The 72,089-nt window shown below is 36.4% G+C and overlaps 1 long non-coding RNA gene across 2 annotated transcripts; it reads right to left on the minus strand.

The window, feature by feature from the left end:
- Positions 1-16,001: 16,001 nt before the first annotated feature.
- LOC131280605 (uncharacterized) lies at positions 16,002-59,136 on the minus strand. Of its 2 annotated transcripts, none has more exons than XR_009188266.1 (3): positions 59,053-59,136; positions 57,566-57,809; positions 16,002-19,701 (listed from the first exon to the last, which is right to left on the minus strand). It is a non-coding gene; the product is annotated as an uncharacterized lncRNA (long non-coding RNA). The 2 variants fall into 2 exon arrangements; XR_009188267.1 differs by having other exon boundaries at positions 59,057-59,116.
- Between the last annotated feature and the right edge of the window lie 12,953 nt (positions 59,137-72,089).

Here is a 72,089-nt window from a genome sequence, read left to right on the forward strand (position 1 = left end):
TTGATTCTTCAGATGGCAAAACTTTGACTACTGAGTAATGGAAGCTCATGAATACACTTTACCCCTTCTGGAGAGAAAGTCCGTAAACACATTTTTATATAGATTTTCCTAGGAGTCCTAAAGGATCAAAAAAACAAATCATAATTATTGGCTAGTAGCTTAACATCGACTTTTTGTATTGTTTCTCCTTCCTTTCCTACTACATTCCTCTTTTGCCTCATTCCTACCTCTGGAACTGTATTTCCTAATAAAGAAAAAAGAAACAAGCACTCCAATTGTTTCTGGGGAATCCATGCTAAGAAAGTTAGCAACAAAGATTTCATGGAAAACAATATAAAATGGATCTCAAAAATAAAAAAAGATACTCAACCTCACCTATTTTACATGAAGAGTAAATTAAGACTAAAATAAGAAATCTCTCACATGGATGAAATCAAGTATGAGCAAGGGCATAGGTATGGCATCCTCACATACACTATGAGTAGGATACAGCCACTATATTAGTAGTATATTCTACCATATTGCTACATAATTATCACCCCCCAAATATTAGTGGCTTATCACAAACATTTATTTCATGGTCACAGAACTACAGGTTAGCTGTAGTTTGGCTAAACTTGGCTGACTTGGGCAGGAATTTGGGTGGGAAAATGGATTCCAGGCTTTGGGTCAGTTTCAGGTCTGCTCCATTGGTCTTCATTCTAGGACCCAAGTTGAAAGGGCAGCAGCTTCCTCGGGCATGAGTTTCTCTCCTTATGACAGATTAGAAGAATGCAAAGGAATCATATGCCATGCTTTTTAAGGGCTCAGCTCAAAAATGTCACACAGTAACTTCAGATCACATTCATTAGTCCAAGCAAGTCACATGGTAAAGATCAGACTCAGTGGAGTGTAAAGTATATGTGACCACAAGGGTTTGGAAAGAGGAGTGAATATTTGCTGAATAATGATCTAATCTACCACAACTTATATAAAATATAATTTAATGGTATCTATTAACGTAGATCCAGAAATTCCATTCTTATGATTTTATCTGTTCTATTACATAATTTTGAAATTATGTTCCTAAATTTCTATCAATAGAAGATTTGTAAATTAAATTACATCAATTCAATAGAATTTATGAAGCCCATTAAAAATAATGAGTCATCCTATATATACATAAGGGAACAATCTCCAGGATTTATTGTAAGGTATAAAAAAGGATACAGAATAGTATAACAGTTGCTATAATTGTTGGGAAAAATATAAATATTTATGAAAAATATATATTATCTCTGTGAGGAATGATATGAATATGGCAACAAATTCCACTGAGGGAAAATGAGTGGCTAGAGAGAGGAACAGAAGGGAGATTCCTTTTCACTGTATACCTTTTAATTCCTACTAAATATGGAACAAAGACATATTTTACCCACTTAAGAAAAATAAAGGAGGAATATTCAAGCTAGAAATATAGGATTCTTTTAGTTTTTCATTGATCTGTAATTGATAGTCCAAGATTTTCTGAGTGTTTAAAGCATTTGCCAATACTTTATGTTCTTATTTCTCCTTCAAGTGAAGCTACATGTACCCTAGAACAATTCAATTCCCTGTGTAAACTATTGCATCAGAGACACCTTCAGGCTCTTCCTCAAAACCACTTTATCTAACTTATTTCTTCTTGGATTCACACAATTCTCTGTGGCTGTGTTTGTTCTTCTCCATCTTCATCTGTAGATTCCTGAACCCTCTTTGATTGCTTTATTTATTTATTTTTTAAACACCTCACAACTTCAGTAAGCATTGTTATTCTTAAAAGAGTTTTGGTCATCCCATTACTATTGAGCTTTCAGGGATTTCACTTAGCATCTAACTCTTACCTTCTTGCTGATTCTTCTTTAACGTCCCCTCCTTGATCTGCTCTGTTCTTTTTTCACGAAATTTCTGTAGGGGCCCCAAATTCCTCTGTCTACTCTGACCCTCTTCTCTCTGCACTTCTCCACAGAAGGAACAGTCAAGGGATAAAGGTCTATATATCTTTTGTAATGATATAGTTGCATCTAAAAAGATTCTGTAATTTTATTATGAAGAAAATACCCCAAGAGTAAAAACCAACAAGAACATCATGAGTCATAAAAGAGGCCATGGTTAAAAATGGTTAGATGCCATGGGAAATGATGAGATATGGCTCAATGGTGAAGGTGGACTAGGACCTGAAAAGGAGGAAAAAGTATAGAAAAATAATGGAAAGCACCATCTTTCCCTCCTGACATTTTTGCCCACTCACTGACTATAAAATGACTGTTTTTCCCCAAATGCCATGAAGAAAAAAATATTTACATATTCTGTGCCTACCTAATCACTAGAGAAAACTATTCATAGAAACCATTTAGATTTCAATATGACTAATAATCAGAATTTAAAGGATCTAGTTGGCTGTAAGGGAAGTGACAGCTAATTTAGTCAAAACCATCTTTATTTGGTTGAATTAACTTTCTAAACAACGTCGAATTTTCAAAACTCTGAGATAGGAAGAAATTATAAGTGAAATCACATATTGAGAAATGTATTTTGTTGGCTCTCAAAATCTATCTATACATTAAAATCATATGGGAAAGATTTTTATAAATACTGGTGCTTGAATTCCAACCAAGACCATTGGGTGCAAATAAATACAAAGATTTGTGAATAAACCCAAGTTTTGGTATTGAAACAAAGAAATCTCTTCAGGTAATGTGAATGTATATCCAGAGTTTAGAAAAAGTGACCTGAAGAACATTGTTGTCTGTATTAATTTTACCTCAACATATCTGGATCTTCACTAGGGCATATAGTTGATATCCAAGTTTCTGTTTCCCTGAGATCTTATGGATTTGTTTCAAGGTTGTATTATTTTATCACACTTCTTCTATCCTGACCTGCTCTTACCTTAGCGCTCTTCTTGGTGGAGTATACTTGTCCACCAATTTGACTTCAGACTTGAACATGTCATATGACTTTCTTTGACTGATGGAATGTGGTAGAACATTACATTGTGCCAATTTTGATCTAAGGTCTTAAGAGGCATGGCAAGTGTTCTCCTTGATTTAGAGAACTCCCACCCTCCCCCTACAAAGAACATGCCCCATATAGCCATTAATCTTTCAACCTGAATCCAGGAAAGAAGATACATGAAGGCAGATCTTAATCTAATCCAAAGTCTGGAGTTTAGCCTAGTCCCGCTAAACTGCTTTGAGTCCAGTCATTAATAGCCAAGGGTACTAAGTACTAAAAGTATGAAATAATTATTTTTGGTTTAAGTCTCGGAGCTCTTGAGGTTCCCCTTTTAACCCAGCTTTATTGCAGGAAAAAACAAATAACTAATAGCCAAGTATTTTTTTTTGTAAATATTTTATTCATTAAGCAATATTTAGCAAATAATTAGTGCTAAATATGTGTTAAATGAATCTGATTTTATGTGATACTCCTTTAAATTTTCTGATACTGAAAAAACTGGAAACACCATATTTTAAATGGTTTAATGAAATTTAAGTTCAATGATGTTAAAAAAAAAATGTGGTGACCACTGAAGTTTAACCAGATTAAATGGACTATATCTCCATGGTTTGCTAGCTATTCTGTCCATTTTTGAAAAATTACAGAATATGCCTAGAATTGCTTTTTCTAATAGCCAAGTAGGTCAGGTTTTCATCAGATGAGTTTATGATGTTTTAGTTTGCTATGTCTGCTGGGAGCAAAATACCTAAAATGGGTTGGCTTTTACAAAGGGAATTTACTAGGGTAAAACTTATAGTTTGAAGGCTGTGTAAATGTCCAAATCAAAGCATCATCAGAGATGCTTTCTCACCAAAGGTCAGCTGCTGGATCCTGAACTCCTGCTATCTGGCAAGGCAAAATGGTGGCTCTGCCAGACTCTGCCTTCTTCCCCAGGTTCATCTTCTCTTTCAGCTTTGAGCTTCTTCACGGCCTAGGCTCTTGGGGGTCTCATTGCTTCAGCTCTCTGCTGATTCCAGCCTCCAGGTTCTCTCTCTCTCTCAGCGTTTTGGAATTCTTGGCTTTCTGCAGCTGTAAATGATCCTGGAGTCTTCTCTCACAGGGCAGGGTAAAATGACAGCTGTCTATGTCTGTGTTTTTTTATTTCAGTTCTCAGTTTATATAAGACTCCTGCAAAAGGGTGGAGAACTAACCCGAGTCATGCCAATTAAAGGTCCCAAAGTGATCTAATCAAAGTGGTCTAATCAAGAGTTCCCTTAACTGCCTCTAATGAAATCAAATGGTCCCTCGACCAAACGAAAGTAGTAGTTCAAAGAATGTGATCTTTTCTGGGATTTGCCAAACTTCAGACTGTCACAGTAAACATACCTGCTCAGCTTATGTGTGTGTATATGTGAATCAAAATTTGTATAGATTTGGAAATATTACTTATACTTCTAGGATAATCTTAAAATTGTCAGTTAAGATTCAGAGATGAATTCAATTTATCATTTAGAAATATGTGCATTGTCACTGAGACAGATTTTATCTTAATTTTTAGAAATTAATAGCAATAAACAGCTAAACACTTCTGGAGCAATAACTGAGTCAAGATGAAGAGCTAATGGGTAGAATCCTTCAAAATCTATTTGAAATACTAACCTTTTAATATTTTAGGAAGTTACAGAAAATTGAACAGGTGATCACAGAACCTTTGAAAGAAAGAAAATCCTAGTCAGAAAGCAAAATATGTCAATAAAAATTAAACTGTTTGAAGGCTTCTTTGCCTTAATAAAACATATTGTGATTCACTTAAGAAAGTTTTGTTAATTTAATGCAACCCTTTTCATTGCTAAAATCATTTTCTTAATTTCTATAAATCATTTTATGCCTGCTCTTTGACAACCCACCAGTGATTACTTAGGAATATATATATATGTTTATTTATTTATTTGGTAAAGGTGCTGAAGAATTTATCTTTATATTATGGATAAAGCAAGATGTAATTATCTTGTCACTTTCTTATATGTTTAGAATTCTCATAAGAATGCATTTGATAAATGCAAAAAAAAAAACTTTTTAAAGTATTGAATTGCCATTCATTAGTGATCCTATTTATAGAAAAGGCAAAAATAGCATAGCAGAATAATACATGAAATACAATGCTCACACAAATTGGCTTTGGTGTCCAGGTGTCTGTGAAAAAAAAGTATTAATTTTACAGTATCTTGGGGACCAAGTTGATGCTCCACACATAATCCACAGTGTCACAAATGTCCTTAGTAAACTGCACTCCCAATTGTAAAGCTATCACACTCAATACTGCAGAATGTCACTCTGTGCTCACTGGGTGGCCAAAAAGTGCTAGCAGGGTTACCACTATATCACCTACCTTTCCCCAGAGATGGGAGAAAGTAGACAGTTCAAATTAGCTGTAAAGCAGGGCAGTGAGTAGGGTAGTGTATTTTTATATCAGATATTTGTTTGAATTTATGCTGTATTTATGCTGCATTAAGGTGGTCCTGTTTTATTTTTTAAAATATGTTAATTAGGATGCTCAGATTCTCCTGCAGTCAGTAAATGGTTCTCTATGGCTAAATGTTATATTGTTATCCACTTTCTCATCTTTTCACATATTTTCTTTGCCTACATAAAGGGGTTAATTGAAAATCTATGGTGGATATGTGCCATATTTAGAATCCCATAAATATTATAACACTAGAGAAGTCATCTATGAGGAATATAGGCTTGATAAGAAAAAGCTATAAATCCAGAGGGGAAGGCCAAGTTAGCACTTAGCTATAGGGAGCCTAGGGACAATAAAACATAAGGAGTGAGCTGGCCCACACGCAGGGGTGATGTGCACAAGGAGTGCGGTGTCATGCAAGGGTGTCCCCCACGTAGGGGAGCCCTGCGCACAAGGAGTGTGCCCCGTAAGAAGAGCTGCCCTGTGCGAAAAAAGTGCAGCCTGCCCAGGAGTGGTGCAGTGCACACAGAGAGCTGACGCAGCAAGATAACGCACAAAAAAGAGACGCAGTTTCCCAGTGTCACTGACAAGAATACAAATGGACACATAAGAACACACAGCGGATGGACACAGAGAGCGGACAACTGGGTGGGGGGGAAGGGGAGAGAAATAAATAAAAAATAAATCTTTAAAAACAACATAAGGAAATATTACTGATGAGGTATTCTTTCTTTTCAGAAAGAGGAGCCATTCTATCCTGTTCATTTTGTGAGGTGGGAACTCCTAAAACTTTGGAATAATGGATTAATTGAATAAAGAGACAACTTCAAATGTTCTGAGACAGCGAAGGTATGATATGAAACAGAAAAACAGTAGCACCCTAGAAAAAGTTTGTAAATTTTTCTTGGTCATATTACAAACAGATAAACTACAGTGGAGGGTATGGCAAAGAGCTACTTGCTGTAGAGCTGTGGTTTACTAGCTATGTGGAGAGGGAAAAGGAACTTCTCATAGTGCTAAGGAAATAACTGAAATCATCAGCATAACTATGAAACTATAAAAGGAAAATGGAATTCTCAGTAAATGGACCTAGGAAAAATTGATATACTTGAGTGAAGGTTCCATAAGGCTCAATTTGTGGTCAAGTGCATAAAAAGACCTCAGCGTTTTAGGAAGGGACCTTAGGAAGAGCATAGGTACTGGATGCTGCAAGTCCTTAAGTACCTCAGATATTCCTAACAAAATTTCTCAGGACAGGGACACTTTCTGATGAAAATCTGTTAAAAATAACAGAACCATCACCCTGGGGGTAAATGAGAGAGTTCAGATACTGTGAGGGAGGGAAAGAAATCCAGAGGATGCATGTTAAAACTATGGAGTTCATCAGAGAGAGATGTTTTATTTATTTATTTTAACAGCGAATGAAGTTATTTTGGCTTATGTTACTCCTACAGAGAAACCTCCCCCTAAACTACAGGAAAATTCATATCATTTAATATGAGCAACAGAAAAGAAGGGTCAAACAATTCCATACAAAATACTGTAAGAGAAAAAGGAAACTTAATTGAGTAATGTATTGATAACTACAATATAATAATACAAAAAAAAATGAAAATAATTATATAATCTTTAAATAATAGCATTAATAAAGAGTTTACTGGATATCTCTTTAGATAAAAATAGCAAGGTGCTGAATATTGTAGTATTCTACATTTTGAACAGTAAAAGAGGGAATCTGAGTGCTTAAGTATTTAAAAAGAAACAATGTAAGAGTAAACCAAAATTAACAATAATAATTGTAATCTTTCCTTGGGGGAGGAACAGCATGAGGGGGAAGAATAGAAGCAAGCTTTCTATGAATGTAAATTGTTTCAGAGTTTTAACTTTGAACCTATGTAAATGTACTTCATAATTCAAGAAGAAACAAAATTAAGCCGAAAAGGGGATAAAGCAATTCATACAAAATGAAAACATACCTGAAACAAGTAAACCTTATCAGACATAAAGTTGGTGGCATAACCAAAACAGAGAAAAACATTATTTCAAGTGAATTTAATATACAATATTTTTTAAAACAGCTTTATTGAAGTATAATTTATCTACAAGAAAATTCAACCATTTAGAAGTTCAATATAGAGTTTACTGAGTTTTGGCAAATGTGTACAGTCATATAAAGCCTTTTGCATAATCAATATGTAGATTATTTCCATCTCAGAATTTCTCTTGAGTCCCTGAAGAGTCAATTCCCTCTAGCCATTTCTGGCCTTTGGCAATCACTGATCAATTGTGTCACTATATTTTTCCTTGCCTACAAAACGTCATGCTCAGTAAAAATAAAAGAGAGAAATGATATAACAAATGATTATTCTTATATGAAATTGTACTTCATAATTCAAGAAGAAACAAAATTAAGCCGCTATGGACTTCAGTGTGCAAATGTCAGTTCATGTCCTTGCTTTCAAATATATTTCTTGTAATGGGATTGTTCTATCATATGGCAGTTCTACATTCAGCTTCTTGAGGTACTGCCAAACTGTTTTCCACAGATGCTGCACCATTCTACATTCCCACTAACAGTGAAGAATTGTTCCTATTTCTCTGCATCTTCTCCAGAATTTGTAGTTTTTTTTTTTAATATCCATTCTATAAGGTGTGAAATGGTGTCTTGTAGTTTTGATCTGCATTTCCCTAATAGCTAGTGATATTGAACATCTTTTCATGTGCTTTTGTATGCATTTGTATTTCATCTTTGGAAAAATGTCTATACAAATCTTTTGCCCATTTTTTAATTGGGTTGTCTTTTACCATTGAGTTGTATGATCTCTTTATATAACATAGATATAAAAACTTATCAGACATGTAGTTTACAAATATTTTCTCTCCTTGAGTAGGCTGACTTTTTACTTTCTTGACAAAATCTGTTGAAGCACAAAAGTGTTTAAATTTGAGGAGGTCCATTTATTTTTTCTTTCTTTGCTTGAGGTTTGTGTGTAAGGTTTAAGAAATCAACTCCTACCACAAGATCTTGAAGATGTTTCCTTACATTTTCTTCTAAGAGCTTTATGGTTGTATTTTTTTATATGTAGGTCTTTGAGTCATTTGGACTTCATTTTTGTATAAAGTGTGAGATAAGGGTTCTTTTTCTTTCTTTTGGCTATGGCTATCCTGTTCTCCCAGCACCACTTGTTGAATATACTGTTCTGACCAAGCAGTGTGGATTTGACAACCTTATCAGATAGCACTTGACCATAGATGTGAGGTTCTATTTCTGAACTTTCAGTTTGATTCCATTGGTTAATTTATCTTTATGTAAGTACTGTGCTGTTTTTACCACTATAGCCTAAGTAATATGCTTTAAAGTCAGGAAGTGAGAGACTTCCAAGTTCATTCTTCTTTTTAAAGATATTTTAGGCTATTTGGAGCCCTTCCAAATAAATTTGATAATTGGCTTTTCCATTTCTTCAAAAAAATCTTTTGGAATTTTTATTGGGGTTGCATTAAAATCTGTAAATTTATTTGGATAGAATTGATATCTTAGTTATATTTAGTCTTCCAATCCATGAACATGGTATGGCATTCCATTTATTTAGGGCTTCTTTGTTTTTGGTTTTGTTTTGTTGGTGTTGTTTTTAGCAATTCTTGTAGTTTTTTGAATACTACAAAAATTGTACAAACCAAGTACAACTTGGTTAAGTTTATACCTAAACATTTGATTCTTTTAGTCACTATTGTGAATGATATTTTTTCCTGACTTCCTCCTCAGATTGCTCATTTGTAGTACATAGAAAGTTACAGATTTTTGCACATTAATCTAGGATCCAACCTCTTTGCTGAACTTGCTTATTAGCTCTATTAGTTTTGTTGTGGCTGTTTCAGGATTTTCTAGATATAGGATCATATCATCAGTAAATAGTGACTATTTTACTTCTTCTTTTCCTACTTATGTGCCTTTTTTTTCTTTTTCTTGCCTAATTGCTCTACTTAAAAATCTTACACAGTATCAAATAACAGTGGTGTCAGTAGGCATCCTTGTCTTGTTCCCAATCTCAGCCGGAAAGCTTTCAGTCTTTCATCATTGAGTATAATGTTAGCTGTGGGTAAAAATGATTTTTCATATGTGCCCTTTCTCATGCTGAGAAAGTTTCCTTCTGTTAAAACTTTCAGAGTGTTTTTATGAAGTAAGGATGCTGTATTTTGTCAAATGCTTTCTCTGCATCAATTAAGATGGTCATGTGAGTTTTCTTTTTTGATTTTTTAACATAGTGTGTTACAGTGGTTTATTTTCTTATGTTGACCTCTATATCAGTTTGCCATTTTTTTATGAATCCCCCAAAAAGGGAGGATTTTGTTTTTTAACTAATCCATTCTGTGGGTATGGGGCCTTCTGAATGGACTACATTAGTGAGGTGTGAGCTAGCTGTGCCTCTGTCCTCTTGTTGGGTCTAATATAAATGGAAACAGAGGAGCAAGGGAAATGAAGCTGCCATGTTAATCCTAGCATGTAAGAGAAAAGACTGCAGGAAAACAGAGAAGCCCTGAGGGTTGAGAGAGGTGGTGGAGTCTGGAACAAATAAAACACAGAGGCACAGAAAAAGGTTCCTAAGGGGCTGGGCCCTTGGACCATTCAAGGCTCAGGAGATAAGCCCTGCCATAAGCCTGGTAGCTCACAGGTGAATTTGGAAAGAAAGCTGAGCAGTCAAAACTGAATGAGGAGATCAAAAAGAGAAAAGCCCTCTGACTTGTTACTCACAGCTGAGCTCCGATAGCTGGGCGCCATGAGACAGTGAGCCTCGAGAGGAAGGCAGAGTCCTAGGCAGAGATTGCCCGCCATCTTGCCTCACCATATGGCAACTGACTTTGGTGAGAAAGCATCTCTGATGGTGCCTTGATTTGGACATTTCATAGTCTCAGAACTGTACGTTTTTACCCTAAATAAAATTCCCTTTATAAAGTGAACCCTTTTTTGGTACTTTGCATTGGCAGCCCTGTGGCAAACTAAGACAAACCATCTTTACAAATCTGAGATAAAGCCCACTCAATAATACCTGATAATATTTGTGAGTTTACTCTGGCGGTCAGTTTCTCTCTCTTGCCTAGTGATTTGTTTCACAAATCTTCTTTGGTTCAGCTTATTTTAAATCTTTAAAATTTCCCTGTTTAAGTTATCAAGCAGGGACAGGGACCCACTAATGAGGCACAGACCAGTACTAAGAGGGGGCCTGAGGATGGGGACAAGAAAGACTCCAAAAAACCTTTTCCTTCACTTTCCCGACCTGCCATCAGATAGCTTCTTCTGAACCTTTCCATAGAGGAAACCTCTTGGAACCTCTGCTGGCTGGTGTTTCCAGGCTGGATAGAGCCAGGATTCAAAGCCAGGCCCTGCTGGTTAACCTCGCAGAAGAGAAACCACACTCAGGCGGCTGCCATACTCTCCCTCTTTCCAGGGAGGAAAATGTCAGCTCCCTTCTCAGTTGGCTGTCTTCAGCAATGGGTTTTACCAAGGCTGTTTGCCTTGATGGTGGGTGGTGAGAGCCATTCCCAGCCCTAGCAGTGAAGAACTCAGCTTTTCTTTCTGCCTTTTCATCTGTCTCTTTGCCCCCATTACTTTTTGGACAATAGCATGGCACTCTTGTGCTTGCAGAACCCCAAAGCAGCTCCTTCAAACAGCTTTTGCCCTTCTCTGCTATTTTGTGTAAGAGAGGTGAGCCCAGCTAACCAACTTGACACCATTTTCCCAGAACTACAACAGGGTTTGCAAAAGAGAGAGGGAAGAGGCTCCCACACTGAAACTCCCAGGATGCTGGTGTGTGGTACACAGTCCTGGTGAAGCACAATCCTCAATCTTCCTGCAATCCTTGTACTGTCCTATATTTCTATCTTTATGTGAATTCCAAACTTACTGGATTTCTGTAGATTTATGCTGTCTTGAAATGAGGCAGTGTAAGTTCTCCAACTTGTTGCTATTTTTAAAAATTGTGATTTAAAAAAACAATTAATTTAAAAATCGTGATTTCGATTAGGATTGCATTTAATCAATTGATCAATATTAGCAGTTAGCATCTTATCAGTATTGACTCAATTCTAATTATTGACTATTTTATGATATTTCACCTATTTATGACCTTTCTTAACTTCTCTTAAAATATATTGTAGTTTAAGTACATAGATCTATCATATCTTTCATTAAATTTAATCCTATGTGTTTTATGTTTTTCAATTATTGTACATGGTATTTTATTCAAAGTATCATCCAATTGTTTGCTGCTGGTGTTTTGCCTGTTTTCCTGTGTCCTTACTAATTGACTAACTAGTTTTAGTGTCTATCTTGTAGGTTCCTTTGGCTATTATAGAGAAATGATTGTCATTTTTACCTCTTTTCAAATCTATATACTTCTTATTTTTCTTATTTCATTGTCTATGTCTTCTAGAACAAAGTTTAATAAAAACTGTGAGAGTGCATATCTGTTCTTATCTTGACCTTAGTTGGTGATTTTAGATAGAAAGCATTCGGTATTTTGTAATTCACTATGGTGTCACCTGTAGGTACTTTGTAGATGCCTTTATTAGATCGAGGAAAACCCCTTCTCTTAGTTTGCTTAGGGTATATCGTCATGAATGGATCAAAAACTTTCTTTTATCTTATGGGATGGTCATATGCATGTTTTTCTTTGTTCTATTATACTGGTAAATTATGTTGCATTCACTGGATAAACCCTACTTAGACATGATGTATTATTCTTTTTATATATTGCTGTATTCAATTTGATAGTGTATTTAAAGGATTTTAACATATATATTCTGAAGGATGTTAGGCTTCTTAGTATTAAACTAATGATCTCTGGAGCTTTATTCTAGTCCTTCATTATTTTCTCTTTGTTCTTCTTGGATAATTTCTATTGGTATGTGGACTTCAATGATGTGAAGTCTTTGTTTGCTAAATTTAATATATAGGCTCACATGTGGTCCATTTTTAGTTACTGAATTTTTTTTATTTCTCCATGAAAATGGTTCCCACTTTCTTTTTTTACCATGTTATATTTATGTTTGAAAACTGGACATTATAGATAATATATTATACTACTGGCTCAGGAATTTGTTTTGTTCTTCCGAGGTTTTTTTTCTTTTTTTTTTAGGAAGTTATCTTGCCTAGATCAAGCTGCCAAATATATCTCTCCCTGATTTGTAGCAGCTAACATCTCTGTTAAAGGTTTTGCTTCTAGCTTCTGTTTCTCTTACTGTTCCCTAGTAGTCTCCGCTGTGCCTATGTAGTTGAACGACCAGCTAATGATTTAGGTAGATTGATTCCCTGAGCTTGGGTCTTGGTGCTTCTATGGCTTCCTTGTTTCTGGGATCCCTCCACTAAATTTCCAGTTGCTCTTCCAGCTCCAATTTCTGGCTGGTGACACCTCAAGCCATCAAGGCTTTCACACATTTCAATAAAAACTCTGGGATGGTTGGGATCAGATTCTGTGGGTTGGGAACTGGCTCAGTCCAACTTGCAGCAAACTCCCAAAACTTCCAGGAGCAGTTTTCTCTCTTAAGGGAGATCTCCCATTTACTTTCTGCCCGCTTTTTTTTCACTTGGGTCTCTGGATTTTCCCAAGGACATAGGTAGCTGTTAGGAAGACATTTGGGTAGAATTTACAACAAAAATTTTGGATATCAGTCCCTCTACGGCTGTCTTACTCCCAGAATTTTCCTCCTAAAATTCCAGCTCCTCTGTTGATCTGAACTTTAGAATAGGCCATCTAAAGCCAATAAAGCTGTGTATTTCTGCTGCCAGGGCTAGAGGACTGTTAGGGTGTACCTTCAGGCAAGAAAACTAAAAAACCTCAAGTTTTTATCCAATGCAGTAGCAGACTTACAAACATGGAATTATCATACACTAACTATTTAACTATTTAAATAGTTAACTATTTAAATGGGAAAAACTTTAAAAACTGAATTTAGCTGTTGTTATAGTTACCTTTTGTGTACCAGAGATTGCAAATCCCTCTAGTCATCACAGTGGGCAGCTATTACCTAATTGCATGCGGGACAAGGGGTGCTAGAGGGATTTTCTTAGCATGCCTGCCCCACCTTAGACTTCCATCAGGCCCTGCATAATGTGCCATGGGGGTCTCCTTCTTCACTCCTGTTCTTCTAGGGAATTAGGCTGCTGTTTCTAGCTACTAGGAAAAGGCCTGTGGTGTGGGTAGGGAGTGGGCAGGGTTGTGGGAGGTCCTTGATCTCCTGATTTATGTGCAGTCTTCCTCAGCCCTGTGTACTTAAACCTTGGTGGTAGGGCTTTCTCTGTGTTTCTGTCCCTTGGCAGGTAAAAACCTTTTATTCATGGTGACTCTTGAGTGGGCAAGAGTTTCCTCTGTCCCCCTTCTCTGGCTTCTCCTTGGTAGCAGAGCTTTGCTTTATGACATTGTGGGATCATAAGCCTGAGAAGATTTCCTGTCCCTCCCTCATGGACAGGTGGTCTCTGCCTCCAGTAAGCAGCAGCGTATCCTTGCCTGGGATGGGCACTGGGGTAATTTCTAGGCTCTTGACAAAGGGGAAAATAATTATTGCTTGTTGGCTGGTATAAGTCTCTGGTGGGGGCAAAGCAGACAGCTTTTGCTTCTGCTGGCCCTCAGAAGGATTGTATCTTTGCTAGGACGGGAAAGAGGGTTTCCTATCCCAACATCAGCCACTTAAGGTGTCTATTTATATAAAGCAAGGGTCTGCGAGGTGGATGCATTTGTGCCCCCGCTGAGGGGGTTCTCTCGGATCGCATGACTGCCCCGATCTGTTTCTTGAGCATCTGGTGGAGTCATGTAGAAAAGAGCTGTGAATACGTGTGGACTCCGTGTCTGAGACTCCCAGGGATTCTAAACTGCCATACTGACCACAGTGGTTAGGAGCAATGTTTCAAAATTTGTACATCAATTGTAACTAATGTACCATCCATATGTAAAATGTTATTAATAGGGGAAAGCGGAAAAGGTAGAGGATGATGGGTATATGGGAATCATCTATATTCTATACATGACTTTTCTGTAACCTAAAGCATCTTTTAATGAAAAAAATTAGACTCTGGGTGAATAAATGGAAACAAATGTCACCATGCATACAAGACAACAAATCTTACAGTCATGAAAGAAATAATGCCAAAAATATTTAATTTTATGTATTTTATTATTTTTATATTTTTCATTATTTCAAACTTAAAATTTTTTTATTTATTAATTATTTTTTAAAGCCATCATTATATCATTTTCCTATTAATTGTATTCGGTTATTATGTTGGCTTCAATTTTGAAGAAGTTTTGGATCACAGAAGGGTAACAGCTGAGGCAGGGGAAGATCATTGTTGTGGGGTGTCAGAGAAGGGGGATGCATGGGGGAGGTTCACCTGGGCGATACCTCTAAGGCATATGAATGTGCTCAAGTGTTCATGGAACATTGTCACTGTGGGTGGAGATCCATACAACACCAAAGAAATATCGAATTCCCATACTGGGGAGCTCTGCCACATTCTCTAATGGGACAACAAGAATCCCATGAGTACAGGGGCAGAGACTAGTGAAGTGAAGGAGGATGGACCTTTGACAGGCCGTTGATAGTGATGACTGTACCTATGAACCTTTACTTTTGAAGCGGAAACTTAGCATAGTAGTAGAGGGTGCCTAAGCATTACCTCCTGAAAGCCTCCTTGCTGCTCAAATGTGGCTCTTTCTAAGCCAAAACTCAGCATGTAAATGGATTACTTTTTTCCCAGTGTTAGACATGACTCCTGGGGATAAGACTCCCTGGCACCAAGGGATTATACCAAGCACCAACTAGCAATGCAACTGGAAAAAGACCTTAACCGAAAGGGGGAAAAGACAAAGACAAATGAGTTTATATGGCTAAGAGATGTCAAAGTGTGTCAGAAGGTCATTTCAGAGGTTATGGTTATACACATTTCAGCAGGAACTCATAGACTGCCAAAGTAAATAACCTCAAAGAGTAGGGCTCCTGAGGGCTCTGGAAACATCCAGACACTATAGGCAGTGCAGACAGCCCAGGAGTTTGGCACCCTGCCAGTAGCCCCTACTTTGGAATTTACACTCCCCAGTGTGATAGAGTTGGACTCAGTTGTGTTTTCCCTACACGTGGCTTTTCTGCACCTCTATTTGAAGCTGTAGTTAGTACTAGAGTTGATAGTTGTATGTCCAAGATACTTAAATCTTTGGGCTGTCCATGTGCCAGTTTGGCCCTGAATCCCAACAGAGTTGTTGTAACACTTTCTTTCCAGTTCATTGGACTCACCAAGGATGACTAACAAGGAGAAGATGACTGTCAACTACCATCTCAAGGAACAGAGAGTCTTCAACTGCAAGCAAGAAAGTCCCGTCCATCTGCCCCATGGGATCTAAGGCCCCTCACAATTAGAGGTGGAGTGGGCATCACTATCCCAGAATCCTCAGGATTGGGGAATGGATGATATACTAGAGTAGATTTACAGTTGTTCTACTGTAGGCTAGTTGTGATCCTAGCAATGAAAGAACTTTTTAAAAATGTTTTTATTTATTTCTCTTCCCTTCTGCCCCCCCCCCACCTTGTCTGCTCTCTTGTGTCCATTCACTGTGTGTTCTGTGTCCCTTGCATTCTTGGTGGCACCAGGAATCTGTCTCTTTTTGTTTTTGTTGTTGCGTCATCTTGCTGTGTCAGCTCTCCGTGTGTGCGGGAACCACTTCTGGGCAGGCTGCACTTTTTCACGTGGGGCAGCTCTCCTTGCAGGGCGCACTCCTTGTGCATGGGGCTCCTTTATGTGGGGACACCCCTGTGTGGCATGGCATTCCTTGCATGTGGCAGCACTGTGGGTGGGCCAGCTTACCATATGGACCAGGAGGCCCTGGGTTCGAACCCTGGACCTCCTATATGGTAGGCAGATGCTATCAGTTGAGCCACATTCATTTCCCAGGAAGAACATTTATCATGGATGTGGAGGCAGTGGCCACTGGATGTTCTGAAGGAAGGGAGAGGGAAAAATAGGTATAATTTAGGGACATTTTTGGGACTTGGGAATTTATCCTGAATGACATTTCAGTGACAGATACAGGCCATTGTATATCATGTAATACTTGTAAAAATGTGCAGAAGACAGTGTAAACTACAATGTAAACCATAATCATTGTTTAGTGGCAATGCTCCAAGATGTGTTCATTAATTTGACAAATGTACTGTTGTAGAATTTGAGAGAAGTTCAATTATTTGAGTATAGAGAGGCCAGGACTCAGGAATGATTTTGAGAAGGAAAAATGGTTTATTGATGGCCGGCTGGACTCGGGAGCTTTCTGTTTGAATCCCGAGCCCTGAACAAGATTTTCAAATGTCTTTTATACAGAGAGGAAAGGCCAAATGGTCCCTTTGTTTCAGTTCTCAATAGGCTTCAATTAGCATATATATCTTCCACATCTTAGGTAAGCTTTTAGCATGGACTCCAGATATTCTAGATAAGCTTTTAGCATATTTTGTTTTTGCATTTCCCCTAAATACTTAAAGTTTATAGCCCTTGCATTGTTAAACTGTTTCCTGGGACTGGAGCCGTTGCCATTGTCCCTAAGGGCAGGACTGCAGCCTCTTACCATTCCACACCATAGCCTTCAGCTTAGGTTATCTCTGAAGAGACAAAGAGCCTTCCACCCATAGCCCACATCATTCCCCCCTTTTGCCAAAGTTTAACTTGCTAAGCTTTGGCATAATTATTGTTGGAGCTATGAGGTGGATGGCTGTTTGTTGTTTTGATTGATTATTTATCAGTCTTTAGTACAGCATTCAGGACTGTTTTTAGAAGTTTAGAACTTTTTATTCTGGACAGCAGAATGTTGGGCAGGGGCCTCCTGCAGTTATTCTGCTGCCACTGGCACTCATGTGGATTTCCAGTCAGGTTCCAGATCCATCTATTACTTTTATTTTACTCTTAAAGAGTTTACACCTTTAATTTAAAAGGGGTGCTGAAGGGAGATGATCTCTTTTCTGTAACTGCTTCCTGCTGGCCATGGGCTGTAGTCATTGCCTAATAAGGTGTAAAACTCTTATTAATTTATTTTAACTGGAGGAAGATGGATCTGGCATTCTGTACGAAGTTGGATGAAGTTTTCATATGGTTAATAAGATGTTCACTCTGAAAGAAACAAACTTAATTAAAAATTTGGAATACCCATTTTTAAAAGAGGACATTGGATTACAGAGGTAGACAAGGTTAGGTGCCTATAAAGATGGCATTCCTTCTTAAAAGCTGGTGGGAACAGCATATATATTCTTTTTTTTTTTTGAGTTATTTATTTTTAGAGAAAAATTGCAACAGACACTTAGCTTTGTCTGAAGACACATTCCAAGCTGTTTAATGATTGGCAATCATTTGCTCTGTCAGATGCTCCTGGTTAATTGGCACTCCTTGGGCAACTAACTGGCTTCACTCAGGATTAAAACACTAAGTTGGAAATTCTCTTGGTTTTCACCTGTGGAGTGATTAGAACTACAGAATAAAGGTTTTTTTTACACCTTGGTTTTAATTGTACAATTTTTAGCAATTTTGACTTGTTTAATAGGTGACTCAACATCAGCAAGCAAGCCTCACCTTTGCTACACAGCAGAGTACAATAGAATATAGAAGTTGACTGAGACTGGCTGAGACTGCCACCTTATTCTATAGACATATTATTAACTGTTTAGAAAATGATTTTACCAGGAGTTTAACATGTCTAATATACTTCTGCACTTGATCCAAAATAGAAAAGATAACATTACAATTATTAGGCATATATTTAGTACAAGATAAAAGTACAGCACTTAATATTAACTAATGTATTACTTAATGCATAAGGATTCAGAGTTGCAATTATTAGTTTTGAGTTTTAGGTTTGTAATACCTTACATGTTATCTCTCCATGAGAGCAGGCCATAATGCCAATTGTGTTTAAGTTTCACTTACAGTATCCTGGTATCATGGCTCTACTTAGCATGTTCTTTAACGCAGTGAGCAAGTTGCAGCATCCTTCATCTCTATTAGAGAGATTTTCCAGTATTCTACTAGCCTGGTGCATAGTGCTCTCTGGCACTATGGAACAGTGCCAGTTTGGAGGCGATATCCATTGTATACTTGGCTGTACCGAGTCATTATTGGCTGCTGCAGGAGCTTGAAACTGCAATATAGTTTCCATCGACTTCAGGAGCAGAACCAGAGACTGATATAGCACATATTTTAATTGAGGGGTCAGTGACCAGCCTAGCCAATAACTCACATGGAGAGGCCACCTGTAATGTATTCAAGGCCTGGTTTGAATGCACAAGAGTTTGACAATGTTAAAGTTTATTCTTTGTTTTTATATATATTTTAAACAACTTAATGCAACACATATATCAAATGACTGTTTACTTACACAATTTTACTATGAAGATAACAGTAGGTACTTTACTTTAGTAATAGAGGAAAAAAATTATTTTTCATTGTTAAAATGAAAACAGAATATTTCCAGTAGAATCAAGAGAACTTTTTATTACCATTTACTTAAATGTGTACTTTGCAGTGGCCTTCAGACAGGTTTATTATCATGAAGTTATTTCTGCTACTAATACCAATCTAAGTTTTTTAGTTAACAATGACTTCTACAACTAGAACTATTTAAACATTTTTAGTTTGGAAGATGTTTTACAAACTCTTTATAATTGACTATAACCACATTGACTAGCCACCTCATGTTTAAATAAACTTACTAAATTACAATTACCAATGAAAGAAATTTACTTTTTATTTAAGAGAGCATATCTACAATCTTTTTCCTTTAGCCTAATTTCACTAATGTGAACTTACAATTTTCATTACTGTAAAGATTTTGTACATATAATGTTAATTTAGTTTATAAATTAACTATGGGAGATTACACTCAAGTTAAATAAAATTGAAACCATAATAGTTTATGCAAGGAATGTTCTCTTTTTCCCTTACAGGAAGCTAAAAACTTCTTTTCTTTGTTTAAGTTATGAAAATTAATAATTTAAAAGCATACTGACTACCAGGTTTTAAAACACATTACACAATTATTTATTTATTTATTTTTATTTTTGAATCATAACCCAGGAAAGATCTCTCCATAGTTTTTATGGACTTTCCTTTACTTACTGAAATTTGTTAATAGAGCCACTAATTACCTTTATTTTGTTGGAAAGAAATCTTTTGAAAGAAAATAAGGCTCACCAGATTGTGGAGAAGAATTTATTCTCAATCTTGCAAGAAGGTGCGCAGAGCCAGATATGGCTGGTGCCTGGAACAAAGAAAAATGACACAATTTATACTCCTAAGCCTAGCATGCAAGCTTTTCCTCTGTTTTTCCATAGAATGGATACTTCAGAAGTTACAGCTTATCTGAGATTTAACCTTCCCACGCAAAAGTTTGTGATTTAACTGCTTCCTCTATCACATTCCAACCATTTTAGTTTTTATCTGCTCCCCTTTGTCAAATAAGGAATAGAATTTAGTGCTGAAATGGCATTGACTCAGTCCTTCTTGGGCATCCTTCCACTGCCCATAGGACTGGCCTAAACTGGTTTCCTTTACTGCTGTCCAACCCGGGAGTGGGAGATTGAGGCAGCAGGCCGCCAGGTTACACCAATCAACAATTTTTTCCTTACGTGAAAATTAACCTAATCTTGTTTTTTTTTTTTTTTAATTTTATGGCTGACAAAAGGTTTAAACTGGGAAATTACAAGGCAAACTGATTTTTAATTCCCTAGCCTAGTAGATAGGTTTAATCTGCCACACCTAGTCTTGCCTTTAAAGCTCTTGCAAAGAGAAGGCCCTTTCCCAATTGTTTCTATAATCAGATTTCTATGACTTTTTCATCCTGCTTAGTTTAATTTGGGCTTTAAGAATATTTACAAATATAACTGTATATTTAATTTTTAACAATTTGAATAGAGCTCTTTTAAGAATTTTTATTTGTTAATTTGATATTATCCTGATGTATGAAGACATACACTGAGCATTTTTTTTTAAATGGGCAGACACAAAGAGTTAGACACAAACACAACTCATTGATATTACTTATAATTTGCATTATTTTATATACTGTTTAGCTTAATTAATTAGGGGTCCAGAAATACATATTAATATTACTTATATAACTGCATATTTAACCTCAACAATTTGAGCAAATAGGCAGATATAAATAGTTTGAGACAAAAACATAACTTTAATTACTTTAAACTTCTAATATTTACAAAACAAGTGTGACCGCAAACATTTCAAAGACTCCTGAAACTTTTCTTAATTTGCACTATGACCATGCAGTTTACCACAAGAATTTTCCTTCTTACTTAATGGATTGTAATAACCAAAATGTTCTCAATGCTTTAGCACCATTTTGTTTTAGAACTTTATATTTTACTTTGAAATTAGCAGAATTTTGGATAAACAACAAGATTAATCTTATATATTTACTGAGGCTATTTGAAGACTCAGGGAGACAGACGTTTCTCTCATGAATTGCCACTCTTAGGGACACTGACTGTCCAGGCAGGAGACTTCTCCCCCTCCACCCCTCTTTTGATTTTGGAGATAATAAAACTCCAGTGGTCATTTAACCTTATTCCATCAGGCAGCAATTTATTTGGTTTACACTTGAATTCATGAGAGAAAGAGTTACTAATGCCAGGAGAGGAGACAGTGATGTCCCAGCTCTTCTCAATTATGAAATAACCATAGGCAAAGGCAAAGGGTGAGGTTAGGCTTGAAGTAACCATAAACAAAGGAAAGGTTAGTTTAGAATTTATACTTAAATAATAGTTTCAGGCTAAATTCACCCAGCTATAATTTCAGTTATTGTCTTTCCACTGTTTTATAATATAAATGCATTTATAAATGATTTTAACTCTTAGTTACAGTTTTTATTAGTTTTTTAAAAACCTATTAATTTTATAACATCTTTAAATACCTTTCATTCGACTTATAACATATTAAATGAACTTAACCATTACTTTAATTTTTCTTTTAAAGTAAAAGATTAAATCTCTTGCAGTTAGTTTGAAATAAAAAGCTACTTTTCAGGATTTGATTTCTAGAACATAAATGTTTTTTTTAAAAGAGGTAACACTCTTCTTCAAACACTGAGGAAATAATGAGGTTAAAGCACAAGAAGCTATTGATAAAAGGTTTTCTTTGTATATTGACTTTATTCAATTTTAATCATAAAAATTTTCCTTCCACAAACCTTCTACACTTTCAGTATTCATTCAGGTTTTTTCCCACACTCTACTCTTTCCAATAATCAGTTATTTTATCTCAGAACAAAATCATCTTCTGTTTCCTTAACAATAAAAACACACTCCATATATCCCACATACTAAGTTACCAGGCAAATTTCTTACAACATATAATTGCCATTAATACTAAACAAGCTTGTTAAAATAATGAACTTTTCTTCACTTTAAATACTTAGTAGCATGTAATACCAGAAACAGTTTTTTTGGAAGCAAGTTGGCAGGGGAGACTGGCTGCCGAATAAGTTTGTTATAAAATTGCCTTTTATTATTATCAATTCAGTTTTTGTTAAATAATGACTTTTTGCAATTAGCCATTTAAATACCTTAATTTAAACAATGCTTTGTAAAACTTTTATAATTATTTATACCCTTAAGACAAATTTTACCTTCACAGAACACATTCTCTTACTTAAAGTTACTACAATACCTTCTAAGAACCTGGGCAGAATGCAAAGATATTTTGGCTTTGACACCCTAGGGAGGGAACCTTACTGCATTTATTTTGATTCTGCTTTTTACCCCCTTCCAGGCAGTCGGGCGCACCACAATTAAACAGGAATGCAGCTTATGAATAGAAGGTGTGGACTCACTGGAAAGGGGCAAGCTGCTCCCCCCTTTCCAGCTTTTAGGCTAAAATGGGCAGAGAGAACCTACTCAAATTCAGCAACTCTCCAGGGGACCCAGCCACCCTGACTGGGGCAGCCCCAACAAACTTGGGTGCATGGTGCGGACACAGATGGCCTCCAAGCCTCGGCAAAGGGCCAGACCAGAGACAAGACAGCAGAGCATGCACAAACATCTAGACTCCGCAAACATCCAGACTCCTCAGCTTTTGCCTCAGAATCATTTCACCCCCTTGCCAATGGCAAGGGAGGACTCCAGCTCAGCTGTAATTCTACTTTACATAAGGACACAACTCCAACACTAGCATTGAGCTGACACAGACAGAAGCACAAAGGTTACTAATTTGACCCACAAGTTTATATATATTTTCACCACCCCGACAGCCATCACAAACCTCAGAACACTTAACATTTGGTATAAAGCGAATTCATTCACAATTTAGCACCATAACAAAAGATTTCAGCTAGACTTTTTCCACTGTTTAAACTTTACACCCAGACCAAGCTCCAGTAGAAAAGCCGATCCATTTTTTTGTAACCAAGTTTGTTTGTTTGTTTTTTTAATTCAGACCAATTTCCAGGACGTTAGGACTTGAACCTATAAATAGCCCTTCCTATTAAAATCAAGCCTCCACTCCTTTAGTGGATATAAGACTAGTACCAGATTCTAACATGCAGTTAGAGAAACCCAAAACACCAGGGCTTTTTCCCAGTTTTTTCTCCAGGACATTAGGACTCGAACCTATAAACAACCCTTCCTATTAAAATCGAGACTCCACTCCTTTAGTGGATATAAGATCAGTACCAGATTCTAACATGCAGTTAGACAAACCCAAAACACCGGGGCTTTTTCCCGGTTTTTCTCCTTTTCCCAAGCGTAGAGAGAACGGCTTCCCCCCAACCTTTTGGGGCTACTAGGGTTCTCTTGGGAGGTGATCAGCCTCCCCTTCCTAGCAATTAAAGCTAGGGCCTTCCTGACTGTGCTCACCTGGGGAGTCTTACCTTCTTCCATGTTCAGAGTTCTTTTTTGTTTCCAGAATCTTTCTCTTCAGACTTTCCATTGCCCTCAATTTTTGTCGGGAAGATTCTGGTGGAGCCCAGATCTTTTCTGGATTAAATTTAATTCAGGGGCACCCGGATTTGGGGTTCACCCGAATCCTCCCGGCTTCCTTGGGGATTTGGAAGGGGCAGCAAAATGCTACCATCTCTGGCCTTCGTTTGTTGTCCCACCAGAGTCACCAAAAATGTTGTAGAATTTGAGAGAAGTTCAATTATTTGAGTATAGAAAGGCCAGAACTCAGGAATGATTTTGAGAAGGAAAAATGGTTTATTGATGGCCGGCTGGACTCGGGAGCTTTCTGTTTGAATCCCGAGCCCTGAACAAGATTTTCAAACGTCTTTTATACAAAGAGGAAAGGCCAAATGGTCCCTTTGTTTCAGTTCTCAATAGGCTTCAATTAGCATATATATCTTCCACATCTTAGGTAAGCTTTTAGCATGGACTCCAGATATTCTAGATAAGCTTTTAGCATATTTTGTTTTTGCATTTCCCCTAAATACTTAAAGTTTATAGCCCTTGCATTGTTAAACTGTTTCCTGGGACTGGAGCCGTTGCCATTGTCCCTAAGGGCAGGACTGCAGCCTCTTACCATTCCACACCACAGCCTTCAGCTTAGGTTATCTCTGAAGAGACAAAGAGCCTTCCACCCATAGCCCACATCAGTACCACAGAATTGAAGGATGCTGCTGATGTGGGAAAATGTGGGATGGCTAGGGAGCAGGGCATATGGGAATCCCCTATATTTTTTGTATAATATTTATGTAATCTAAGTTACTTCTAAAAATAAAAAAGTGTATTAAAGAAAAAAATCTAGGGACTATATAACAGTGATTTTGTTGGTACATGAGGATTTTGGTTAATAATTCATATACAAGAATGTTCCTCTATTATAAGATGTTAAGAATATGGTGATGCATGGAAAAAATACAATCAATGTAACTTACAGGCTATAGAAAATGGTAATACTCTAATATATTTGTAGAAAAGGCAAAGAAGGTACTATGTTAATGCAAAAGGTCAAAAAAAAAAAATGTGAGATTTAGTTTTATTGCTGTAGCAGTTGTGAGAGAGGTTCAATTATTTGCGTATAGAAAGGCCAGGACTCAGGAATGATTTTGAGAAGGAAAAATGGTTTACTGATGGCTGGCCAGACTCAGGAGCTTTCTGTTGCAAACCTGAGCCCTGAACAAGAATTTTGAGTTCCTTTTATACAGAGAGGAAGGGTTAAATTGTTCTTTGTTTCAGTGCTCTATAGGCTTGAATTAGCATATATCTTCCACATCCTAGGTAAGCTTTTAGCATGGACCTTATACATTCTAGATAAGCTTTTAGCACATTTGGTTTGCATTTTCCCTGAATATTTAAAGTTTATAGAGTTTGCATTGCTAACTGTTTCCTGGGACTGGAGTCATTGCCATGGTCACCAAGGGCAGGACTGCAGCAGCCTCTTACCATCCCACACCCAGGACAGACAGCTTAGGTTATCTCTGAAGAGACAAAGAGCCTCCCACCAAAAGCCCACATCATTATGAGATGTGTATTAGTCAGCCAAAGGGGTGCTGATACAAAATACCAGAAATTGGTTGGTTTTTATAAAGGGTATTTATTTGGGTTAGGAGCTTACAGATACCAGGCCATAAATGTAAGTTACTTCCCTCACCAAAGTCTATTTTTACATGTTGGAGCAAGAGGGTTGCCAACGTCTGCAAGGGTTCGGGCTTCCTGGGTTCCTCTCTTCCCGGGTCTTGCTTCTCTTTCCTCTGTGTGCTTACTTCCCAGGGCTCCAGCTTAAGGCTTCAGCATCAAACTCCAACATCGAAACTCCAAAAACCCTGTAACTCTGTCTTTTGCCATGCCTTTTATCTGTGAGTCCCCACCCACCAAGGGGTGGGGACTACACACCCTACTGATACAAGATGTTTCCTAGATTACCAAACTAATCTCATATGCCAAGAGGAAAAGACCAGTTTACAAACATAATCCAAGAATTCTTTTTGGAATTCATCAGTAATATCATACTGGTACAAGATGTGACTATGATCAAGCATTTTTAAATTTTCTTCATGAACAAGGAGACCTTGGTCATGTCATTTAACCAATCTGTGCTCATTCATATATCTGTCTGAACACTGGAGAAACAAATTTGTTTTTAGAATTAAATGAGATAAATGTGCCTGTACAGAATTTGTTAAGATAATGCTTCCATAATTTGTTAAATTGCCTTTTGTCTTTTATTTTATTTTATTATTTTTTTGAAGTTGAAATAAAGTTTACTTAAAATTTTAAAAAATCCATTAAGAGTTTTGGCAGCTGCCATTTCCTCCTCTTTTCTGACAAAAGTAAAACTATTCTTGTGAACCACTTCTCTGAGTGGCTTGTTACACTTTGAAATTTAGTATAATTATTAACCTTGGGTCCTCAGTTCTCTGATAGTCTCAAAGAGAGTTGTGACGTTGTGAATCATCTAATTTTTTTCTTTTTGGGGTGCGAGCAGTGATCTCCTTCCACATTTTCAATTAAAGAAAAACTGAAATGGTCATTTACTTGTAAGTTTTTATAATTATAATCTGTGGAAGTAATTGCTCAACTTCTTCACATCAGTATTACCAGATTTCCTGCCCCTTCCCCTCCCCATACACGGAGTTTTGACCTTGATCCTTTATATTAAGGAGGAGGGACTGGGGGAAGCAGAAATATATCTTAAACTATTGTCACAAGGCTCTTATTCTTGGTAATAACATTGGTGTGGTTGCAGTAATGCCTAACAGAGTAAGTCATTTAAAAATAAAAAGCCAGTAGGCAATTGATAAAGAGGCCAGAAACAGATCCCAAAGTGTGAATATCATAAGTCCTTACTAATTTATGTGAAAAAATTCTGTTCTAGCAGGTTTGCACCTTTGTTGGTTCATCCTGTGTGTAGAAATTCCATAAATGGATCCACCTGCAGGTTCTTTTCCAGATGCCAGGGAGATCAATCATATTTACATAAAATGCTCTGAGGGCCCTTGTGGTACTAGAAGGGAGTTTCTCAGAGTTTCATCTCAAAGGTGTACCCCACTTCCAACAATTTCTGGCTCTCCTCTTGCCACTGCAGCCCTCTATTCCCTTCTCTATCTCTGTACTTTCTTTTCCTTCACTTTGGCTCTTAGGATCTCTGTGTAAGTGCTCTTAGTTTCCCAACCTGTGTTCCCATGCCTTTCTCTCTGGCCAGCTCCAATTATTTTGCTTGTCTTACAGCCCATTGCCCTCTCCAGGGTCTTCCATTGTATTCTGTAGGAAATACTTCTTTCTCTTTGCAAATAGAAAGTCATTTCAAGTAGAATTCCCTCTTTCTGAGGCACTGGAATCCAGGAACTACCCTGGGAACCACTATCATCAGGATAGTGGCCAAGACTGTGTTTTCAACTTTCCTTACAGTAAATGGTTTGTATTTCAAAGAAAAAAAAAAACATTTTCTCTAACACTTCACTTGCCCCTGCAGGGTGTTTATTTATGGGGCTGCTAGCAAGTTACCATCACATCCCTCATCAGAGAAGAGGATATTTTAATCCAAATTTGGGAAACCTGGGTCTGGACCTCACTGTCTACCCTATGGAGAAGTCCCGTGAATTTTAGCATCTCTTTTGCTAACTTAGGAAAGTCATTGAGTAGTCCTGAATTCTGTAGTTAATGGGCTTGTGTAACTAAAAGAAGAGACACGTGGGTAGATACTTTCTCATTTACTGAGTGCTGACCGGTTCAGGGCAAATTTCATAAGGGCAGTGTACCTAGAGGAGAAGAACAAAGGCTCAGAAAAGAAAATCCTTGTTTTGAGTATAAGCGCCATCATTTACTAACCTTGTGACTCTGGGCAAGTTACTGTAACCTCATTGAGCCTCAGTTTACTCAGCCATAAGCGTGGATAGTCATAATGCTCTCACAGGACTGCTAAAAGGACCAAATGAAATAATATATGGATAGAACTTTACTCAGGACCTGAAACATGGTAAATATTCAAAGAATATTTTTTAAATTAGAATTTTAATGACAATAAAAACTGCATTTTTATTTTTTCAAATGTACTTCTAAGATATCAAGCATAAGACTGTTTCTTATGTATGTCACAATTATAATGGTACAAAGCAGGCATGGAAGTGAAATCTGAGAAACCTCAAATCTTAAATTGACATTTCACAATTGCTTATGATATAATCTATTAATTCCTCTAATACCTAAATATCAAATGGTGCAAAGAACGTAATATTTATATACTTTAGAATTACTTTACCTTATTGTTGCTTGTTATTCCTGTATGTGGTTCACTGTGAGAATGCAGAACTTATTAAGGGAAGACTGTAAAGTTAGCTTCACAGAGGTCTGTTTAGATGACAATGACTTCACAGCACAATGTTAGTTTGTGCGGTGAAAAACAATTTATTGAAAATGAAGAAAAATGTAAATGACTCCTGTAAAGAAATTAAATTAATGTTAGGTACTAGAACACAGATGTTTTGTGTGCCATACCTATGCAACCATGTCATTAAATTCAAATCTCTAATTAACTGACATCTGTTTCTTGTTCAACTTTGAAATGATTCATTGAAACCATTTTCAGAAACAAGTACACTTGTGAAGAAAAAAAAAAATGTTCCTGACCTTTTCTCCCCCTCTATTTTTTCTTCTTCATTATTATTATTTTTAAAAACTGACTGACTGGCTTACTCAACAACTCAGAATTAAGACATATCTGACACTTCAAAGTCAGCCCGTCTTATTTCTTAGCATCAGAATCTGTATCAACAAAAGATTCTATAATAAAATCAAACACAAAAATAACATTGAGTCATGAAAAACAGGTTGCTGAAACTTCGGCAAGATAGTCTAATTAATTTTAGAAGAAAAGCAGATGAGTTCATTTTGGCCTGGCCCTGAAACTCAGCTTCTATTTATCAAGAAATATTAACATTTCAATTTATTTAAGCAAATATTGATTGAACGTCTTTCTATCAGAGAGGTTGCTGTATTGCAGTGAGAAAAAAAAAAAAGACTTGAATAAGACAGGCTTTTTTCCAAACTCTAATTCTGATACTAACTTTGCAATTTTGGTAGTTAGTTTCTCTGAATTCCATTTTGTTTGCCCATAAATGGCAATAATAGAGACCAACATCATGGGATACAGTGAAGAGTGACAAAGAATGTTTTTATGTGTGCCACTAAGGTGTATTATTCATAATAGCTGTTAATAAATGGCAATGTAAAATACTTATTTTTATTAGTAGCTACTCAACACATAGCATGCTTCCTATATGTTGTCAATTTCCTACAATATGTAGTCTACCTTGACATGACAGAAGCCAGGAAATTTGATTAATTATCGTATGTCCTAGGATCCTACAATCAGTTTAATTCAGGGGGCCTTAGATATAGATGTGAACAATGTGAGGAGATGGTCTCAACGGGAGGGAGATGTTTATCTTCTGTCAAACACAAAGAACCACCCAGTTGATTTGATGTGGTGGATGAGAATCTTCTTCCATCCAACTTTCCTCATTGCTGAATCAGTGTTTTCATGGTGCAATTAGGTTTTGCTCTTGTCTGTTTGGCTTCAGAGGTTGGCTCTCACAGCTGCCTAAATTCATTCAAGAAATTCCTGTTTTGGTTTAAAGTAACCACAGTTTTTCTGTGGTTTATAATGAATAACCCCAACTGATACAAGTTATAAAAGATCAGAATTTGATCGTGTATCCTGCTGTTCAGTGAATGGGCCATGAACTAGCAACAGTAGCATCACCTGGGAGCTTATTAGAAATGATGAGTCTCCAGAAATAATACTGAATCAGACCACTGAATGAGAATCCAAGTTCTCCAGAAACTTCATGTGCACATTAAAGTTTGAAATGCACCAATCTAGGAGAAAGAATTCAGAATTTTAAGATCTAACCACCTAGTATATTCAATATTATATTACACTATTTCAGAGATTTAGAAAATAATATTACTATAATTTTTTATTAAACTGAAACAATGACAAGATATTATAGTACCATCTAATAAAGAGAAGTATATGCTAAATTTAGAGTAAGGATTTATATACAGTTATCAAATCAGATATATGTATGCGGAAATTTATTTTTTTGTATAGCTCTTCATAGCCTCATTTGGTGAGGTTTCTTTTACTTTACCTTAAAAATTCTTTCTTTATAAATATATAGAATGAAGATATATGAACTGTGTTTTGTTCATGTCTTAGTATATACCAAATAACTCAGAAATATTTAAAATTAGCAATGCTACAAGTAAAGAAATGGATATACCTCCATTTGCCCAAAGCCATCAATAAAGAAGCCCTATCTGAAAGTTGAAGACAGAATCATCTAAGAGATGTAAATTCAGGAGCAGATGTGGCTCAAGCAGTTGATCGCCTGCCTCCCACACGGGAGGTTCTGGGTTTGGTTTCTGGTGCCTCCTAAAGAAGACAAGCAAGACAGCAAGCTGATGAAAAGGGCTGGTGTAGCGAGCTGACACAATTAGCTGATGCAATGAGAAGGTGCAATGAGATGACACAATGAGACACAATGAGGGACCCGACAAGTAGGGAGCAGATGTGTCTCAAGTGATTGGGCACCTCTTTCCCACATGAGAGGTCCCGGTTTCAGTTCCTGTTTCCTCCTAAAAGAAGACGGGCAGACACAGCACACAACGAGCAGGCACAGAGAGCAGACAGCAAGCACAAACAATGTTTGGGGGGGGATAAATAAATAAAAATAAAATTCTAAAAAGTAAATTCAGTGAACTCAAGAGATATAGGCAGGTTTTTAAAAATTAACAACTCTTTATCATGTTCTAACTTCTTGCATGAATAGCAACACTATTCCATTTTTTATACATAGCATATATTTACAGAAAATAAAAATAATTTTTTAAAAGGAAAGGAAATAATTTTTCTCATCTCCTTTCCCAAAAACCCAAGTTAAAATATACTGACATGATGTCAGAATGTATTTCCAAAAACGGGGACACTCAACTAACTGCATTCTTGCTAGAAAACAACAATCAAAGCATATTAAATTTAATATGGATTGTATTTAATCCAAAAGCAATCCATGCCAAATATATTAATTGCATTTAGATTAAATTATCCATTATGATGAAAATTTGGTTTCTTAATGTTCATGTTTGGGAAACTTGGCAGAAAATACTTGCTGATTCTGAAGTGAAATCTTTAGGTACAATGAATACAAATACCTAGTGGGTTTGAGCAGGATAAAATATTTCCCAAACTCAGTGATTTTATTGAGATTAATTCTCAGTGACCTCAAAATAACCTTTCTTGACCCATGGAAATATACACTTAGCTATTCATTTCTTCCTTTACTTCTGGAAATAATTTCTTTTATACCTTATGTTAAAATGGAGTTGATTTGGAATAATATATTAGCATGTTGGATCAAGTCCTTTTAGGAATGGGTCAGGAAAAAATGTCAGGGGATGAGGAATCTCTCAATATCATCCTCTTGGAGTTTTGTATTATGACATTTATGATCTGTTATGACATTGCATGAAATTACCACCTCCTCATTCTCTCCAACTTCCCAATCACAGCCCATGGGAGTAACCTGATGCTGAAAGCATCATTTTATAGCTACAATCATAACTTATAGCAAGAATGGCAAAAGGAAAGGAAGGAAAGAAGAGAGGGAAGGAGAAATGGAGGGAGGGACAGAGAGAAGGAGGGAGAATGGAAGGAAGGAAGGAAAGAAGGAAAAGAAAGGAAAAGAAAAACAAACAATAGAATACATCTCCTGTCCTAAATCTGAGTTAGACTTAGGAGAGGAGGAATTCGTAAGAGGAACTTTGCCAACTTCAAGATTTTCTGGAGATTCTTTCCTGCTAAAATATAACAGCTTCATAGATTTAGCCCATTTAATTTTAATTGGACCACATTAATTTAAACATTACATCCTTTATACCTTTTCTCCAGAAATAAGTAGTTCAATCAGTCTGTGGAGATTTACATAGTTTGCTAGTAAAGATTTTGAAAGAAAACACTGGACTTCTCAATTAAAATCTGAAATTGAGTTTTATAAAGTATTTAGATGGTCTCCAAGAACAATATTGGAGGAATTTAGGTAAGGAATTTATTTGGGGTGAATAGACAAGTTTGCCATGACTTTTACCTGCCATACCTTATTTTCATAAAATTGCTACTCAATAATATAGGTATGTTTTAGTCTGTTGCTTTTCTATTCACTGGTTGATTATGGTAAAGGAATTTCTGATTCTACATTTGCATTATTTTAGAAAGTGGGACAAAGATTATCCTTATTTAAGCTTTTAGGTTTCATTCTGTCAAATATTATTAGAATTTGAAAGCAAAGTTTAATATGGAATTGAAAGCAAAGAAAAAATATCCTCTGTAAATTTTAAATCATGTCACCTCTTTTCCTAAGAATTTTCTTTCCCTTGGTGTCTCAGTTGTGAAAAAAATACATCAACAATAAAACAAACCAGGATTATGAATAGGTTTTGTAAATTACAAAACTCTGCATCCTTAAATAAAGTATTATTAATCACATCTCAAGGGCAACAAATAACAGTTTATCCTTTTTTTGTTACCACCTTATCTACTTTGTTTACAATGTCTAAAAACCCAGAGTATGACAATTATGCTATACATAGTAAAGCACATTGTTAGTGTTTATAAACTTCACTGACAATGTAGGACAGAAATTTTTAGACAGACATATTGCAACATACTTAAAACAAATTAGTCTTTCTATCTTTTTCTTATCCCATCATGATTTTCCAACTTCAATAAACTTGATATGAGAACACGTGTTTTGATTCCACCACTAATTGGAATGATGCTTCTAATTTCTGCTCTTTTCTGTCTTATGTATACCTTCCCAACACACCTAGATACTAATGTGCTAACATTTCCTAACTTTACCCTATGAAAACTTTTATAATATCTGTCTCTTCTTTCCTCCCTCCTATTAATTTCTTATGTAGTTTTGTGACTGTCTTTACCTTTACTCCAAATCACTAATTAAACACTTGGAACTTTTTATATGCAAAAAGTTTACGATAGTTTTTGGAATATATTTTAAATGTCCTTTAGGTTTTCTGTAACTTCATCAGTGATAAACATGTTAACAAAGTATTTTATTAGTATGATGCAAGCACATTTTATGCAAACTAAGCCTAGTCAAAGTCTTTGAATAATTGAAAACTTATGTAACTCAAGGCAAAGCATGACAAAAATACTGAATATTTTTATTAATATACAGAATAGTCACATAGCATTAACATAAACATAGTTTATAATTAATCTATTATTCCTCAGCTTAGCTTTGTAACTGTACTACTTTTGAAGAGTTTAACATGGTGAGGATTTTCATTCTATTAGTCGGCCAAAGGGGTCCTGATACAAAATACCAGAAATCTGTTGACTTTTATAAAGGGTATTTATTTGGGGCAGAAACTTACAATTACCAGGCCATAAAGTGTATGTTACTTCTCTCACCAAAGTCTGTTGCCATGTGTTGGTGCAAGATGGCTGCCTATATCTGCAAAGGTTCAGGCTTCCTCTTCCTCTTAAGGCTCCATGGCCCCAGCTTCTTCCAATATCAGTTGTAGGCTAGAATAAGTCTCATCTCTCTCCTGGGGCTCGTTTCTCTCCACGCCTACCTGCTCTGCTCTCTCCACAAAGCCAGCTGTAGACTATCAAGGAAATGACTCATTCCTCTTCCCAGGGCCTCTCCTGTGTCTAATGGAGCCTTCTCTCCTTCCTCACATAGCTGCTTTTCTGTGTGTTTGCTTCCCAGGTCTCTAATGTCCAAAAACTCCAACAAACTCCTCTGCCATGTAGTTTTTACCCTTTATGGGTAACATCCTACTGATGTGGCCCAATCAAAGCCCTAGTCATAATTTAATCAAGTAAAAGTGAAACCTCTGAATTCAATACAATCTAAGGGTATCACTAGCTGAGAGGAAGAGACCAGTTAACAAACATAATCCAATATCTATTTTTGGAATTCATAAATAATACTAAACTGCTACACTCATTATTTCAAATTTTGTTGATAAAGTGAGAATTATTTATGGTATATCATATTTTTCAAACTTATAAAGTTCTGGCATCCTGAAATTATATTTAAATATATAAAATGATGTGATAAAGGAATAAAATTAAATTACACTTGACTGTAAGAATAAGGTATCCCTTTTACAATTAAAAACATGGTAGTTTAAAGCTATCCTACTAAGTTCTATTCTGGTCATAAAAGTTTTAAAACAACTTGTGGTAGGCAGAATAATGGCCTCTAATATGCCCATGCTCTAATCCCCCCAAACCTGTGACTATGTTACTTACATGACAAAAGAGAGTTTACAGACTTGAATAAGGCTCTACCTTATTTTATTTCTTCTAGGGCTTCAATTGTGAGATCTGTTCAGTAGTTTTTAGCTCCATGGAACTCTTTTATCAAGACAAATCAGTAAGCCCTACTAAGAGACAAATAACTAGAATAGAACAAGAAATCTAAGGTTGGATAGAAGGAGAATTGAAAAATAACACAGCCAGGTTGGGATTGGCTGAAATGGATTGAATCATGCTCCCCACAAAGACATGTTCAATTGCTAAACCCTAATTCTGTGAGTGAACTTATTTGTAAGCAGTATATTTGAGGATCCTATTAGTTAAGATTAGGCCAAACTAAATCAGGGTGGGCCTTAATTCAATATGACTGCAGTCCTTGTAAGCAAAAGAAATTTGGACAGAGGAGTAGGAGACAGGAGAGAGAGGGCCATGTGATGGTGGTGGAGACTGAGTTACGGATTGCCAGCAAGTCCCCACCAGAATGCTATAGACATAAGAGAAAGTGTGATCCTGTGGGCACCTTAATCTTGGACTTTTATCCTCCAAAACTATGAGACAATAAATTCCTATTGTTTAATCCAAGTAATCTGTGGTATCTTGTTAAAGCAGACCTGAAAAACTAAGACAGTCTATTAGGAAAAAAAAAAAAAAAGTAAGCAGTTAAGAGTTAAGTAACTCTTCAGAAGTTAAATACCTGGATAGAATTAGTCGCTATAATTGTAATTAAAAACAGTTGAAATGGTTTTTCAGCGTTGGATCTGCTCAAAGCTCTAAGGAGTTTCTGGTTAAATTATATCAGCACCTTCCCAAAAATAATCATAAATCATTTGGTAGGATAACATTTATTGGGGAGGCAGGGTAGAAAATAAAATTTACTTGGAAGTGTCCCTGTTTTGTCACTTTTTTTTCAAGAGCCTAAAGGAATTGTTGGACATAGACTAACTCTCTTGGCAGGAAGTTGAGATGATAGCAATCAACTGCCAATAGATTAATTAGCAAGAGATTCCCCCTGACTGAGAAGAAAGAGAGAGAGAAACAGGCAAAGAAAGAGCCAGACCTGTTTGGATTCCTGAGAATTATTGGTCATTGTACTCTATCTCCCAATGATGGCACCATGATAATGGCAAAAGCTGAGAGAGATAACTGTGATATGTCAGGTCAGATGGCATTCCCAAACCCTATTTATGGTATGGAAGCAGAAATATAATCATTTAAAAACCCCATGTCCACCATGGAAAAAGCAATAGAACTATCGAGAGTGAAGGAGAATGGGGCTCTAGAATGATGGACATTTCAGAAGCACCCTGTGTGAAAGGCAAACCAAGGACCAGATGCCTCCATCCATGCAAATTCTTCCCAAGCATTTGCAATTGGGTCAAAATCTGAAACTGTAGCAATACCATGAAAATTAAACCATGGATATCAGTGAGGATAAATGCCCTGTCTCCTGGCAGGTTGGGAAGGGGGATCAAAATGGATATTAAATTGTTTTAATGGAAATGAAAAATTTGCCTGTGTTTTGCACTTTGATTTGAGGACACATTCCTATTCTTAGTGCTAATATTAATGAATATCTTGTGTAAGTCATTGTACTAAGAATTTGCATTCAATATTTCTTTAATCTCCACAATATTTTTTCATAAGTTATGTACCGTTCTTTCAATTGCATATTATATGAAGCAATTTCTTTAAATTGTATCCAAATCATTGTGTTAAATATATATTATTTATTAGAGAAATTGTAGGTTTACAGAAAAATCAGGCAGAAAATATAGAGTTCCCATATATCCCAGTCCCATTCATTTTAACCTTGATGTTGGTGTAATGAGAAACCTAAGGCTTAGAATTGTTAGAAACTTGCCTATGAGGAGTCAAATCCGGACTTATCGACAAGCAAAGTTGATTTTCCCTTCAGGCACACTACTTACTGCACTGAACTGCCCTGTAGACTGTGTAGACATAAGTAAAAACTAAGAGAGGTTTCTTTTTTTTTTTTTTTTTAATCTGGAGGCTTATCTTGTTCCTTTAACTGGGCCATAGCTTTCTGTTTCTTGGTATGGATTGTAATTTTTTGTTGGTGTCTTCGCATCTGGCTTACTAGAGTATTTTTCCTGGATGCAGTTTTTCTCTTTTGTTTAGGGCTTCCTATTCTTTCTCCCTTGCAGGTTGTGCAGTAGGAGCTAGGCATGTAGTTGGTGCTGTAAGCTGTGGAGGCTCAAGCTGCCCTCATTGCACCAGGGATCAGTGAAGTTTCTTCCAACTTTCTCCTTTGCTGGGGGTAGGGACAGAGTCACAGCTCTGTGGAATAATCCACGTGCAGGCCTAGACTGTAGTTGCCCAGAGAGACTGATGAAGCTTCACATCCCTTTCTCCCCTGCCTGTGGCAGGGATGAAGCTGCAGGTGTGGGCAGCAATCTATGCAGTACAGGTCCAAGATGACCACAGTTGCCCTGGTAGACTTCTGATTTTCAGTCTACGGCAGCCAAAGTTCCCTGCAGTTACCTATATAGGGTGGTGCTGGGCTCCTCAGCCTCCTCCCGGCCAGAGGCAGGGCTGAAGCCTAGGCTAGGGCTGCAGGCTGACCTGCGTGGAAGAAACTGGTTCCAGAACCTGGTTCCTGCCCACACTGAGAGTTTCAGTCAGCCTGGCTTCCCCTCGGGCTTGGGACAGAGTCAGAATGGTGGCCACTGGCCTCTTTCTGACTTGGCCTGGTTCACACCCCCCTGTTCCCAGGGTTATCTCTTAGCCAGCCAAGTCTACCAATCGGTAACCGAAATCGGCAGCCAACTGTCTCCTCCTCCCCTATTTCTGGGAAATAGAGCTCCCAATTCCTGTCACAGAACAGCTCCTGGGGTGGCTTGTGCAGCCAGAGTAGGACAATCACCGGCCTCTGTGGCTTAGCTGGTAATTTCCTGGAGAGGCTGGTGCAAGTCCCTGCAACTTCCTCCCTGTTGGAGGTGGCACTGGGGCCTAGGCTAGACCTGCAATATGATATGGATGGGAAGAAGCTGGCGTCCCCACCAGCACTGGGATTTTCAGTCCTCCCCGCTTCCCCTTGTGTCAGGGGTGGAGTTAAGATGGCAGCTCCCGGTCTCTTTCTGACCTGAAGAGGCTCAAACTTCAGCTGTTCTCAGGATTATATGATAGCCCACTGAATTTTCACACCAGTGACTGAAATTGGTGCCCAATCATCTCTTCCTCTCCCATTTTGGGGAAGTGGAGCTTTCAATTCCAGGTGCAGAACAGCTCCCAAGGTGGCTTGTGTCTCCAGTGGAGGATGGGCACAGGCCTCCATGGTGTGGAGATCTCTGCTTATCAGTCTTCTCTGCAGACGGGTATTCTCCTTCTTCCACTCCTTCAAGGAGATTGCAGGATGCTCTTCTGGCCTCCTGGAACCCCAAACAGGTGCTTCAGCTAGCTCCAGAGAGCTGTGGGTGTTTGCTAACTGCCCTGTAGCAGGAGCTGACTCTAGGATCTCCTTACTCGGCTGCCATCTTGTTGGTTCTCTCAAGGGAGGTTTCTTTTGAACAAGAAAAGAAGCATATGAAGTTGATGGGATTTCTCAGGAAGAGTATTGCTTGATGAGAAGAGCTAATATGGAAGAAAGAAGCAGAATGTGTGATATTCACTGCATTAGTTCATGTTTAATCTCTTTATTCCTTCAACCCAAATTGCTCTATGCATGTGGGAGAAAGCTTAAGGTAGTATATACCAAAGCATACTCTCTGGGACACTATTTCTACAGACTTTTGATAGGCATAACAAAAAGAGTTCCCAGGTCAGTCTAAGTTAAAGAAATATGGAGTTTAACAAGGTTAAAGTGAGTATGGGGGGCGGGGGGTGGCATGGGGAGGGCTCTTTATATTTCAGAATTCACAAAGTGTTTAATAACTGCAGGAATACTTAGTGGTTTGAATTAATCATCAGTGGAAATCTAGGAGGATTATGATTGGGAGAATTTTTAAACATAAATTTAAGTTAAAAAAATACTTAAAATATCTATTTGTGAATGCTTATATGTATATGCATTTATTTATTGTTATATGTATTGTGTGTTTGATTGTTTGTTAGGTACCCAGAGAGAACTATTGTGATGGTGATGTGGGCTATGGGTGGCAGGCTCTTTGTCTCTTCAGAGATAACCTAAACTATCTGTGACTTGTGGGTGTGGGATGATGAAAGGTTGTAGTCCTGCCCTTGGTGAGCAGGGGACAGTTTAACAATGCAAGGTCTATAAACTAAGTATTCAGGGGAAATGCAAAGCAAATATGCTAAAAGCTTATCGAATGCCTGAGGTCCATGCTAAAAGCTTACTAAGATGTGGAAATATATGCTAATTCAAGCCTATTGAGAACTGAAACAAAAGGACCATTTGGCCTTTCCTCTCTGTATAAAAGGGACTAAAAAATCTTGTTCCAGGCTCGGGATTCAAACAGAAAGTTCCCGAGTCCCGCCGGCCGTCAATAAACCATTTTTCCTTATCAAACTCATTCCTGAGTCCTGGCCTCTCTATACTCAAGTAATTGAACTTCTCTCAAATTCTACAACAATGGTATGTAGTTTATGGAGTACTAGTGTATTAAAAAAATGGGTATTCCTAACCAGCTAAAAATCTATTAATCCTTCTTTCTGTCCCCTATGGGGCCATTATTGGACCTGTCTGACCCTTTTACTTGGTTCTTTATCTTTGCTTCTGGATACAAACAGTAAAGCCTTGGGCTACTGGAACCTACATTCCCACCTGATCCTACCCTTAAGTCTTTGGAAAAGATATGGACTTTAAACAATAATAAACAGGCAAACATTCTACTGACTGTTACCTGGGAATTTCTTTGTGTGGTATTTTTGCATTTCTGACCTTAGGCAAGTCAGTCACTCTGCATCTCAGCTTACCCTTCTGAAAATGAGACTCTGAGCTAGAACAAACTAAAAGCTCCCTTTTACTCTATTTTTCTCCAAAATGTAGGAAGATTTTTAAATGTACTAGATTACCAGCCTGTTTAGTAGCCTCAGGATTCAGTGATCAATAAATTAGCCTCCATGATAATTTTTTCCAAATATTCTGGAAAGCTTGTTTGTAACTCTTTGCAATTAATTAAAAATGTGGAAATATGATAATGAGTACAGCTGGCATGGTGCCTAAATCCCCACATTCAATTAACCCCAAATCCTTTTTAAGAAATAATATATGAAGGTTTAAAAATGCCATTCATTTGTGAAACATACTTTTTTGACTTGGTCTAGAAATGCAAATTTACTGTGTCTCTCCCTACCCTCTCCCCTACTAATCCTCAGTCTCCAGAGAACCGCAGCCATCTTGCATAAGACCTATTACTGTTGCCCCACGATATTTTCCTGAGGTCATGTTTTTCTTTTTGTGCACACATTTACTAATCTATGAAAGCATATTTCTTGAGAAGAATATCTAAAAGGGAACATAGGGATATGGATCAATAGGAACCATAGCTTTAAAAAGAGACTTGTAGGAGACCATAGAAAATGTCAATAAGAAAACTCTTATCAGCTATACAGGATGTTGTTTAAGAAGTAAGTTTTGCCTTGGGGGCCTTTAACCCAATTATTCATTAACTGACAGAAAATCCCTGACCTGAGGGATAGTATTATTTCAGATCTGGTCTTTTTATTTTCCTTCCAAAGTTACAACATCTATATTTCACTGAACTGCTTCTAATAAAATTTCTTTTTTTGTCACTGTACATTTTCCAGAAAGTGATTAAATTGTGTCCAACAGGAAAAAGGTAGAATTTATTTTAAATGTTGTCTGAAGGTTACAATCTTATTAAAATCCCATGAATTTGAAAAATGTTAACTATGCAATGTATGACAGCTCCTGCATTATGGAGCACACTGGCACCAAGTTAGCTGTCGCTACTCATTCTGCAAATATTTCTCTTCAAAACAATGGCAAAATGCAGTTATATTTCCTGAACATGTCGTTATTGCTTCTAAGAATGTTTGATATCAGTTTTGGTTTATAATTTATTGTTATTTACAAAAGACCAATTGATGACTGCAAAAAATGTTCACTGATAAAATGTAATATTCAATTTTAGGCATGTGTTTTTCTTTTTTCCAAAAAGTGGTGTCCTATTTTTCTTGAATACTGTGTATCACTTAGTGTTTAACATTTGTTTCACCTGAATATAGATGGAAAAATGTTTGGTGTTATTTTAGTATCATCCAGTATTTTGGATGAGAAAAATCTAAAGTACAGCTATAGCTGATAATATTATCCTGTATAATTCTGATTTTTCATTTAACTCCTGAGCTTTGTTCCCATAATACCAACTTTGAGCTATGGGCTTTGGGATAAATTATCAGTAAAAGAAAGTACACAGCCATTCACACTGCAATGACAAAGGCTGCTGTTTTTACCTTGTTATCAGGTGAAATGAAATCCTATGGTAAACAAGTTTTAAAAGGTATGTACTATCTACCACAACTGCTTAGGACCTTGCTCTGTCAGGAAAGAGGCGGATGCTTTACATAACAATTAGCATTTACCTGTGTAACACCAGTTATACATTTGTAACTTCTCCCTTGCTTGTCTCTTTGGGGTGTTATAAAGCAGTCCCTGGTACTGCTTGGGTGACTTCAAGAAGGTGAGCAGTTTTAGATTTTGGAAAATGATAAACAATAATAATTAACAACACATCAAAGAGAGATATTAAGGGATATTCGTAAATATGTTGTTATAAAAACAAACTGATTGTCTTTATAGGTTCTGTCAGTCAGAAGAAGGAATGTTACATGGCCGTGGTTTTCCCAATGATTCCGTTTCCAAATATGAGTTCTCCAAATGTAGTTCAAAATATAGAAAATTAATAGATCCCTTGTTCTGCACTTATTTTTTTTAAACAAATCAATTTTATTGATACATATTAATAAAGCATGCAGTTCATCCGAAGTGTACAATCACATAGTTGTACATTTATCACTTCAATCATTATTAGAGCATTTTCATTATCTCAGTAATAATAATAATAAAAATAAACAAAAAACTGACAAGAAAATTCTTCACTTCTCAATCTCTCTGCTTCCCTTGAAGTACATAGCTGCTATTTCAGGCTATTCTAGCATAATTACTTACTTATTAAGCAGTTTTATTGATATATATTCACATGCCATATGATCTTTCTAAAGTGTATAGTCAATGGCTTTTAGCATAATCACAATGTTGTCTGCGTTTGTTTATTCTCATGATTTTGGCTTGGTAGACTGAATTGTCTTCTGTGGTTCATGTATTTTTGAATTATTCATCTTTCAACATTTTAACAGTGAAGGTGAATTATGAGAAAATATTTTAGTATCATTAATAAGGTCTAAATGCATTGACTACTTATTCATTCTAAATAAACTTCTCAGAAAAGGTGGGCTAATAGGAAATCATAAGATATGCCTGCTTCTTGGGCAGAAGAAATGACTGAAATATATATTCAAGGGAAATCTAAAACAATATGAGACATGTCATTGTGGAGAAATGGGAGCTTGGGTAATCATAACTTGTGGCCGGGTAGTAATCAGACAGGGTGGATCACTGCAAACTCACATTACCTATGTGTGGAATGAAACAGCCATCTGCAACAAAAGAGAGCATTCACATATAACTCATATTTGGAACTCAATGTTTTTGCTGCTGGGTTTTCTCTAGGTTCTCGGCTATGTTACAAAAAAGAATTTAAGTACATGACAGTTTATTTAAGCCAGTAGTTTATTAAGAAGATGAGAGAAGAGAAATGGGAGAAAATAACAGATCATGGATCCCAGGCACAGGCTGGTCCAGGGAAAGAGAGGAAAAGGGCTAAAAAGGACTTATTTACAGATTACAAATCCCCATTATATATTGTAAATTCCCAGGTGTACTTTCATGCTAGCCCAGGCAGAGAGTAAAGGGGAAAAACAGGGCAATTTATTTTTTGCACTTGCTTTTTAAACCATTAATTACCCTGCCCCTTGTTAATGTTTGGGGGAGGAGTCCCAGTGGTTTGCTCTTTTGATTGGTTACCCCTCCTGTCAATTCCCCCAGGGGGCCCAATGGTATGGGCCCTTGAGGATATCCAGGTCTTTTCCTTAATCCTGGATGAAATTCCATTCCAAGTGGGGAATTCTTGCTAGGTTCTTCCAGCAGACATCGTGTGGGGTCTTTCCCTCAGGGATGGTGCCCATGGCCACATGTTTCACAGCTCTGGTTATCTGCCAGGTCCCATATTTGCCTTTTTATACCGTAAACTAACCTGCTTTATTTTTACAGTTGAAAAATGCCCATAAAGTTATAAGTAATAATAAAAAAGAGAGAAATTACTGTTTTTGTGTTTCCTAACAATTTTATAGGCTACTGATAAATCAGATTTCCAAGCACTACTTCAAGTTATAGTAAATACAAATTTTTTTTTTTTTTGTAAAATATCTTTAACTTGAAAGAGCTCAGGAGTAGTGGCACAAGTAAGAACTGTTAGTTTTACTATTGTTTTATGCTAATTGATAAACCCATTGATTGTAGTATTCAAGTTTCTGCAGGCATTAGTGGACTCTGCAATTGGAGAATACGATATTTGCGCTTTTCATTTCTAACAGCCTAGAATACCAGAAAGTCTGTGATCATAACCTTACTGAGTAAAAATAAATTTTTGGTACTAAATTTAAATTATGTCTGAGAAATGGGAAAACAGAATTTTCCTAACCACTCTTTCATTAATTCATTATTTTATTTAATCCATGAGTATTTATTGAGAATTTTCAAAGAAGTGAATATAGTTCTGGGCACTGGGGAAACAAAGATCAATAAGACTCAGGATGCTCAATGCCTGAGGGGATGGTGGATTACATTCGATTACAATTCAAATAGGGTGTGGTTTTCATTTTGATAGAGGTAAAGTCTGGTGTGGTTTATCTTGGAACAAAAACCCTTTGGCTTATCCTGTGGTTTAGCCAGGAGGAAATGTCCAGTAGGCAAGACATGGATCTCAGGAGAGGGATTTGGGAGTCATCCCTGCCATTCAGAGATTAGTTTCTTCTCTGCTTATTTCTCCACTGCTGTCTTTTCAGACTTCAATTCAGATTTAACTCTATCTCCTATTGTCTTTGCCTTCTTACTATACTTTTCTTCTGAAGCTCTAGTATTTCAGAGATCACGTGCCAAGGGTCATAAACAAGGTGCCACTTATTAGCACAACAGCTAATTTATAAGTTCATTTTTTTTTCTTTCTTTGGCTGAAAATGGAAGGTAATTTCTGTGGTATCTCACACCCGCCAAATCCCTTTTGTTGACAAGTGATTGCGAAGGCTCTGCCTGGCTGACTGCTCCAGAAAAGGATACCGGGACACTCCAGATTGTTTGAAAACTCCAACAGGAAAGTACCACTGTTGTTATTACTCATGCTGAAGTGATTCTTCTCCAAAACCTGGCCTCTTTTACCTTGGACAGCCAATGGGATTCTGAGTGCAGGCCACAAGGATCTACTGGGACTCTATGTTAAAGGCCAGAGGAGGTGTTCTCACATTTTATAGGACAAGGATTAATCCATGTATATACCTGTGGTTGCTCCACTCACATTCTTCCTGAGACACCTACCTCCATATTGACATTCTGGTCTTAAGAGACTCTGCGCAGCTCTCCCCATTCTAAATCAGGGGTTGGCGTATCAGTGATGGATCCCCAGAGGAATAGAGTTAAGAGTTTACATGTATATACATGCATACATATACATACATACATACATACATACATAGATAATATATATGTATATATATTTAAGAGATTTGTTTTAAGGAATTGGCTAATATGATTGTAGGGGCTGCCCAGTCTGAATTCCTCAGGGCAGGATGAAGGATGGAAATTCTAGTAAGGGTGATGTTGAAGTCTTGAGTCTCAATTCCCCAGGTTGGAAACTCAGGAAGGAGTGAAGGGTATAGCCTCGAGGCAGCATTCCTTCTGACCCTTGAAGTCCTTAGTTCTCACCATAAGGCCCACCAACTGATTGGACGAAGCCCACCTACATTATCTGGGATAATCTCCTTTATTTAATGAAACTGATTGTAGATGCTAATCTCATATATAAAACACCTTCACTGGACAAGAAGGCCAGTGTTTGACCAAACAACTGGACACTATAACTTAGTCAAGGTGGTGCATAAAATTAATCATCACAGTTGGTAGTTCTCAATCTATTTTCAGAGAATTGAATATGCAGACTTCCTATGAAGGGAGGGACGTGGGTCAAGTAAAAGGAAAGGCCACCGTCATAGACTTTTAAGGCCTCCCAGTCATTTCTCTCAGTTTCTGTGCTTTTTCTACTTAGAAATCTCCTTCCTTCACCTTCATCAACCACAAAAGTTAACCCATTCCAATCCAGACCCTATCTTCAGGGTGAAAGTAGCTGCTTTTCTCAAATCAAACCAGATCATCCCATTTCTATTACCAGAATCTTTTTTTGGGATGCTGGGCAGAAAGCATGGAAGAGATAAGTTAAATTAAAACAAAATGTAATTCTAGTTTTGATTATACTTTCTTACCATTTTATAGGACCAATAAAATTGTAACAGGCTCAAGGGCAGACACAATTTGTATATTTGGATATATCAATCAATCCTTTTGCTGATTGGGTAATGTATTTATAGATACAGTTCCTTATCTGAGCCTATAAGCCTCAGCAGCACCAGGTTCTGAATTTAAAGCCACTGGCCTTTTTAAGAAAATTGACAGGCAATATACACCATATATGAATGTCCTGTTTTAGAAGGCCGGGCATAGCAGACACAGCTATAACCATCAGTATCTGTCACAAATCCTTATCTGCCTCTAACAGTGACTAGCACGGCAATGTTTATTTGCTGTTTATATTGTGTATTTCTTGTGCCAACACATGATGTAATACAGAATTCCCTGCTGCTTTGATTTTACTGGGTCATTTATATAATGCAGAAGGTCTCAGAAGCTGAACTTGGGTCTTTTTCTCATGTTCTTCTGTTTATGAAGATAAAAGAAGGATGACACCCAGGCTGAGTTCTCAGTGTCAGTGTATGAAAACAACTGCAGTAGTAGAGCAAAAGTACTTTCTCAAGTCTTTTTCACTTAAATAGTGAAAAATGACTAGACAGTCATACGAGTGATACATATATATTTAACTTCTCAAAAGATATGGTTTAAATTAGCATTCCCCGAATAGAGGGACATGGATTCATAAAGATTTTGAAGTGATTACAAGGAGTACCTGCAAAAAAATCCATATGTATGTTACATTTTTCTCTAGACTGAGGAAAACTAAAGCTTACATACATGCATATTACAGTTTTGAAGTGCAAATAGATGCTATTGGGATTATTAAATTAAACATATTTAAAAGCATTATCCAAATATAGATTATGGTCAAATATTGTCACTTTTAATGTCTATCAAATAATTGTATCAGAATCTGCAAATGTTTTGATTTCAAGAAACAGTGTTCATTCTGAAATATTTAGGAATTCTTAACCTAAGTGAAATATGTACTCCTATCCTTGTAGATATGGAAGAGGTAAAAATGGAATCATTATCCCTTTTTTTTTCCTAGAAATATCTCACATTTCAAAATATCATTTAACAATAATCTTATCCAACCTCCACTATTTCAAGTTACTGGATATGGGACCACAATCATATGCCTGAAACTAAAAATGCTTTATATACATCATCTTATTTATGTCTCACAACGATTCTGTGAGGTAAGTTTTACTTCTCCCCTTTTATAGAGGATAAAATTGAGGCTTAGAGAGATGTAACTTGGCAAAGGTGACAAAACTGTATTATGGAATGAAGTATACATTAAACCAGGTCTGAATAATTTAACACCTTTGCTATACACAAGTCACTAAAAGAAAGAATCAACATACCAAACAATGCTGGACAGATAATATCAATAACTGTAAACAATCTTTTGTTAAGTGGGAAATTAATTTATCAATAGGCCATTTTTTTCCTAGCTGCTTCCCTTTAAAAAAAATAATATTTCTATATTTATACTTCTGGGAATAAGTGTGGTGGGGTTGAAACAGACAAACATACAAACAAATAACCAACTATCCCTTGTGATTCTAGAAAATTTGATTCTAAACAGGTAGTTAAGTGTCAAATACTGTTGTCATATGATAAACCAAGTTCTCATTCAGGAGAACTCCCTCCCAGGAGATTTCATTAGGCAAGAGACTTGAACACTCTCTTGGGTGACTTTCATAAAGTCCTTCAACTATGTAATCTCCAACCAGTATTCAGGGCCAGGAGGATTCTGAATTATTATTATTTTTATCTTTTACTTTTCAGGTCATCTATATATGAGCACCAGAAACATTGCATAGATTTCTGCCATCTCCACGATTAATCTGATTTTATGAATTTTGCATCATTTCCCTATTTGTAAGATAGCATTCTATTGACTAATTTCCTAAGCTTAAAAATGGTAACATTTTGAAAACAGAAATGACATCTGCATATTTAAAATGAGAAGCTATAGTAGAAAAATATGATTAACTTTTAAAATAAACTTTTAATTTTAGAATAGATTTAGATTTACAGAAAATTTATAAAGATAGTATATAAAATTCCCGTATACCTCTACCATTTCTTCTATTATTGTCATAGTACATTAGGATAGTACTTTTATCACAACTAATGCAAGAATTTTATTGTTAAAGTTCATACCTTATTCAGATTTCCTTAAGTTTTACTTAATTTCCTTCTTATTTTCCAGGATCCCATTCAGGATACTATATTACGTTTATTTTTCATGTCTCCTTTGGTTCCTCTTGGCGGTGAACTTTCTCAGATTTAACTTTTTTGTGATGACCTGATTTTTGCAGTGTACTGGTGAGGTGTTTTGTAGAATATCCTTCAACTGGCATTCATGTGATGTTTTACTCATGATGGGGTTATGGGTTTTGGCAAGAAGGAGCACAGAGATAAAGTATCATTCTCACCCATCATATCAATGGTACAATCTGTCAATATTAATTATTACTGTTGATATTAAGTTTGATTACCTGGGTAAAATAGTTTTGGTCAGGTTTCTTCATTGTAAAGTTAGTCTTTTCTTCCCTTTTACCTGTCTGTACTCTCTGGAAAGAAGTTACGATGCCTAGTCCATACCTAAGGAAATGTGAGCTCTGCTTCACCTCCTTGAGAGTGGAATCACTACATACATTTCATGGACTTCTTCTGCCTTGGATTCATCTATTATTTCCCATTTATTTACTCAACCATTTACTTAAATCAGTATTGATTAATGGGTATTTATTTTTTATTTTGGGTTATAATCTAAAACTACTTTATATATTTTGTTGTTTAAATTTTTCCAGCTTTGGCTCTTGGGCTCTTTGGTACCTGTACTCCTTTGACATATCCTTATTATTATTTTTGTTTGTTTGCTTTGGGTACTTTTTTTATTGGTTTGTTTGTTTTAGCTCTTCTTTAACTTTTGGCAATAAAAAATGCTCTCAAGGTTCATCTCGTATATTCCCGGCCCTATCTCTAGAATCAACCATTTTTCCAAGGTAACCGATTTCTTTCATTGGACAATGGTTCTAGGAATCAAGGTCTGGATGCCAGGTCTGTTTTGTTGCTTCTGTGGTGCCACTGCTTTTAGGCCTTCTCAGCTGACAGAACAAGGAAATATATATTTGTATATATTAACCTGTTGTGTATACATTACCTCCACCTACCTATCATCTCTTATCTACCTACTTATCTACCCATCTATTATCTTTAAACAACCTGTGCTATCTATGCTAACACATCATAATTAAATTTCTGAAAACTAAAGACAGAGAAAAGAAATAGAGAAAAAGAAAAAAACCCAGCACCTTACCTAAGGAAGAAAAACAATTAAAATGATATCAGAAACAACAGAAGCCAGAAGGAAGTGGCACAATAGTTTTCAGGTGCTGAAAGAAAAGATAAAACCAAAATCTTAGTTCTAGCAAAACTATCTGTTGGAAATGTAGACATTCTCAGATGGAAAACAATAAAAAGAGTAGTTTTGACAGCAGACCTATCTTAAAAAGATGGCTAAAGGGAATGTTCTAAACAGAAAGTCAACAATAAAAGAAATAACTCTGGAACATTGTGAAGGAAGAAAGAACATGTTAAGCAAAAATAGGGGTACAAACAAAAGGATTTCCTTTTCTTCTTAAATATCTTTAATTATGCTTGAGAGTTGAAGTAAAACTTATCACACTGTCCAATGTGAATCTAAATATATGCAAAGGAAATATTTAGAACAATTATTTTATAAACGGAAAGGGTAAAAGGAGGTAAAGGGAAATAGGGCTTCTATATATCACCCAAACAAGAAAAATAATGAAATCTTTTGACTAATATGTTATGAGTGCATGTATATATATGTAAAGTAAATAGAGCAACCACTAAAATAGAAATACTATGGAGAAATAAAGAATGGAATTCTAGGAAAGTTAAAGTAAGCCACAGAATGAAGGGGGAAAAAAAGAGAGATAAAAATGGAGAACAGAGCACACACAAAAAACAAAAACTTAATCTCTAACATAAGATTAATTACATTAAATATAAATTATAAATACACAAAATAACAGTCAGAAATTGGTGGAGGGGATTAAAAAAGATGACTCAGCTATATGACATCTACAAGAAATATACTTCCAATGTAATTATATAGAGAGGTTAAAAGTGAAAGAATGGCACAGATATAAAGCTATATAAAGATATAACAATAAGTATATAATGGTGTATCAATCAAACAATAATTTGTTGTCTCACAGTTTCAGAGGTAGTATTCTGGCTAGTCAGTAATCCTTGGGTTCCTTGTTTTGTATGTCTGCCTCAAGTCACCTGGCAATATTCTCTTCTTTTTCTCTCAGGTACCCTCTGCCTTCCACCTTCTTCTCCCTGTGGCCTTTTCAGTCTATGGCTTCTGGTTTCTTCTCTTTATAAGGCCTCAAACTAAGGCCCACCCTGCTTCGGTTGGCCACACCTTAACAAAAATAACATTTTCAAAAATATTTATAATAAGTTTACACTCACAGAGATTGTGGATTGAAATTAAGAACTTGCTTCTTCAGGGGAACATAACTCAATCTTCCACAGAGCCCAAGTTTTTTTCTTTTGGCTAGTAAAAATAATAATAGCTAATACTAATCGAACATTTTTCCTTTTGTCCAGGCATGGTTCTACATGTTTTATATATATTCTTATGTAATCTTTGCAATAAGTGTATAATGCAACAATTTTTTTTTTTAACACATGAGCAAATTGAAAACTAGAGACTTTAAATAAACTGCCCCAAGATATAAAGCTGGTAAGTAGCAAAGCTGGGATTTGAACTCTGGTAGTTTGGCTTTGGATCCCATAATCTGAAGAACCTCGGTACTCTTGTAGTCAAATTAAGACTTTCTTCATTTTCAGAGTATGATAATAAAATAATTTTAGATTAAATAAAAGTTTGGGGTTTGAACATTGTTAATGATTCTTGAAGAAGCAACATAACATAAAGTTCAAGAGCATGGATTCTAGAGACAGATAATCTAGGCTTTAACCTTATAGATTTATTAGCTAGGTAATCTTGGCCAAGCAGTTTAGCATTCCTGAGTTTTATGTGCTTCATTTATTCACTGAGGATGACAAAAGTGCCACATCATATTGTTATCTGAGCATAAAAAAATAATCATTCATTTAAAGTGGTTGGCATGATTCCTGGACCAGTGGAGGTTTTCAAAAAAAGTTCATTATGATGTTAATTCCTAAAATCAAAAAAAGAGGAAAAACAATCTATTATCAAATTTTTGTAAGTTTGAGCTAAAGGTTAAATTTTACTATTTTTAAAATACATGTTTTTTTTAATGTAGCAAACTTTTTATTGTCTTTTTTTTTAAAAGATACATAGATCACACAACATGTTACATTAAAAAATATAAGAGGTTCCCATATATCCCACTCTCCACTCCACTCACTCCTTCCACATCAACAACCTCTTTCATCAGGGTGGCACATTCACTGCATTTGGTAAATACATTTTGGAGCACTGCTACACAGCATGGATTACAGCTTACACTGTAGTTAACACTCTCCCCAGTCCATTCAGTGGGTTATGGCAGGATGTATAATGTCCTGCATCTGTCCCTGCAGTATCATTCAGGACAACTCCAAGTCCCCAAAATGCCCCCATATCATACGTCTTCCCTTTCCCTGTCCTTAGCAACTCCTATGGCCATTGTCTCCACATCAACGATACAATTTCTTTCATTGCTAGAGTCACAATAGTTCTATAGTAGAATACCAGTAAGTCCACTCTAATCCATATTTTATTCCTCCATTCTGTAGACCCTGGTATGGCAATGTCCACTCCACCTCTAAATCAAGAGGGCGCTTAGATCCCAAATGACTGATGGATGCAATTCTCCTGCTTGCAGTTGTAGACTCTCTCAGTTCCTTGGTTGGTGGTTGAATATCCTTATCACCCTGTAAGTTGACCTGGGTAAGTCCAATGAATCAGGGAGTAGGTGTTGCACCTCTGCTAAGGCTCAGGGCCCAGCTGGCATATGGCCAGTCCAGAGATTCAAGTCTCCTGAGCATGCACCAACCCCAGATTCAGTAAGTGACAGAAGAGGCATGTGTAGAGAGGTTACATCAGCTGTAGCAAATATAACATCCACATGTTAAAAGATCATTGCTGGGAAAGGGGGAAAAGGGTTCGATGTTGAGTATATGGGAGTCCCCTATATTTTGTATGTGACTTTACTGTGATCTAAAACGTTTTTGAAGACAAAATTAAAAATTAAAAAGGATGTAGACACTGAGGAAGGAATGGAAAAGATTGCCTTACCACTTTACATACAAGACAACACCTATTACTGTGATGAAAGGCAAAACATCAAAAACAAAGTTTTATGATAGTTTTCATTTTTTAATACCCCAATTTATTTTTTATTTTATTTAGTTTTTCTAAATTATTATGTATTCTATTTCTACTATTTAAACCTATCATTATTATTTCATTTTCCTACTAATTGAATTTGGCAATATATTAGACTTCATTTTTAAGGAGTTTTGGATCACAGAGGGGCTCAACTATGGCAGGGTAGGAGCACTGGTGTGGAGTGTCATTGATGGGGGACACATGGGTGGGAGGGAGTTCTCCAGGGCATGTATATAAGATATATAAATGTTTGGATATTTGTTGGGTATTGTCATAGTAGATAGAGTTACACAGGATAACTGAGGGAGTGCTGAGTTCCTAGCCTGGGGAGCTCTGTCGCATTCCCCAGTGGAACAGCAACAATCCCCCAAGTGCAAGGGCAAAGATCAGTGAAGAAGAATGATCTAATGATGGGTCCTTGATACTTGATGACTATGCTTATGAGCCTGTGTACTTGAAATTCCAACTAGGCTGAGAGCTGCAGGGTACCTAAGAGTTACCTCCTGAGAGCCTCCATGTTGCTCATATGTGGCCCTCTCTAAGCCAAACTCACTATGTAAATGCATTACCTTCCCCCCAGCATGGGACATGACTCCCAGGGATGAGCCTCCCTGGTGCCGAGGGATTACTGTCATCACCAGCTGGTGATGCAAGTAGAAAAAGACCTTGAATAAAAGGGGGAAATGGTAAAGACAAATGAGTTTATATGGCTAAGAGATTTCAAAATGTGTCGGGAGGTCATCAGAGGGGTCGTGCTTATGCACGTCTCAGCAAGATTCCAGAGACAGCCAAAGTAGATATACAGTCATTACAGATGTGTCTGGAGTGCAGTGGGCCCTACTTTGGAAAATCCATGTTATTTTACTTTTTTATAGAATCTATTTCTAATTTCTTGGATTGGAGGGTGAGAGTTTATTAGATCCCTCTCTGGCCTCCAGAATTTTAGCAAGATACATATTTTACTCTGCAAAGGGCAAATATTTACTTTGTTATGGTCCCTTTGAGGAAAAATAAATTGAGTATTTTGCTTGCTACCTGGCAGTCAGTGCTAATGGCCTAATGAGAAATAACACATAGGATGTGACAAGTGTCAAAGATGAAGTAATTTGTAATTTGAAATAGGGGAAATTTCAATTCAGCTATCTTAAGTAGTTTTATTTTCTAGTGACAATTGTGCCCATAAGTCCTTTGCTATGTCAGCTATTATGCAAAATTCTATCAAAACACTTTCTTTAATTTTATTTGTGTGTGCTTATTTACTTACATGTCTAAGTTAAATCTAATATTGATTATCTAGTTCCAAGTACTAGAATTGCTACAATCAAACCTAGAAGGTTCAGGCAAAGTGCTCAGAATAATCCAAAACCATATACATAAAAACCATATTGACAGAGACTCCTCATGCCTACTGACTGCTGACTTCATACTTTGCTCTATTTTCATGCCTTAATTCTTTTTTTAAAACTAATCTTGAGGCAGTACATTATTATCCCTATTTTACAGATGAGAAAATCAAAGCACAGAAAGTTTGGTAAAACTTGTTGGAAGTCACATACTAAGTGGCAGAGCTAGAATTTGAACCTAAGGCATTGATTTCTAGAATCTTCCTCACCTATTATGGTATTTTGCCTTTCAATATCCAGGAAATTAGGGCAAAAGAAATAAACAAAAGTAAGAACAGAATTGAATTTTAAAGTAAATAATTCTCTGTTATCTTTCTTGTTGCTGCTGACCTAAAATACAGAAATCACCAGCAAAAATGTCATGCTAAGTCCGTGCTTTAAAAAAGAAATGAATAAGCAAACTCTACAGTGGCAAAAGTACACATAAAGGTGAAAGTACCTCTGAAGATTTTGTTCAATAATATTTTCAGGTACATTTCATTAATTATATATAGCATACTCTTCCCTGTGTATATTGCTTAAATCAAAATAGAGAATATTCTACTATCTAGGAGCTTTCACCTTGAGATCACAGCAATAATCAGAACTCCCACAAATCAATATTATCATTCATCCAACGTCATCAATCCTTCAGAGTAATAGCAACAATTGAAACTATTTCTACAAACACTTTGAAATAGTAATCTAAATACAGGGATTTTATATGTTATTTTCTTCTATAGGCTTCTAAATGTAAATGACTTGTAAGTCTGAGCTATAGATGATCTTCTAAGAGAACTACTGAAGTAATGAAGATTTACGATTTTTCTTCAGGCTATTCCTGGAGTTATAAACTGCCTCACTACACAACCACAGAACACTTAGGATTTCAAAATTAATAATAGGTATATATACTATGTATATTTTGAAATTTAACATAATTATTAGTATTTTAAAAGAGTCTTATCTCTACAGTTATCCTTTAAAATGTATAACTACATTAGAGAAGGAGATGAACAGCACAATGTATTTGATAAAAGCCATGTATTTGAATTAAAATCAAAGTTAAAGTATTTGACAAAGGTATATGGACTGTATAGATTCTGAGTCCTTTAAATGCCTTCTTAGTAAATTTAGACTTTCTAATAGTCTTTATCTTGTAATGATTGAGACTTTTTAAAAATGGAATTTCAACAAAAAGCCTTTAGGCTCGTTCATTGTGTTAATGATAGTATTTATAAATACAGACTTTGTACCAATGTTTCCAATTATCAGTAGTACTATGATGATTTTTTAATTCTTTGGAGGTATATAAGAGTTATTGTGCTAAAGAGGTGGCAAAGATGAATGAGGCATGTTCCTATGCCTCACGAGTTCATAGTTTCTTAACATGTAGTAAGTATAATATTGAAAATACTTCCCTCCATTCCAGCATTTTCCACACTGTGTTGTAATAATATGTTTCTGTCTCTTATAGAATCTCCACAAGACTGGAATTTTTTTTTTCCTTCTTGCATTGCCAACAACTAACTGCTAATCTAGCATAAAGGAAATAAAAATCAGTCAAAGGAAATAAAAATGAGGATTTTGGAGTAGGTGGCCTGTTTCAGAGAGCAATAACCACCCAACTTGTGTGCCTGAGAGTAAAATGACAGACATCCTGAAGGGTAAGTTAAACAGGGGCCACCTTGATAATATCCAAAAGAATATTTTGGTAAAAGTTTAAGCATTTTCAAACTGTTTTGGGTATCACAGAATATTTTTCTCCAGAAGGTACTGATTGTATCTTCTGGAACAGCTTTGGGTTTGTGAGAAACAAATAAACCACCACCCCTTAGTTTAGTTCCCATTACTGTCTAAGAGAACATCCTCTTCTCCTGATATAATGAAGAGCATGGTTCTTCTTCTTAGGTCAGTTGTGACCTGGATCCACATCTCTTTGGCTTTTCAAACATCTTGGATATCAATCCAGAGCACTTGTTTTCTATCTGAAACTTTTTATTTCTATGGACACCTTAAAATGAACATTGAAACATGCTTGAGAAAAACCTAAGACAATTAAGCTCTCACTAGACTCTCTCTAATAATCTAACTGCTGCCCGATTCTAAATTTTGCACTTTTTCTAAAATGTGTTTTCTCCATTTTTTTGCACTTCGCAGTCATATTCCAATCCATTCCATTCTGAATCTTATTACCCCACCTTCCTGTTAAAAGTTGAAATAGCTTCGGGTTCTGTCTGGTTCCACTTTGCTTGTTCCTAAATATACTTTCAGAGCAATCCCATTCTTTTCCAAGGCTTCAATAACCATCTACAGGCCAACAACTCTCCTATTGCTATTTTCAGTCCAGATCTCTTTTATGAGCTTCAGATTTCCATATATGACTGCTTAATTGACATTTTCACTTAAATATCAAAAGCGTCTCAAAATAAGCCCCATCTTATTATTTAAACTAATGACCTATGAATCATGCTTAACCTGGCTCTTATCGCCCAGTTCTAATAAGAACTAAAACTAAAAACAGTTGTTTTAATTCACTGTATTTTTTCAGAATCCATTTATTTTCCCCCTATGGTAATTGCTACCATATTTTGTTGTTATCGTTGCTTCCTCACTGATATTTCCACATGAATACTTCATAACACAATCCAGTCTCCATATTTTAGATTGATCTTTTAAAAAGTCTAGTCCATTAAGATTCCATTGGGTATAGGAAAAAGAATTATGCATAACACAAACCTAATTGAGTTTTATCTTCTACTACTCTCCCTTTGCTTAGTGTGTGCTAATGTTTCCATACTGAAACTCTTTGACTTCTTCAAACGAGCTTTGCCCTTAGCATATTTGGCAGCCTTTGCACCTGCTGTTCCATCTGTTTGGAACCCTCTTGCCTTGCCGTCTCACTTTATTACTATTGGAGTCACACCACGCTTGTAAGTAACCTTGCCAGTCATACCAGTCTAGGTTATATTCCTGTTGCATGATCCCATACAACAGTGCTAGTCTTGAGGGTTCCAAATATTTATTGTCTACTTGTTCCAGACCCTGACTAGACACTACAAATACAGTGCTGGAAAACAATGAAGTCATTGCTCTCTTGGAGATTCCACTCAAGTAATACTAGATAGAAAACAAAACACAACAAATAAATAAATATCAGTTAACAATGTGCTAGGAAGAAAATTAAAGTTGGGAAAGTGTAAAGAGAATGACTGGTATACTATTTTAAACACAGTAGTTATAGAAACTCTTTTTGATAAGGTTGTGTGTGATCAGAGACCTGAATGAAATGAAGTAGTGTGTGGATACCTAAAGGAAGAGCAATGTAGGCAGAGGGATTTGCAAATGCATGAAATGGTGTGTGCTTGGCTTGCTCAGAGAGGAAGGCCATGTAACTGGGGTGGGGTGAGTGAGAGAGGGAGAAGGAGAGGGAGAGGAAGAAGGAGAAAGAAGTGGGGGGGGGGGCATGGAGAGAAAGAGAGAGAGAAGAAAAGAGAGAATATTAAGAGCAGAGGACAGTTCATGTAGAGTCTTTACGACCATGATTAGGACTTTGAGTGAAATGGTGAGTGATGACAGGGATGTGAGCAGAAGAGTGATGTGATGTGACTTATTTTTTAAAAATACCAATCTGGCCACTTTGAAGAGAATGGACTATACAGAGAGTGACCATGGTATTAGAGGGTCTATACAGGAGCCTATTTAAACGGTCCAGATGAGTGATGGTGATAACAGAGCAGAGGTGACCAAAGTAGAAGTGGTGAGAAATGGTTTGGATCAAAATAAATCAGATAGATCCAAGAGTATTTGCTGATGGATTTGATGTGGATGAGAGAAAATAAAAGGCAAGATTTATGTATGATTCCAGGGATTTTGGCTTGAATGACTGAAAATAAGATGTTACAATTTTCTGAGATGCGGAAAATGGGGTAAGGAGCAGATGTGAAAACATCAACTAAAAAGTTAGTTTTGGACACCTAAAGTCTGACATACTGCAAACATATCCAGGTGGAAGAAAAGTAGAGAGTTTTATATGTGAACAAATAAATGAACTTCACTTATTCACTGTGTGAACATGGAAAAGTTGCTTAACATCTTTGAGCCTCAGTTTCTTAATCTATAAATTGACCTTGCTGGACTATTTTAAGAATTAAAGATAAAATACTTTCAAGTATCTAAATTATGTCAACAGAAAGTAAGCATTCATTAAATGTTAGGCTCCTTCTCCCCATCAGAATAAAGTTTATTTCACAAAGTTTTTATGAGAAACAAATGGTGTATGGAAAAAAATTCTAAAGCTCAGAAATATAAAAATATAAAGTATTAATATTGTCATCAATGGTATGATCAATAAGTTCTCATTATATTACATTGTGTTTTATGCTACTATTGCTTTTAAAAAGCAAAGCAAAACCAAATGATTAGGAAATATAAGGTCTATTCCTTAGACCATTTGTATTTTCTTCATCTTTACATAATCTTCAGGTACATGGAAAATTGTAAATCTTAATTATTTTATGGGCAAGGGTAATATGAGAAGTCAAGTACTGTTTATATTGTTGGTTTCCTAGATACATTATTAGCGGGGTCATTTACCCTGTGAAGAAAATGATGTGACCAGCTAAGAATTATGATCACTTTTTTCAGCCTATAGAAATGGATGGTATCCAGTAGTACAAATACAATTTTTCCCAGTAAAATCTGGTTCCAGTTTGATTAGATGTCAGATAAAAGAAGCTAGGCAAGCAGTGTCTTTTCTGATCAAACCACATTTTTATTATGGACCTATCCTCAGTGCTCTTCATTCTCTAATCCTTGCCAATGTCAGCTACTCTAAGTCCTGAATACTCATGAGACTCTGGATTCCATTTAATGGCAGTATTACCTTTCTGCCCTCTTGATCAGAACAATATAGAAAATGAAAAAAGGATTCCATTTTGACATCTATTATATCAATGGTCATGAAAAGTAAGATAGAAAAAATAATGGCATATTCACTTATTTAAGCTAATACATTCAGTTCCAAAAGTCAGAGAGAAGAGCCAGATAGTTTCATCTGAGTTAAAGAAACTGACAATGGTCTTACAGAAACTCACTATTAATTGTTTAACAGCTTCTTTGGTGGTGATAAAAAAGAACTATTTTAATATTTCCTTTGCAGAAAGCTACATTGTCTCAGCTCCAGAGTATTTCTGAAAATGGAAAATGGGAAAATAGAACTAACAGATAGTAGAAAGTTGAAAGTGACAGCTTGAAAATCAGTGTGAAGATTTGTGCAGAGGTAAGTCAGCAGGCTGAATGCTTAGATATTAAATTTTGTGTGAGAGTCAGGGAGAGAAAGAGGCATCACCATTAGCTGCTGGATATAAACGCACCAAAGTATGACCCCCCCAACTTGTGACGGGACTTGCTGTCGGCATTTTGTTGAATGTAACCTAGAAGCCTGAGTCATGATACTCTTCTTGTCCTGATGTCTGGTGTTATGGTGATGACCATCATAACTTACCTTTGACCTTCCAGTCCTGCTTTCACCTGGGTTATGATTTCCATCATCCATGCTGATGACAGCTTAGTTTTTGTTTAGTTTGCTTCACTGATTTCACTGCTTTCCAAACTCCTGACTTCTTACTGCCCTCTTTACTGGATGATTTTGTGTGTCTGATCCTGTGCATCCTTTGACTCTGATTACCGCAGCTAGGGTGGCCCCACAGAAAGGTCCAGGAATCCATTCACAATGACGATGATTTGGTCTGGAGAAGTGGAGAAGGCATCAAGTGTGTTTTACTGTTCTGTTTACAATCCTAAGGTGCTAGGCATATACTTTTCAGGGTCCAAAAGCTGAGATCACCCTGTTATCTTTAGTTAGGCTTTTTCCTTCATGGAGAAAGAATTCCCTGACTCTAACATGTTTTCACTGAGGTGGAAAAAAAAAAAAAGAAGGAAAAAAAAAGCTATTCCTGTTTACAAAGCTGTCAGCTCTGCTACAGAATACATTGCTTTACTCATTAAATCAATAAATAGTTCCTGAATGAGCAAAGCACTATGGTAAACACTAAGGGGATTCTAAAAGCAAGTAAGTCTCAGACCTAACATTCTGAAGCTTATCAGTGCTGGACACCTGGATCAAAAGGTCATCTCTGAATCTCAATAGCTGTACTGAGCTCATGTATGCAGATGGCGACTTTCTTTAGCTCTCTCTGACCTCCATGTAAAATCATATAATGGCATCCAAAGAGTTTTGTGCTGTGATATTTCCCAGCATGTATCCTCCTATGGGAGAGACTCATAGAGTGTAGAATTAAGGAAAGGAAGAAGCTGTATATTCTTTTAATTTATGAATTAAAAAAAGACTCACACAGTGCTAAATAATGCTGTAATCAGACTAAACAAGATTTTAAAAGGTTTATCAATATTGTAAAGATTTATATTTGGAAAAAAAGAAAGCAAAACTGTTTTCTTAGAATAACCCCAAAGTGAAATACCTTATCAAGTAAGAGTATGAAAAATGTTATGGAGTTCCTTACAATGTGACAGATATAGGCACATTTGTGTGAGATGTTTACCTATCATCTTGTTTTTTTCTGAGTCCAATTCAACTAAGATTGCTTTTATACCAATAACTAAAATATCTGTTTCATTGTGTTAAAAATATAATATTGTAATTTTTATTTTCCATAACATTTACAATTCCAGATCATTAATTTGAAAGCTGAATTCCCTTCCTAGATGCTTTTATTAGTTATACATTCTTTTTTTTTTCACTTATTTTATAAATTTATTCCCATAAGAACTAATTCAGGCCTGTTTTAAGACAATAAGAAACATTACCAAAAGTAAATTCAGCTCCTGACTTTGAGTAAAACTGTTCCAAATAATGTTCTATATTAGGCAGAGTTTTACTGAATTTAAGCTTAACTCCTTTCACAAATGAAGATTCTACCTTTTATACAAGGGTGTTTCATTTTAGATTAGTCAGTAAAGCATAATACTCACCTACCTAGGCATTTGAGAAAGATACAAAGGATTTCAATAGCAACCGTGTCCGCTTTCTGGCTTTGTGGCTTCTGGCAAGTCATGTATTGTCTCAGTCAACACTGTTCTCATCTGTTAAATTAAAATAACATTCCTTATCTTGCAGGATTATATGTGATCATGCACACAAAGCACTTCTTACTGGGGGTTCTAAAAATATGTTTTATGAGTTCAGTTCTAATTAGGGAATGCCCAGTTAAAAGGTGAGAATAATTATTCACAAGATTTTCTTTAAGAATTCATGACAGACATCTAAATTTAACAAACTAAAGGAGAAAGAGAGAGAAAGGAAACTACATAGGTATATTGGGGAGGGGGTTGGTTTGTGTGATAGTGAGATGGTAGATGGGTTTAGTTTCCCAAGGCTGCCATACCAGAGTACCACGAACTGGGTGGCTTAAAATAACAGAAATTTATTCTCTCACAGTTCTGGAAGCTAGAAGTCCTAAGTCAAATGCTGGAAAGGCATATACTTCCTCAGAAGTTTCTGGGTGTGATGGTTCATTCCATATGTCGACTTGGCTGGTTTATTATGGTGTCCAATTATTTGGTGAAGCAAGTACTGGCTTGTTTGTTACTATGAGGGTATTTGAATCTATAGGCAGTTAATTACATCTGTGGCTGATTGCATCTACAAGCAACGAAGTAGATTTCCCCCAGCAATTAAGGGAATCTACTCATTAAATGATTTGGTAGTCTTAAAGCCAGAATGAAGATTTCAATGTGAGGTAGAAGATTTTCTGCCTTTATTTCGGCTAGGCAGCTTCTCCTGGGGAATTCAACCTCACCTTTATCAGAATTTTCAACCTGTGCCCTGTCTTATGGAATTCGGATTTGCTAACCCCAAGGGTCATCTAAACTAATTCTTATATTAAATACCTTAATATTAACATAGAAATCCTTTTGGTTTTGTTTCTCTGGAGATCTCCAACTAATACACTAAAGAAATTTCTTTGCTTATCTCTTCCAGTATCTGATAGTCCCAGGCATTCATTGATTTATGGCAGCATAACTCCAATCTCTGCCTCTTTCTTAACAGACCATCTTCCCTCTGTATCCAGATTTCTCTCTTCTTATAGTGACAACAGTCATATTGGCATAGGGAACACCTTACTCCAATCCAGTAGAACCTCATTTTTGTAAGTACATTGACAAAGACCCTATTTCCAAATAAGGTCACATTCCCAGATATCTGTACATTAGTCAGCCAAAGGGGTGCTGCTACAAGATACCAGAAATCTGTTGGCTTTTATAAAGGGTATTTATTTGGGGTAAAAGCTTACAGTTAGAAGGCCCTAAAGAGTCCAACTTAAGGTTACTTACTTGCCAAACTCTGTTACCATGTTTTGAAGCAAGATGGAGGCTGCATAACTCGTATCTCTTCCCTGGGCTCATTTCTTTCCAGGCTCAGCTGCTCTGGTCTCTTCACAAAGACAGCTATAAACTATCAGGTGAATGGCTCATCTCTTCCTGGGGCTGCAGGACCCACTTCTGTGTCTATGGAGCTCTCTTCTTCTTTTCTTGCTTACCTGCTTCTGTCTGTGTCCTTGATTGAGTGTCCATTTATATAGCCCACAAAGGAGGCAGGGACTCAAATTTAGTTGCCCTAATGATGTGGTCGAACCAAAGCCCTACATAATTTAACAAAACCTTAACATAATTTAATCAATGCATCTCAGCTGAATCTTGTGCAATTAAAGGGTATCACACCCAGGGGAACAGACAAGTTTACAAACATAATCTCTCTTTTTGAAATTCATAAATAATCTTAGAAACTGCCACATGGCATATTTTTGGGGTGGGAGACAGAATTCATTCCACAAAAGTCTGCCTTCTGATCTCCTAAAATTCATATTCTTCCCATGTGCAAGATGTGTTCATTCCATACCAACATCCAGAATCACCTCTAAGTCTGAAATTACATCTAAATATAATCAATTAAAAAAATTCCAAATGTCATCTGCTAAATTATTCAAACCATGTATGGGTGAGACTCTAGCTATGGCTCATCCTGAGGCAAAATTTATTTCTACTTGTAAAACTGTGAAACCTAGAAAAAAAATTTTCTGCTTCCGAAGTGTAATGATGGGGCAAGGATAGGATAGACATTCCCATTTCAAAAGGGAAAAATTGCAAGGAAAAATGGAATTCTAGGTCCCAAGTAAGTTTGAAACCCACAGGACAAACTGTATTATATTTCAAGGCCTGTGACTCCATGCCATGTTCTTTGGACTCCTGGGACTGGTCTGCTCTTTGGTTCAAGGTGTACCTCCATCATCTGGGTTATCAGTAAATAATAGCAAAATCATTGAAATGAAATATATTTAATTATGTGTGCCAAATATACAAGGATAAGGAAGTGGAAGTAAATGTACAGGTAAAGTAGTCAACTGAAGGTCATGGATGGGATAGTGCTAATGGCAAGTATGGACTGACCATGTAACCTAAATACTAAATGAGCTAAGAATTGAAATCAGGCAATTGATTCTCATTTCAGACCCATTTTATCTTCCTTTTATACATGTGGTAGATTGAATTATGTGCCCACCTTTCTATGGGTGTGAACCTATTATAGATAGACTCTCTCAAAGATGTTTTTTAAATTAAGGTATAGTCCAACTGAATGTGGTTGGGTCTTAATCTAGATTACTAGATTACTGGGGCCTTATAAAGAGAAGGAAATCAGAAGTCAGTGTAAGAGAAAGCCATGGAGAGGAGCCAGAAGCCAGAAGTCAACAGAACATTGAAGAAAGAGGAGAGGAAATTGCCATGTGATGGTAAAACTGAGGAACCCCCAAGGATTGCTGGCAAATTAGTTCCAGAATGCAAACAACAGGTGGAAAGTAAGCCTTCTAGTCTATGAAATCTTGAGGCAATAAATTCTGGTTGCTTAAGGTAATGCATAAGGTGTCATTTTTCATAGCACCCTAGCAACCTAAGATAGTATACCTCTGGAATGAAATTCCTTAGTTTTGTTTTTTTTGTTTGTTTGCATGTTTTGTTTTGCTGTTTGTTAACACAAGATTTGATGACATGAACTTCAGAGGCCATGTGACAATGAATTTAAATTCTTCTGTAATTTACAAGTATTCTGAATTAGCTTAGTCCAAATTCTACTTTACTTCTGACCAAAATAATCATAAAATTCCAAGAATAAACAACTCAGGTTCCTGTTTCTCTCAAATAATGACAAATTTCAAAGCAAATTATTTTGCCCATTTCTGTAGCAACCTTGTCCTATTTTCTTGTTCACTTACTGAGGTATAAGAGATGACAAGCTTCCTTTGACAGGGTTTTAATTAGTTTTCATATGTGATAATTTTATATCATGTGGTCTGAAATTTTCTTTTTCTATGGAAAAAAGTCCACTTAGTTACTGTTTTAATTATTTACCTGCATCAGTTCTGATATTCCCCAAACAGATGGCTTTGACACTTTTTTGCTTGTTTATGTTTCTGATTTTTTAAAAAGCTTTTCTCCTATTCCAGCAATTCAGACATACTGGTTGACTTTCAGAGCAATTGTATTAAAGAAAAAGTAAAAGATCAACTGTAGGTCAACTGAAGGATTTTTTTGCAGTTAAACTCAATTACAGGCAATGGCTGAAATGAATGTAAAATTGCCTTTTCTGAAGGGCAAATGGATGCTGTCCTCTGCAAGATGAACCAGGTTTCAGCATTATATATCTTTTTTCTCTCTGTTTGGTTGTGGGAACTGGTGGCAGAGAAGGAGGTCATTGTTTGGTTTGAGCTCCCTTCAGTTTCCACAGCTGCACTAAAGCAACAATGAATTTTGGCAAGGTTAAGTCATTTTTTATAGGCAGATAAGACATTTACCTGACAGGAGTGATTTCTAAAAGATCAATCTCTTCTATTCTTGCGTAAGCAAGTGCTAATTGTGCTGCCCCTTGGGAGTCAAGAGAAATATTTACACTGTCCACTTCCTCTGATACACTTGACCTTGGCAGATCTTGTGCCTGGGAGAGAGCTACAAATGGGGCTGCGGTAAAACTAGAAGATGACATTCGCCTTTAACTCTGCTGATTCATTCCAGTCTCAGAGTTTCCTCTTATACCTTGGCCAGCCTGGAAGCTCCCTTTTGTCTACCTTTCTCCTATTTTCTAAATCTCTGCTTGAACTTCACCTTCCTCAAGAAACCTCTTCAAGTTCATCTATCTTAATTATTCCCAAAAGTATTTTGTTTCAGATTTGCAACATGAACTCTTAATTCTTATGAAAAATGTTGAACTCTCTCCCTAACATAATGTATGTAAGTACCATGTCCTTTACTAGATTTTAAAACTCTTTCAAAGGCATGAAATATCCCTTCTATTCTTTTTTTCATGGTGTATAATATATATGCTTAATGCTCGGTAACCAATGTTCCAGAAAAGTCGACATTCCCTCTCCTCCCATCTCTTTCAGTCTTTCACTGATTTTGAACTGGTATCGGCAGTTCTTTTACTCCTCTGGAGTATCCCAGTGTATCATTGTTCTTTGCAGGTCATCCCTGTTCTTCACAGGTATGACTATTTATTCTCATCTGAGATTTCTGTTAATTTCTCCTTTAAAAATTCCTCTATTTAATATTCTATCTTATTTACTGTAGTGTCTGTTTCAGATCTTCACTAGACTTCTCAGTCTATTATCTTAATAAACTGCTCTGGCCTAAGCAGCTGGCTTTGTCTTCTACTGCACTGCAGAATTGGAGGCCCTTCACCTTCTTTCTCCCCATCCCTGAGTCCCTCCGCAGCATCCCATCTGACTCCTCCATATCTGCTCCCCATGGGAATGTGTCTTCCTTTTGTTACAGTGCCTGCCACCCATCCTTTCCATAGATTACTGCATTTTCAGAAACACTGATCTGCGAATGACCACCACATCCTAGTCTCATGACCATATTGATCTCTCCTTCTCTTGCTTAAGAATATGTTCAAATCTGTCTTTGACACATAGTAGTTCCCCAAGAGACATTTTTCAATAAATGATGGATTAACCATTTTTAGTGTAAAATATAGTTACTCTCTATTCTTTAAATAAGAAACCTCTGAAGTATTAGGATACTTTCGGTGTCTTTACTTTATAATCACAAATGAATTGTTTAAGCCTTGAAATCTAATTTCTTTGTAGACCACCTTACAACACTATCAGGAATCTCCTAGACATCACTTTCTTACACCTATTTCCAGCCTTCATTCTTTATCCTTTACATAAGCACTTTTTAAAAAGCTGTGTTATTGAGATATAGTCAACATACCATACAATTCATCCAATATGTACAAACAATGTCTTTTAATTTTGCATTCATCTCCATAATCAATTTTGGAACATTTTCATTATTCCAAAAAGAAAAACTCTGTACACCTTAGCAGTCACCTCTCAATCTCACTATCCTTCCCCAGCCCTACATACCACTAATTTATTTCTATCTCTATAGATTTATTTGTATTTACATTTTATATAAATGGAACCATACAATATATAGTACTTTATGTCTGGTTTCTTTCATTTAGCATAATGTTTTTTAAAAAATTATTTTTAATTAGAGAAGTTGTAGGTTTACAGAAAAGTCATGTAAAAAATACAATGTTCCCTTAAATCCCACTATTGTTGACCCTTTGCATTGGTGTGGTACTGTTGTAACAATTGATGAAAGAATATTAAAATAGTACTCTTACCTATAGTCCACTGTTAACATTATATTTTTTCTCATATACCAGCTTATTATTAACACTTTGTAATAGTGTCATATATTTGTCATAATTCATGAAAGAACATTCTTATATTTGTAGTATTGACCCTAGTCCATTGTCCACAACAGTGTTCACTGTATTATATAGTTCCATGTTTTATCTTCTAACTGTCATTCTAGGAACATACAAGACCCCAAACTTCCCCTTTCAACCACTTTCACATACATAATTCAGCACTGTGAATTAACTCCCAATAATGTGCAACTACCATCATCACCATCCAGTTCCAAACAAACCTTTACATTCAACTTACAGAAATTCTGCATAAATGAAGCATTAGCTCCCCATTCTCTTCCCCCAATCTATCCCCTGGTAAGCTATATTCTTGATTATAACTCTGTGAGTTTGCTTATGATAATTAGTTTATGAAATTGAGATCATACAATATTTGCCCTTTTGTTTCTGGCTTATTTCTCTCAGGATAATGTCTTCAAAGTTCATCCATGCATCAAGACTTTTAACAGCTGAGTAATATTCCATCTTAAGTATACAGCACATTTTAAAATCTATTTTTCAGTTGATTAACACTTGGGTTAATTTGATATTTTTTTTCATTTGTGAATAATGCCACTATAAAAATTGATGTGCAGAATTCTGATGAGATCCCTGCTTTCAGTTTTTCTGGGTATATACCTAGTAACAGGATTGCTAGGTCATGTGATAATTCTATATTTAGGTTCCTGAGGAACTGCCAAACTGTCTTCCTCAATGACTAAACCATTGCACATTTCCAGTAGCAGTGAATGAGTTTTCCTATTTCTCCACATGCTCTCCAAAACTTGTAGTTTTCTGTTTTTTTAATAATAGCCATTTCAGTGGGTGTGAAGTGATATCTGATTGTGGTTTTGATTTGAATTTCCTCATAACAAGTGAAGCATGTGCTTTTTAGCCATTGTTGGAGAAATGTTTATTCAAGTCTTTTGACCGATTTTAAAAATTGGGTAGAATGTCTTTCTATTTTTGAGTTGCAGGATTTCTTTATATATTCTGGATATTAAGCACATCATATAAGTGGTTTCCAAATATTTTCTCCCATTGCCTATTTTTTCCTTTATGGCAAACTCCTTTTTCTTACAAATTGCTATTTTGAGATATATCTGACTGATCCCCTTCTTATGTATTTTCATGTCTTTCATAAGAGGTGGGAAGTTTCCAGTCATTATTTTCTCAAATATTCTTTCTGTCCTTTTCCCTTCTATTTTCCTTCTGGGATACCCATGGCATGTATGTTTCTGCACTTTGTGTTGTAATGAAAATACTGGAGAAAATGCTCAAGTTTTTACTGTTTTCTCTATCTATTTTACTGACTATGATTTTGATTGTTCTGTGTTCTAGTTTGCAGATTCTTTCTTCTGCCTCTTCAAATCTCCTGTTGTCTGCCTCCAGCATATTTTTAATTTCTACTATTGTGTCATTTGTCACTATAATTTATGTTCACTTATTTTTTCTTTTTATTTAATTTTTCGTTTATTTTTATACTTTCAAACTCCTCTTTATGCTCACACATTGTCTTCTTAAAATCTTTTATTTTTTTACGCATATATTCCTTCACTTCTTTGAATTGATTTAGGAGATTTGTTTGAACATCTCTGATTAATTGTTTCAACTTCTGAGTCTCCTCTGAAGTTTCAGTTTGAGCCATTTTTTTTTTTAAAGATTTATTTATTTAGTTAGTTCTCTCCTCTTCCCCCTGCCCTACCCTGGTTGTCTGTTCTCTGTGTCTATTTGCTGCGTCGTCTTCTTTGTCCACTTCTGTTGTTGTCAGTGGCACGGGAATCTGTGTTTCTTTTTGTTACGTCATCTTGTTGTGTCAGCTCTCCGTGTGTGCGGTGCCATTCCTGGGCAGGCTGCACTTTCTTTTGCTCTGGGGGACTCTCCTTATGGGGCGCACTCCTTGCGCGTGGGGCTCCCCTACGCGGGGGACACCCCTGCATGGCAGGGCACTCCTTGCGCGCATCAGCACTGCACGTGGGCCAGCTCCACATGGGTCAAGGAGGCCTGGGGTTTGAACCGCAGACCTCCCATGTGGTAGACGGACGCCCTAACCACTGGGTCAAGTCCACTTCCCTCATTTGAGCCATTATCTTCCTGTTTCCTAGTATTGGCTTTCATTTTTTGTTGATAAAGTCAACTGATTATCTTCATGAATTAACTCTGAAGGTCCATTTGTACCTCCTGGGTAGGGTTTTATTATTGCTTGGCTTTATGCTAAGTTTCCTAATTTATTCTAGAACTTTAAAATAGCTTGTGTTTCAATGGTCTGCTTTTTTCAGCACTTCTTCATAGGATTCTTGCCCTGAATATGCCATGCAAAAACTTTTAAGGTTGTTCTTTTTAAGGATTCTTTCACATTCAGGAGAGAACTTCCTTTGCTCTCTTCCTTCTCTCTGAATCTTGATCTATTCTGTTTGTTTTGGTGGAGACTTTTCTTTGTTTCACTCAGTGTCCCATTTTTCTTACACTTTTCAGTTCTGGGACCTGTCCAACCTTTCAGCAGTTCAGGTTATTTCCCCCTCCCCCCTTATTGTCCTTTGAGGATTTTCTGTTTTTGGTTTCTTCCCTGTTAGGGAATCCTGCCTTGGGGAGCCAGATGGGGACAATCTGTAAAGGTGGGTCACTGCAGAAAAGTTAATTTTGCTTTTATGTGGGCCAGCCAACTGAAACTGGACTGTGGGGGCACAACAGTTCTTTCCATCCTTTTTATTGCAATCTCTTTCCATCCTACCCTTGGGACCTTTTTGTTGCTGTATTCCTTAGTGACTTGTGTTCTCCCCTTAGGTCCCTATGCCTGGATATGCATGGAGTTCTAACTGCCTGCCGTGAATCACTTTACAGTCTATGTCTATAGTGGGAGAGACCCAGGCTGTGCTGTCTCCGTGTGACTCATAAGCTGTGCAGGGCCAAGTGAAGGCTTGGGGAATGGGAACCATCTGGCAGTCTGGGAAGGAGTTCTCCCACCTGAGATTTTTTTTGAGTCAGCATTTGTGGACTCTTTCCCCAGTCTCGACCGTTCTCCAGAATTCTAAGGAGGTAGGACTTTTCCTTTAAGCTAAATCTCTGGGAATGCATTTTCAGGGGATGCCTTACATTGCCATGTTTGATGATGTCATTTCTCTCCAGCCTTCGTTGTTTTTTTTAATCTTGCTTCTTGGTTTAGAACATCATTCACTTAGGTTTGAGATTTTGGTCTTTAGTCTATTTCCAACTACATCTTCCTGAATTCATTATTCTTTTCACCTATTCTCTTTTCTTCCTTGGAACTTTTATACAATTCTGTGGTTTCAAAATAGTCAACTTCTCTCTAAGATATCCCACAATTATGTTTATTAGTCTAAATATCTCCCAAAGGAATTTCCATCCAGGACTCCATACAATTATCTGTGAATCTTGGGTGTCCTACTGACATTCAAAATTAAATTCAGCACACCCTCACCAGAATGCATCTTCATTTTTCTACCACTAGGTCCCCAACTTACATGCATATTTTTTATTATTGGTAGTACCTTTATCCCAGATATTCAGTCAGTCAGATTTCTTTTTCACACATCAATTCATATCTGGATCCGGCAATGTGTGTCTTTTGTCTCATTTCTGCTTACTGCAACCTTACTTGTTTCGTGTACTACTCCTCTTCAAGCCTTAGAAGATCTTGCAGTAGGTTCCTAACTAGTTACCATGACTCCATTCTTTACTCCACTAATCTTTTGCACTCTCCTCTGTTGGCTTAATCCTTCTGTATCAATGAGGGTGAAGTAGCTATCATAATAAATATACACTTAAAAATTAATTAATAAATAAAACAAAATTTTATTACCAGTTCATGTAAGTGTCTCAGATGGATGTGCCTCTGCTTCATCATTCATGGGCTAAGACTGACAGATATTCTGGTCATCTTCAGTAAATGGCTCCCAGAGTTGCCTTGGGTCTCAGCATCCATCTGATGGGATGGGACAAAATATCATGGAATGTCTTTGGGAGTTTGTTATGCATCAGGCTAGTAAGCGAAGCCAATAAATTTTGCTCCATCCCACAGGTTATAATCTATTCATATGGCCACATATCACTGCTAGAGTTCTGAGAAAAATCATTTCTAACTCTTCCGTCACTTCTCAGTGACAACTCTGCAGCTTTGAAGAGGGCAGCACAATTGAAATTATTTCACTGCTAAAGCCAACTGGGCCACAGTTTGCTTTGAAGGATTAAAAAAAATTTTTTTTAGCTAACAGATTCAATTCATGTAATAAAGAAGCCTCTTGTCACCTTCATATACAATTATATCTGTTTGGTTGTGGGAACTGAACTCTATTTTATGCAGTTTTATACTGTCCAAGATTTTAATCCATTATTCTTGGCTGTCTTAATAACTGCAAACTTCAGTTTTTGTATCTGCCGCCTACTGAAGCTGCCACAGCTTTTGGGTATTGCTTTCTGATTGGCTTTTATATCTCATCAATAGCATTAGCAAATAATCTTGGGCAGAATTAAAATAGATTATGGTAAATAGGGCTTACTACAACATAGTTCACTTTTCTTGGGAATGTTTTATTTTTTGTTATCAGTAGAAAGGCTAGTCCAAGGCAGACTATTTCTTTATAGCTACAAGCCAAAGCCCCAAAAAAGGAATGTGAGCAGAAGAGTAGAATGATATGAACTTGCATTTTAGAATATCACTGATTATTGGGTAAGAATAGACAATAGCAGAGCAAGAGTAGAATTAGGAAGAAGCATTAGGAGGCCCTTGAAATAGTCCAAATGAGAATGATCTTTACGAAAACACAATCACTTTGATGGTTCTATATATCCCCAGTATGTGAGGTAATTCTAGGTTGTAGGACTGAAGGGTGAAGGTGGTGGTCTTTAAATTTTACCTTACCATGGTCCTGGCTTGTTTTCTCTTTGGACACCACTATAAGCCACAATAGCAGCCCTCTAAATATGCATGATATAATCATGAACCACTCCACCATGTACATTTTCATTCCCATAAAAGAACATATGAATATTTCCTTTCAAGTGTTAGTGATATAAATGAGTAAGATAACATGACAACAATGATTTGATTCAAACTCAAAAACAGTTTCTTTCTTACTCATGAAAATTTGTGATTTATTTATATAGTATAAAACAAATCAATTCTTCTTTTACTCAGTTACCAACCAATTTATTATTAATGAGGTAAACAAATATGTTCCTTCAAATAATGATCATGTATTTAAAGATACATCAAAGTAATATTATTAATTATGTTATAATACATTGGTTGTTTAAATCATACAGAATCCTTAAATCATGGATACAAAGCAGGCTTCCCTTAAATATTCTTAGCTACCCAAGAGGACTGTATTGAACAGATATTGAGTATGTGTGCCCTGGAATCAATTTATTGGCTATAAACTTAAGCTGTCTTCCATGCTGGTTGTACTATCCTGAGCATATATACCTACTTTATTAGGTAAGCCTGATGTTTAAGTAAGGTAATCTATTAAAAATCCTTAGGGGGCCCAGTGGTTAGGGTATCTGTCTACCACATGGGAGGTCCGTGGTTCAAACCCCGGGCCTCCTTGACCCGTGTGGAGCTGGCCCATGCGCAGTGCTAATGCGCGCAAAGAGTGCCCTGCCATGCAGGGGTGTCCCCCGCGTAGGGGAGCCCCATGTGCAAGGAGTGTGCCCGTAAGGAGAGCCTCCCAGAGCGAAAGAAAGTGCAGCCTGCCCAGGAATCGCACCACCCACACTTTCAGTGCCGCTGACGACAACAGAAGCAGACAAAGAAACAAGACGCAGCAAATAGACACAGAGAACAGACAACCGGGGGAGGGAGGAAATTAAATAAATAAATAAATCTTTAAAAAAAAAAAAATCCTTAGGACAATGCCTGGCTCACAATAATTTATTTCCATTTATAAATTTAATGAAAAAGATTCCCTTATTTTTGGAGGCTAAATTTAAGGGATTTGGAATATATTATTTATTATTATCCTTTTAACAGGCAGATACTCTTGCTTCCTTCAATCTGTGTTCTAAAATGACATCAGCAGAATTCCTGACAAGAGTTTCCTAAAGCAAATAACAACAGAATAAAAATTCAATTGACACAAAATGACAATAAATAAACCAAAGATGCTTAGGTTTTCATTTTTTTAATCCTCATTTCTGTGATTTTAATCCTCATTTCTGTGATTTTACAGAATTAGCAACTAAGTAAAAAATTTTTTGAAGAAGTTAAATATAAATTCCCTTGTATTTTTAGAAGTTATAACATATTCTGTCTAGTGATTAGATGTTTCATAATCTGGCTCAATTGGAGATGGATTGCTGATATACCAAAGTAAATTCCAATAATGTAAATTATTTTGATTAAGTGTATTACCTCAGCAAAATGAAACCTCAAACATACATCTTAATCCAGAGTGTCCAAGACACTGGGCAGCAGAAATAGGCAGGACTGGTCCTTTATGGAAGAATGTTGCTGTGTATCAAATAAAAAATATTGTGTATCAAATAAAAAATAAGTTACATTTATTCTATAAGATTTAGTCAGCAATGGTGTTGCATTGGTAGAAAAAACTTCCATGTCAAGTAAGGTCTATTTGTTCCCTGACATCTCACTTTCTGAATTATTTTAAAATAACTTTGAATACTTTGCATGAGAAGGCACTGTGGGAGATGTAGAGATGAATAGGCATGGTTCCATGATATAAGATAGAACATTATAGTTGAAAAGAGAGGTACAAGTATAAAATACAACACACAAAAAATAAGCAAAGGTTTACTTTTAGTCAGAGAAATACAGTAAGAATGTAAAATATAGTATCATCAAGCTAGACCCTTTTATGGATATATTTACACCTTTGAAAATGTAGAAAATGCATTTTAGAGAGATTAAACACACACACACACACACAAGAACATAGAAATGGAGAAAAGGAAGCTTTTAAGGAAGAAACAAAAAAATGGGTCAATATGTAAATGAGGTCATAAAATTTAGGTTGGCTTGGATTATTGAATGATCTAAGCTTTACTTTTTATTCCTTAGACAATTTGGTTCCACTGCAAGTTTTGATATGACAAGTTTTGTGACATGTATTACAAAGATTATTACTATTTCAGGCATTGGATTGACTGGAGAGGGAAAACAATTGAGGCAGAAATTTTAATTAAGAGCTCATTACAATAGTCTAGCTAAACTGATTGTAAGGCCTGAACTTGAATAAGAATGGAACTAAGATGAAATAATTTCTGTTTCTAC

The sequence above is a fragment of the Dasypus novemcinctus genome, chromosome 12, assembly GCF_030445035.2.
Source record: "Dasypus novemcinctus isolate mDasNov1 chromosome 12, mDasNov1.1.hap2, whole genome shotgun sequence".
In the NCBI taxonomy this organism is placed as follows: Eukaryota; Metazoa; Chordata; class Mammalia; order Cingulata; family Dasypodidae; genus Dasypus; species Dasypus novemcinctus.